Source organism: Asterias amurensis, chromosome 6 (genome assembly GCF_032118995.1).
Source record: "Asterias amurensis chromosome 6, ASM3211899v1".
NCBI classification, from domain to species: Eukaryota; Metazoa; Echinodermata; class Asteroidea; order Forcipulatida; family Asteriidae; genus Asterias; species Asterias amurensis.
In genome coordinates, this window is record NC_092653.1 from 19,233,768 (window position 1) to 19,291,596 (window position 57,829).

General features: G+C 39.9%; 4 protein-coding genes across 6 annotated transcripts; 2 read left to right on the forward strand and 2 right to left on the reverse strand.

The window, feature by feature from the left end:
• Positions 1-535: 535 nt before the first annotated feature.
• On the reverse strand, positions 536-2,474 carry LOC139938708 (uncharacterized). Its single transcript, XM_071934325.1, has 2 exons — positions 2,435-2,474; positions 536-1,341 (listed from the first exon to the last, which is right to left on the reverse strand). Exons 1-2 carry the CDS (start codon positions 2,472-2,474, stop codon positions 536-538), a joined length of 846 nt encoding a protein of 281 aa, XP_071790426.1.
• Positions 2,475-11,650: 9,176 nt separating this feature from the next.
• LOC139938366 (aromatic-L-amino-acid decarboxylase-like) lies at positions 11,651-27,522 on the forward strand. 3 transcript variants are annotated; one of them, XM_071933830.1, is made up of 12 exons: positions 11,651-11,726; positions 13,863-14,124; positions 17,931-18,044; positions 18,662-18,784; positions 19,411-19,545; positions 20,012-20,155; positions 20,468-20,534; positions 21,734-21,828; positions 23,156-23,314; positions 23,750-23,848; positions 24,578-24,679; positions 25,867-27,522. In XM_071933830.1, exons 2-12 carry the CDS (start codon positions 13,921-13,923, stop codon positions 26,065-26,067), a joined length of 1,443 nt encoding a protein of 480 aa, XP_071789931.1. In that variant the 5' UTR covers positions 11,651-11,726; positions 13,863-13,920; the 3' UTR covers positions 26,068-27,522. The 3 variants fall into 3 exon arrangements, with proteins under 3 accessions (XP_071789931.1, XP_071789932.1, XP_071789933.1); XM_071933831.1 differs by lacking the exon at positions 11,651-11,726 and adding an exon at positions 12,454-12,546; XM_071933832.1 differs by lacking the exon at positions 11,651-11,726 and having other exon boundaries at positions 13,994-14,124; positions 18,667-18,784.
• A 180-nt stretch (positions 27,523-27,702) lies between these two features.
• LOC139938434 (uncharacterized) lies at positions 27,703-32,619 on the reverse strand. Its single transcript, XM_071933960.1, has 2 exons — positions 31,264-32,619; positions 27,703-30,938 (listed from the first exon to the last, which is right to left on the reverse strand). Exons 1-2 carry the CDS (start codon positions 32,521-32,523, stop codon positions 30,570-30,572), a joined length of 1,629 nt encoding a protein of 542 aa, XP_071790061.1. The 5' UTR covers positions 32,524-32,619; the 3' UTR covers positions 27,703-30,569.
• A 21,112-nt stretch (positions 32,620-53,731) lies between these two features.
• LOC139938975 (uncharacterized) lies at positions 53,732-57,226 on the forward strand. Its single transcript, XM_071934660.1, has 2 exons — positions 53,732-53,927; positions 55,491-57,226. Exons 1-2 carry the CDS (start codon positions 53,849-53,851, stop codon positions 55,670-55,672), a joined length of 261 nt encoding a protein of 86 aa, XP_071790761.1. The 5' UTR covers positions 53,732-53,848; the 3' UTR covers positions 55,673-57,226.
• Positions 57,227-57,829: the final 603 nt, after the last annotated feature.

A 57,829-nucleotide genomic window follows, 5' to 3' on the forward strand; every position in this document is an offset into this window, starting at 1 on the left:
CAGGGTTTTTACATTACCAAAACCCCCCCAAACCAGCAAAAAAAGGGCCACTGGCAGAAAAAAACAAAAACAAGGTTGGACAAAAAACCCTCCCCCCAAACCACTAACCCAAACCCAACCCCACCCCCCATGGACCAAAAAGGACCCGTGACGTAACTGATGAAACCGTCCAAAAACCAAAGCTAGATGGAATTTAGCCATAGAAAAGACCCCTGGGAACTCCGCAAATAAAAAAAATAAGAACAAAGGGTAGCAATACGGACTGAAACCCACGTTTAACGCAAACCAGGCAGATAGGTAGAAAAACGAGGGAAAACTACCCTAACCAGATTATAAGAAAAACCAAAGCAAAAAGAGATTATATTATAAACCAAACGTGAACAGCAAATGAATATATAACTTATAACTTATTTAAGGACCATACACCTCTGAAAAAGTTCAACACATCAAGATACCTTATTACTGGAAATGTAGGTCTGGATATGGCTCCACAATTAAATTATTGTTCGTGAAAAAAACGATGTTTTTTTTTTTTTTAGTCAAACTTGTGTTGAGCTCCCGTAGAGTTACGCCAAAAACCCGCAAAGAAACGCAACTTTGTTCCGCGGTCGTACAGTTTCTTCACCTCCGTTTTCCATTTGTATCTCTCTGCTCTATCCTTCGCCGTGAGGTCGTCAACTACGAACAGGGGTAGGCCCTCCAATGCAGAGCGATGGGATTTTAGTACTGTAATTTTGTCCCTGTATGACAGCATTTTAACCAGAATATGGGCTGGCTTACCGGTTCTGTCTTGACCGTCCCGATGAGCTCGCTCTATTCTTGGTGCGTCGACCCAGTGGAACTTGTCGATTAGCAGGTCTTCAATTCTTTCGAGACAGTTTTCCCCTTCGACTATCTCCATTCCGACAACACGAAAGTTATTGCGTCTCGAAAAACGTTCTTGTTTATTAATTTCGGACTGTTGGCGGTCTAGTTGGTCTCTTAAGGTGCCGACTTCTTGTTTCAAACCGCTGATGTATCCCTCCAATTCCGTTTTGTTTTTTTCGAGTGTGGTAATCCTCTCGCTGTTGAACTCGATGGAGGCCCCAAGTTGAGCCTCTAAAAGGCGTTGCCCCTCCACCAGTTTGTTAAGTGTAGCCCGGACGAAAATTTTGAAGTCCGATGAATCCGCTCCAGATTGTTTTCTGCTGTCGTCGATGTCCGGACTGTCCTCACCCGATGTAGCTGGGTTTGGCTCCACGTTGGCCGGGGCCCTCGGCCCTTTCCTCTTCGGTCCCATGGTCAAGCTGTAGTATGGATGTGTGTAAACGCGTGTAAAAGCGGAGCTCCGTTGGTGCACGTCTTATCTGAACGGTGCCATCAGTGCAAGTCAATCGCAAATATTTTACGTAAACATTGAATATTAAAATTTGTAATAATAATAATACAGACTTTTCTAAGGCGCACATATTTTTTATCTTCCCCGATGTATGTTCATTAAGACGCAGTCAAGCAAAACAAAACAACAACGAATGTAAAACAGACACAACAACATTAATCATAGAAAACCTGATGTGACATAAGATAAGTTTTGAGAAGAGACTTGAATTGTGAGGTACAAAGACAATATAGGATTAAGCGCTTACATAGTTCCAGGTGAGTTGCACAGCTGAAGACAAAACACCTGTCCTGTCAACACATAAGTCTTTTAATATCACAGAGATGACAAATCACACTTTATGAGAAGATACAACATTGTTTCTTACCCGTCAGACATTAGTAGTAATAATAATAATAATAATAAAACGGACATTTATATTGCGCAGTTACCTATATAAATATACCCAACTGCGCATTACTAGGTACACACAAAATGCAGAGAAGAAATGAAGAAAAAAATACACAAACCGAGCAAGAAATGGGTGAAGTATAAACAAATGTGTTTTTAACTTAGATTTAAATAAATTAAGTGAAGAAGACTGTCTAATGCAAGGTGGGAGATTGTTCCACAGATTTGGAGCGGCGTATATATATGCCCGATCACCTAATGTAGCCCTATATTTCCTAGATGGGTGAGATAACAATGTGGGATCTTGAGAACTCCTGAGACGGTAGGTTGACTGACACTGGGAGAGGGATTTTATGGTTATGAGTTATTGAATGTATGTTGGTGCAAAACCATGAATGGCTTTAAAAGTTAATAAAAGAACTTTAAATGCTATTCTTTGTCGAACCGGTAACCAGTGTAACTCATTTAACAATGGTCTACAACGAGAATATCTAGAGGAATTACAAATCAGTCTAGCACAAGCATTCTGAACCCTTTGCAGTTTGTTAATTTGTGTGTCAGGCAAACCCAAAAATAAGCTGTTACAATAATCTAACCTGCTTGTTACAAAAGCATGGATAATTTTTAATATAGAAAACTTCATGAAAGACTTATGCTGTCCCTCACCACATATTTCCATAACACTCCCACATAAAGTGATCTCCATTCTTCCATGTGATGGCACCTAAACCAATAGGCTAGGTATTTCAAACTTTGTGAGTGTGTCCGGTTTTTCTGTTTCTGTTTCTCTCAAGGCCCTTAAAAATGTTTGATACACACGCACTCTGGTAAAAAAACAAATGTCTTCGTGGATACAATGTCTTCCCTTTTAACAATTTCTCTAGAAGCTACTAGTATGATTTTGCTCTTCCTTTCCACACAAGTATTTTTGAGGCCTCTGAAGGCACACACATTTCTGCAGCAAGGGTGTTTTTCTTTAATTATTCTCATGCAACTTCGCTTTGACTGGTTTGTTATGCGTGTTGGGTAATACCAAGAGATAATACTGGTATTTTGACAATGACTAAACATATCCAGGGGTGGATTTTACAAAGGTAGTCCTAACTTAGGACTAGTCCTAGGCAATGCTAAGAGATAGGACCATTCCTAAGTTAGGATGAGTTACTGGTCCTAACTTATGACCAGTCCTATCTCTTAGCATTGCTTAGGACGAGTCCTAAGTTAGGACTACCTTTGTGAAATCCACCCCGGCCTGTGATGTGTCGGAGGGAGTTTCCCAAGTGTTCATTTGATATGTACACACCTTTTTATTACTCATACCCTGAAAATCTTCTCAAGATTTCCCGAGATGCTCGGGACACAATGGAGACACAGTTGGAGAGCGGGAGGTACACTATGCTACAACTAGCTCTGTGGTCTCCTCCCACGGTATTTGTGTTGGTTTCCTTTGCGCAACACTCAATTAAAAAAATGTATATACATATGTATTAATACTTCACATCGTTGTGACAACAACTTTGATTTGATTTTCAACCATGTATTCAGAATTCGACTTCCCATTGTTTGACACTTCACTTAAAATCTAATTTAGAAATAATCGAAAAAATAATTGTTTGTTCCATGCTCGTGTAATCATGGCCGGTGGGAGGTTAATGTGGACAAACTAATCAATCATCTGTTACATGTTCTTGTAATGATTTCCAAATCAAGGTTGCACTCAAATTAGTCAATTGTTGATACAAATCAAGGTTACCGTCAAATTATCGTGTACTCATGGCCAGTAAAGGGCACATTCCGATAGTGTTCGATTTATACAAAATAATAATAGCAATACAACAAAATCAATTTTTGTTTTACTCCACAGATGTTTGTGTGTGTAAGTAAAGTACACACTTTCAAACCGGAGACCATGCTAAAAGATGACAATAATTCATAGGGTCCACGGTTCGGGAAAGGTCCACAGTTGGGAGTTGGGAAACGTGTACAACACCAATGAGGTAGCTTACAGTATAAACATGCGAACGTCTCAACACAGTGGACGCAAAAGTGTGGGTAAGTTAAACCCGCCTTTGTTTCCCACATAGCTGCTAAGGTTTTCCCGGGGAAAAGCGTTTAACCCCGGGGAAACTCCCTTCAACCTACCCCAAGCCTGAGCAGGGCTAATTATTTCCTGGGAATAAGTTATTTCCCGGCAAGTTAGTATTTTTTTAGTGGAAAAGATCGACACAAATTTCTCGCGAATTTCCCGGGAAATATAGTGTGAAAAGGGCTTTTGTGGATTGAAGGGCATGCATTGGGTTGCAAAAAAAATGCCTTTTCATTTTCAATTCAATAGCCCGTTGCCACAGCTCATATTAGTCTCTCTTTTTTTCTTGTTTCTTTTTTTTCTTTTCTTTTTTTCTCTTTTTTTTTTGGGGGGGGGGGCATTTTTAGGCCGATTTGGGGTCTGAACAAACTGGTTGTCAGCTCATAATTTGTTATTCCACCTCACCAAAATGCATAATAATTTCATTTAAAGACCCTTGGCACTATTGGTAATTGTCAAAGACCAGTCTTCTCACTTGGTGTATCTCAACATAGACTATGTATAAAATAACAAACCTGAGAAAATTTGATCTCAATTGGTCGTCGAAGTTGCGAGATATTATGAAAGAAAAAACACCATTGTCACACGAAGTTGTGTGCTTTGAGATGATTTCGAGACCTCAAATTCTAAATCTGAGGTCTCGAAGTCAAATTCGTAGAAAATTACTTCTTTCTCGAAAACTACGTTACTTCAGAGGGAGCTGTTTCTCGCAGTGTTTTATCCACCAACAGCTCACCATTACTCGTTACCAAGAAAGGGTTTATGCTAATAATTATTTTGAGTAATTACCAAAAGTGTCCACTGCCTTTAAATGCTTTATATCACTACAAAGTATCATCATTGGCCTTACTTGGAATTTGTTTTAATTTTACCTTTGTTCTATTTTTTTTTTCACATCATGCATTAGAATATGTTTTTAGAACTTGCGAAATCGACATTTTTACCCCGACTCATAATCGCCTATAGGCCTAAAGGTTAGACTCTCAATTGTTTACCTTACCGAACTTGACTCTGGAGGCGGACATTCTTGTAAAAAATGCTATAAAAATAGCAAATCAAATTGTGCCGAGAGACTGAATGTTAAACTGTGTTCGTATTCAATGCATTGCCTCCAGCAACAACAAAATTAGTATTGGTTTAAACATTTATGCATTGCCGGAATCGAGGTCGATTGTAGTGGTATTCAATTTAAAGTATTAAAACTGCAGTTAGGTGAAAATAAATAAAAACGAAAATCAAGGTCAGGCTTTCCAAAGACGTCAGCAGTCTGGCTCAGAATGTTCATTATATTATTATGCTATACATGTACATACATGTACACCGGGCATGCGTATCATTGCGAAGACATATTTTTGTGACACAAACATAATAACCGCTGCTTAAATGCAATGGACACTATTGGTAATTACTCAAAATAATTATTAGCATAAAACCTTTCTTGGTAACAAGTAATGGGGGAGAAGTTGAGAGTATAAAACATTCGGAGAAACGGCTCCCTCTGAAGTAATATAGTTTTCGAGAAAGAAGTAATTTTCCACGAATTTGATTTCGAGACCTCAGATTTAGGATTTGAGGTCTCAAAATCAAGCATCTGGAAGCACACAACTTCGTGTGACAAGGGTGTTTTTTTTTTCATTATTATCTCGCAACTTCGACGACGGATTGAGCTCAAATTTTCCGGCTTTGTTATTTTATGCATAGGCTATGTTGAGATACACCAACTGTGTGAAGACTAGTCTTTGACAATAATTACCAATTAATAGTATACAGTTTCTTTTAATATAGGATTCACACTGCCTCTAGCTACCGGGCAATCTCTATTGAGACACTGCTCTAGAATTGCAAAGGTGGTGAGTTCGAATCCCACCCGATTAGTAGACTGTGATTTCGTTCACACAGCTCGGGAAAGTACTATACAGTGCTTACATACATCTGTGTACGTTAAACCAATATTCATTAATACCTCAGACAGTTGATCGCTATTCCTATTGGTGGAGAGCGTGTCACGTGAAACCTGTGTTTATGACCAGTAAAAAGTGTTTAACATAGGCGTGGCGCGAGCTTGCACTTGTGCTTATAAGACAGTTTCTTCATTCCTGTTGGTCGCCGAGAGCAACGGCCGGGACAGTTCATAGATATAGAATAGAATAACTAGATCGGCCGCGCGTGTACATACGCGGGTTCTGGCATGGGGGCCACCATGGCCTATCTCCCGTGTACATTTTCTGTGTGCGTTGCCGTCAGCACGTGACTTTTTGCCGTCAGCACGTGACATTTAGCGCGTCAAAGGCCTATCTCCCGTGTGCATTTTCCGCGCGTCGCCTTTCGAACGTGAATTTTTTACCGCGTCCATGGCGAACAAAAACTTTTTCTACACAGGCAATGGCGCGTATGTACGCGCGGCCGATCTAGTTATTTTAATTCTATATCTATGGGACAGTTGTGCCACATAACGCGATACGCGCGACGCGCACAGCATTCCCTTATAAGGAGTTGTTTACCCGAGGGCCTTGACTGGGCCTTACCATTCCATAGCTAGAGGGGTGTTGTGCTGAAAGAAATCATTGAAAAATTATTATTTTTGCTTTTATTTTACTTTTTGACCATAAGTGTTGATGTTTTTTGACCGAAGAATGGGAATCAAAGTGTGTTGAATCGGTTTTCAACTGGTGGTTTAAACCCGCCGAGGCCTGGTTCTTGATAATTTACCTTGACGTCGTCTCAGTAAATTATCAAGAACCAGGCCTCGTTTGGGGTTATAAGCCACTAGTTGAAAAACTCTTCACCACACATTGATTCCCCGATGCAAACTTCCATTTTATGAAACATAACCGTTTTGAAAATTTGCTGAATCTTTTCATCCGTCTAACACCCTCAGTGCATCTGTAATGATTTTTGCTTGGGGTTTGTGTGAATTTTGCACGCATCTTGTAGAATAACATGTTGGTATTTCCTACCGGTCAATGTTTGTTTGTTTTAGTCATCCCCGTTTTTGTTGTAATTGTTGTTCTGCCTGTCGTGGTTGTTGACATCTTTAGTCAAAGTTGTCTTTCCCGTCTTTGTTGCTGCTATCGACTCCCGTAAGACACTGCTCTAGATTTGAAGGTTTACGTGGATGGATAACGGGTTGCTGTAATCCGCCTGTCGTTGTTGGCTGTAAACGTTGACTACATTAGGTATACCGGCACTCTTAAATTCGTCATTTTTTATTTGTAAACAAAATTAAAAAATGGGGTGTGGCAAGAGATTCTGTCACCTAAAGATTCTGCCCAACAAACTTCTTATGTGAGCGCCCTCTTTGAATCAACCTCCTTCAGCATTAGGAAGAAACTATAAAAAAAAAGTAACATTGCGGGTCAACCATGTGCAAAGTTAAAAACACATAAATTTGTTTTAGCTTTCAGTACTTCTTTCTGTATCAACTAAATTTTAACTTTGTCGTTACTTCACATCTCTATTAACTTTTACTTCTCTTTTGTTTTCATCTCAAAGCGTACTGAGACTTCTCTGTGATGGTTATATGCACTATAGACGATGTGACCTATGTTTACATACCGCCAACAAACTGTTGACAAAACACTGTATACGTTCTGTTTCGGCGGGCAAAAAGACGCGTAGTCATGGTAACATTGCATACACTTTCTAGCTGGCTGCCAAAACACAAAGGTTTTGCCCGGCGGTATGCGCGCGAATCATGTTATGGTTTTCGAATGACGTCAGAGGTCACATCGTCTACTACAAAAATGGTTCATTATTATTATGATTATTATCTTTATCGGAGTGTTGGCTCTGAAAAAGGGCCGGTGTTGTCTCGACGTTTCGAACAGTATTATACTCTGCTCGTCTTTGAAAGGCAGTGGACACTATTGGTAATTGTCAAAGACAAGCCTTCACAGTTGGTGTATCTCATCAACTATACATAAAATAACAAACCGGTGAAAATTTGAGCTCAATCGGTCATCGAACTTGCGAGATATGAATGAAAGAAAAAACACCCTTGTCACACGAAGGTGTGTGCGTTTAGATGGTTGATTTCGAGACCTCAAGTTCTAAATCTGAGGTCTCGAAATCAAATTCGTGGAAAATTACTTCTTTCTCGGAAACTATGGCACTTCAGAGGGAGCCGTTTCTCACAATGCTTTATACCATCAACCTCTCCCCATTACTCGTCACCAAGAAAGGTTTTATGCTAATAATTATTTTGAGTAATTACCAATAGTGTCCACTGCCTTTAAAGAGGCAGTCATCCTCCCTTATTTTTGATGACAAAACGAATGTGGCCAATTAATTATTTAATGCATTGTTTGCTTCAATCTGTTCAGGTCTTCCGCCGTTGCGTGTAGAGACATTATCATCATACTAATAAATTTGCTCAAACTAAACATGAAGGTACAATACCTTGGCAAGGGCGCCCTCCGTTGTTGCGCTTAAAAACAAAACTGTTTAACGAACCATTCCAAAAATGTAGCGCACGGATGTACAAATAATGTGTTAATTTGTATTAATAAATACCTTGGACGGTTTCAAGTCTCTGATTGGTCAAAACCCGGTCACGTGTGGGATACGCCTCTCTTAATATTTATGCATGAGGTACGTCACATTGCTAACTCAAAACGAGGCGATGGGCGCAGCCGCTGCAAATGATGGGAAACGGGCGCCCACAGCCTCATTTTGGTTTGGAATTATGACGTCATGCATAAGGCCTAAAAGAAATATGTTGGATTGCCCTACCCCGACCGACCGTAAAAGTAGCAAAATCTCGGTCGCGGTTTTTTTTTTTTTTTATTTCGTTCCCCCCCCCCTTTTTTTACTTCCGAATTTTGATTTCATGAATATTTTATGCTTTCAAAATGGTGGATTTGACACAAATATTAGTTTTGGGCCGACTACTTACGGTCGACAATAGTAATTATCCAGTGCAACAGTCGTGGTTTCAACGTTCACAAAAACGCAACGTACAAAATGTAGATCGATTTCCCTCACACACACACGGATAGGGTAAGCCTGTGTCACATATCACACCACACGCCTGTTTATCCGACGTCATGCTTTCACAAGGAACCAGTCGAACACTCCATTGAACAACAGAGGGCGCTGTTGCCAGTATTGCCCATATATGGTATCGCTCGTTTATTGAACGGACGACAAACACGGTGAATGAAATAAAGACACAAAAAGAGCGATTGAAGCGAGATGTATGTTTATGCAGTTTTGGGCGTTCTTTGACATAAAAAAAAAACTAGACCTGATTGCATTTGTGCACAAATGCAGAGCTGTTTCGTTAATAACATTTTCAAATTTCTCATCTGAAATTGACATTTTAATAAACAAAGCAGTTATGACCAATCCTGGCTACTTAAAAAAATAATTTAGATTATACCATGTACAGTTAGCAATTAATGAGTTAAAGGTGCAACAACAAAAAAATCATAAGAAATCATGTGATGACGTCATTACAACGTCATCACATAATTCACAAGAACTTGCCAATGTCTAACAACCTACCAAGTTTCAACAAAGTCGCATTACTACTTCGGGAGTTATACGACTTCAAAAAGTGCACCTTTAAGGCCACGTCACGTGACCCCCGATAACGTCATTGATCTGAAACTTCACACAAATGATGCCTGCATGACAGTAAACGTGTGTGTAAAATTTGAAGTGATTACACTAAACTTCACCACACGCAGTCCGTTTTAAGGAGTTTTCAACCTGCCGCTAGTGGGCGCTGTTGCGTTTAGTTATGTTATCGATATTTGTTTTGAACTGCCCACCCTTGCCTGACATTATCATCGTTAAACCAACTTCATAACTTTTGCACATTTGAATTAGAGGGCACTTCCGGTTTCGACTGGAAGTAGAGGTCATGTGACGTCACGCACACAAAATAAAATGAAGACCTAATTTATCCCTACCCAATCCCGCAAACAAAAACCTGCGGTCTCTTGTGGCTGATTTGATATAGATTTTCAAACAGTTAACATAACACACCTTTAAGATGATGTCACGTGACTGGTGATGACGTCATCATGAAATCCTTGCTTTAGGATCATCATCATAGGACCAATTATGGAGGACGAAAAGTGGCCATCTGCTTTTCTGACCAGAAAAGCAGAAAAGCAGATTTTATGGTTGATTTACATGAGTTTTTCTACTTTTCTACTTTTCTGCTACCATGCAGAAAATCAGATTGAACGTCTTGTGAAAATGCATGTTCTACGTTTCTACTTTTCTGTTACCAGAAAAGCAGGTTTTACTCTGTCTCCTAATGCTGGCAGCCGAAAAGTGGCTATTTGCATGTCTGCTACCAGAATAGTAGAAAAGCAGATTTAACGTCATGTGAAAATGCAATTTTCTATTTCTTTGCTTTTCTTTGCTTTACAGTGATGCTTTCAAAGGTGTTCCTGTAGTAGAATAATTGTGTACTACTGTAGTATATATGATATCAAAGGATCCCATGAAGTCAAAAATTTAACTATCACTAACATTGGAGTATTTTATCATAAAAGAAGTGAATTGCAGTTCATGTTAAAACCACTCTCGAATAACAATTGCAATCCAGTGAAAGACATCATAAATGCCGCCAGGAGAGGGCGCTACACGATCCTGAACAATGAAGCTGATCAGATGTGGTTTTTACAGTGAAACTTTGTAGGAAGGAACTAAAAAACAACTTTCACGCAGGGTCGATGCCTTTCGGAAGCAATGACTTCCGCACGCACACGTAGATGACTTAAAGACACTGGATATTGGTAATTGTCAAAGACCAGTCTTCTCACTTGGTGTATCTCAACATATGCATAAAATAACAAACTTGTGAAAATATTAGAAAAACGACAGAAAAACACCCTTGTCATACGAAGTTGGGGCTTTCAGATGCTTGATTTCGAGACCTCAAAATATAATTCTGAGGTCTCAAAATCAAAGTCGTGGAAAATTGCTTCTTTCTCGAAAACTACCAGTGGGAGCCATTTCTCACATTGTTTTATACTATCAACCTCTCCCCATTACTCGATACCAAGTTAGATTTCATGATTATTTTGAATTGTCCAATAGTATCCAGTCCTTTAAGCATATGGATGGAGCATGCATAATTCACAGACCATGTGTTAGCGTGTGCAGTGCGGGGCAGGCAGACTGAAAGTGAATTACCAGGTCTCGCAGGTTATAAGTTCACTTGATGTGCTTAGGCCTACAGCGTTTGAGATCTCCCCCGTCGATAGAAATTAGAAAACGGCACTTGTATTTTGTTCTTGGGATTGTTTTATATTACCAGGTCTCCTAGGTTACTACACTTTTTAAGTACCAATCTCTGAGTACTGGTCTTTATAATTGGAATGGATTATTTACCAGTGTTTGCGATAATGCGATGTCCATTCATCATCAGGGCCCCATGAAACTATGTTTTCAAAGGGAATCCAAAAACAAACCCGGCGAAAAGCCATACATCGTGTAACGGGTCGGGAGGTCGTGTGGTTCATGCTGCTGTCGTAGGTTGTAACATTTATTTTAGTCTTCAAGAAAAAGACCCGACTGCTATTTTGGTCGACACGTGGACAGTACTCACAAAAAACGTGCAACTAATCTCTACAACAAGTTGTACAACCACGAATGCCGAACAATTAAACGACACACTAATTATGACAGGATTAAGCTATCGCTAACGAGAAGTCTTTTGACGTACAGTGTTTTAGGCAGGCATAACGAGTACCACGTGACAAAATGACGGTTTGTATGCATTGCCAATAAGATGCAGTGGTGGTCCATGATTTGTAGCAGCTCCATGTAGTTGCGCGGTTGACTGCTACGTGTTCATAAGAAAGGATGCATTGATCCGAGGAACTCGTGTTGCAACAGGAGAACACTCAAGTAGTAAGTACATCCATGGTACGCCAAAGCTGTATTTAGTACATTTTAGTCCATAGTATTGCTAGTCATTGTTTACCAAGCCCGTGCCAATATTGTATAATTCAGTTGAGATTGTGTGTAGTGATTGCATAACGGAGTTCGCCAACATCACAATGTGACTGAACATTGGTGATCAATACGTGGCCAATATAGTAGGTGCTGGACACATGGTGCTATGGGACAGTATTTATAGCACTGTTTAGGTTTCGGTATAACCCAAACATAACATTGGTCTCATCATGGAGGAAGAAATTCCATGGTCTCATCAACCATAGGTCGGCATATCGCAGTTACCTTTTTTAAGGGATACGATACTTCTGTTGCTCGACAGTGGCATGAGGCATACCCCCTCCTTCTGTGTCCATAGAGTTCTACGGGAGACTCAGGAATTCTTAAAGAATATTTTTTTGGGGAGGGATATTAAGTTTGTTTAAGCATGGGAACATAATTATAGGGTATAGAGCAAGCTTGCTCCTCCGCCTTCATTGTACATCAAGCGACACCGATGGTATGTATTAGTTTAAGAATTACAGATAAGAGCGATGCTAGACTGCCTATTATCTGTTGATCGTTTGGAAATACTAACCACACAAACCAATAGTTATCACAAAATGAGATAATACAGGGAACAGGGATGGCCATGCGGTCCAATGTCCAACGCTTGCATCGAAGCTCGGTGTTTCCCCTATAGCCCAGGTGGGAAGACTCCTCCGTTGCATGCAACGCGACGGAGTCCTTGGTATTCAGGACCAGGCACTAGACTGACGTCCGACCAGTAGGATAGGTGTTCCCCAAACAAACAAAATGCTTTAATCAACTGATAGAACTACTGCGATTAAAATAAGTTATAATGGAAGCCTTATAGTAAGAAAACTCTTTACATAAAACTGCATGGGCTTTCGGAGCAACGACCACTTCATGAGTTTCAACGAAGGGAACAAGCTATGTTTACATTATACATGTACAAGAAAGTCATGTTTTAAAGGCACTGGACAGTATTGCGAATTACTCAAAATAATTATATCACAACTTAATTGATAACGAGCAATGGAGAGCTGTTGATATAGTATAACATTGTGAGAAGCGGCCCCTCTTAGTTTTTGAGAAAGAAGTAATTTCTCACTAAAATATTTTAATTGAATCGAGACCTCAGCTGAGGTCTCGAATTTGAGCATCTGAAAGCACACAATTTGTGCTACAAGGGTGTTTTTTCTTCCATTTTTCTCTTGCAACTTTGATGACCAATTGAGTCAAAAACTTGCACAGTTTTGGTATGTATAATGTTGAAATAATATTTACAGTGAAAATACTGGTTTTGACAAAATCACACAAACTGGGATAGATGTTTGAGGTTGCCTCAATATTCAAACAACCATAAATCTATGCATGGAAATTAACACGCAACCATTGGAACCGAGGTTACTAGACAAAACAAAAACGTGCAACCATCAGCCCTTGAAGTCAATATACTTTTTCCGTGCGCTGATTCTGATCAAAAGGATATTGTTGTCGCCACAACCACCCACTTATAATCAACGAACCACATGAATCTTTGCACAACTTAAATATGTTCAAAAGAATATCCGAACATGTTTTTTTTTTTTTTTTTCGATGCAAAAAATGATGTCCCAGCTCTGGGACTTTCGTATGTTTTTGCTAGTTTCCTCGCTCCCCAACCAAAAAGTGTCTACAAAACCTCTCCAATGGATAACAATGGTATACGACATGTTTTGTTTTTTTCTGTTCGCACCGCATAACGGGAAGTATGAACCGGGCTTCACAAGGATTTTCGTGGTTTATTGCACGCATGCATAGCATGTGCGTGATATGTTTATTACAAGTTTAAATTTATGCTCATTTTTATTACAATTTAATGTGTTTTATTTGTTCTGGGGGGGGGGGGGGCATCTATCCATCTGTCTAGACCGTTTTTGCATGTTTTGTGTTCCCGTAAACATAATGCACTTGAATCAAACGGACCTTGGAAATACGGGCTCACTAGGTAACACAAGGTAACAGTTCCTATACCGAGCCGGAGGTTTAATGATGGATTCTCCGCTGTTATATTACTTTTTATAAATTTATTTTTTATAAATTTAGTTAACTGAAACACCACTGCACAATCCAGCACTGACGGTTAAACACAGCTCTGTTCGCCATGACCAACTCATCTGATTTCCGAGAGTGGGGTAAAGAGATGGTAGACTACATTGCTGATTACATGGACGGTGTATCTGAGAGACCACCGTTATCTAAAGTAAAGCCTGGATACCTGAGGAGTTTGATTCCTGACGAGGCACCACAGTACCCGGATAAGTGGCAGGATGTTATGCAAGACATTGAGCGAGTCATCATGCCAGGGGTAAGCTAAACTTGGTTCCAAGTCTGTGATCGTAGTCTTTAGTCAGTCTTTTAGCGCCCTCTTGCAGATTTTCATTTATACTGTTGTGGGATGGCCTACTTTTGGTTTGTTTTGCCTAAAATGTCGGACGATACACAATGACATCAATATTGCGCGTTTCCAACATTGTACACAAAATATTGACAAAAGTGAACCAAAATTTCAACTTCCAGAAACATCATTTTTCGTTTTAGCTCAAATTACACGCGCTATATTGCAAACAACTTTTACAAGAATGTTTTATTGTCGGCCAAATTAAAAACATAGATACTTTATTCAAACAGTGTATGCCCTATATGTAAACAAATCCTGTATGGGTCACGATGATGGGTCTGGTGTAAAATTTTATTTGTATTATCGAAAATTGTAAAGATCTAAATTTGTTGACAGTGTCTTCCAACCAAGGCGAAGAAAGTAGCAATTTGGAAAAGAGAATTATTTGCAGAAAGAAATACAAGTAAAACATAATTAGAATGGGGTTTTCATGAGCCAACAAAATCTACGTTTAAGTCAAACAAAAAGCAGACCATCGTCAAGCTGACGTCAGATTGTCAACACCATAGCTCTTTTTTAATTTCCCGTCCGGAAACTGTTGATTCATTGTAAGCTATAAACGTATGTCATTATTTGTTCAGTAATAATAACCCTACTGCACCGTATGGAGGCAAATTAAGTCTTAAGTTGCCGTGGTTAATAATTGGATATGAAGGAAGCTGATGGAAACCCATCTAAAGAAACCAATGTAACAGTAATGAGCGTTACTAATTAACTCATGATTTCTGACAACAAAAGACTGACCGTCTTGTATTGCACGTAGAGCTGTTTGGTGACGTAGTCAAATTATCCCACAAGGGACAAAGGACACATAGAGCTGGAATATATGAGCTGGAATATTTAAGTGAGGTTTCTGCAAAACGGTGTGAGCCGGGGGTGCTGCAATCAAAACGTCCAAGAGCATATAGGTCAACACCTGGAAATAGCTCATAAAAAGCTGATTTTTCATAATAGGTCATGGAAAATGCCTTGAATAATATAGTAAGTCAACAAAAATCACCCCTTGCTGGAGCCCTTTTAAAAAAATGCAAGATGGCGTCCAAACTTAACGTCGATGATTTTCGACTCTAACTCTGCCGAATCAGCAGTTACAACTTGCTGATTCATTTAGAAATCTGCAGTCTCTTTGTACGAAACAGTTTTCAAATGCTTGGTATTATCTTTGTTAATTACTCCAAAAATGTATGATCATAACTATTTACCTGGTAATTACCTGGTAAGAAGCACTGCAGCTGTTCCTATATGACATTTTGGTTAACGATTACCTTATAAGAAGTATGATTTTAGAGAAAGAGGTTAACAAATATACCAATCGGAGAAACGTTTCTGAGATTGTGTGATCCAAGTCAGGATTATTCTTCATGAGTGGACATAACCGCTCCAGGTTTTCAGCGATATCCCCATTGAACGTAACGCCAACCATTCACATGTTAGTTGTTATGTACATATCTACATTTTTAAAGGATTAAATCAATCGAACGGTTTCAAAAACCAAAGGAATCCCAAAATTAACGTTCGTTTCCAAGCCTATGTGTGGTATCCCGTTTTACCACATTTAATTGGGCTTTGAAACCACAGCTCTTTAAATCTCAAAATCATCCCCTTCACTGTCCGATGTCTATGCTACTGCAATTTAAATAAATTGAGTCAAATCTAAAGCATGATTCATTCAACCACGCAGTTTAATTAGAAATGTACATCAGCAGCGGCGTATCATTTGAAACCATGATCAGCCACTGGCACAACAGGTGCCTGCTGCACGCGGTTTGTATCTTCCCTATGTTACTCTATATTCCGTACCGATTGAGCGGGCAGCTAAAAAGTGGATCATTCGCCGTAGTCTCGAAACTGCCGTAGGTCGTGTTCTCGTCTGCGAGGTTCTGTATCAACGCTTGTCATGTAATCGAACTGTCCGTTGGGCAGTCTCATTTTCAGTGGACAGTTACTGAGCTGGAAATAAAAGTATCGCTGCCCGGGTGGCTGGTTTTTCTTTAAATAAAATGAATGAAAGGTTGTCTCGTTTAAGCTTGGAATAAAATGAGAACTGTTTATTTATCAGGTTTGAAGTCCTTTCAGTTATCCCTGCACTTATGTCTGACACAAAATAAATAAAAATTTATAAATTTTGGCAACATTGTTTGAACTGCGATTGCGTTTTATAAGGGAAGGATATATACTCGCTTGGTTGTCACTTTTAAAGTTAGTAGCAACTGACTTACTTGGTCTAGAGTCAAGTAGATTTGGATAATATAATTCATTTTGAGAAACATAAATGTTTCTAGATCGTGTGTTCCAAATGCAGACTATTTTTCCGGCGTGGAAAAACCGCTCTGTTTCGGCGTTCTCCAAAATGCTACAACTTCTTGAAATGAATTTTGCAAAAGTGGAAAGGAAAAGAGGGGAGACACAAAGCATACATAAAAAGCGTAAAAAGCTAACATGTTTTTCTCACAAATAAATCTGAAACTGTATAAAACTCATATTTTCATTTCAGTTATATAGGCTTTGTTGCTAATTGATATGGCCTATATATAATGGGAACAAATCATGTGAACTGTCGATCATTAATTTGCCCCGGTGCACAGCCTTGGTCATCGCTACCGAGTCTTGTCAAACTTTTACCACGGACAGAATGATTGATCTGGCTTGCTAGCTTCAATGTTGTTATTGATTGGACATTATTAATGAAATCTTCCGAGGAATAACTATTCCACTCTATATCAATCTTATGTCTTCATTTATAATTTTATTTCTTTGTACGTTATAAGATAAAAACGGATTATCGGTTTACTGATCGGGTACTGGTATCTCATTTATAAATTACTGTTTCCCCGTTTTATTGTATTTTTATACTGTATGTATGCAATCATTACTAATAAAACAAAAGGATCAGTGTTTTGAAGACAAATTGTTTGGGAAAATTTTCTAAGACCAGCAACACGACTTGATGTATATGCATGAAATAACAAGCCTGTATAAATTTTTAGGCTGAATATCGTAATCGAAGTCCCAAGAAAATAATGAAAGAATAAACATTCCATGTTCCACAGACTTGTGTGCTTTTAGATTATCAGATTCAGTTCTTACTTGGTGACAAATTATCCCTTTTCTAAAACTGCATCACTCAAACAACTTTTCATCATGAACTCATTTCGCCAATGATTTTTTATACCAAGTTAGTTTTTATTTATTAAGTTTTAAATGATTCGGGTACTTTTTCAAAATGTCCACAGATTTACATTAAACTTACAGGGTTTGAAGATAATGATAGTGGAAAGCTTCCCTTCAAATACTACTATTTAAGGTTGTGTAGTTTTTGAGAATTGAGTAAAACAAGTCACAAAATAATTTTGGTCTCATGAGATTATTTTAGCATATAAAATCCCCTTAACCAGTTATGATATTATACTAAAACCATAGCATAACTGGTTAAAACGTTTTTACATGCTAAAACTGAGACGAAAATTATTACTTTTACTCATTTCTCAACAACTACAGCACCTCAGTAAGTAAAATTTCAAGGGGAAGTATCATAATCTTCAAACTGTGTAAGTTTAATGTAAATCTGTGGACATTGTGTTTTTTGATAGGAAAAAGTACATAGACCCTTAAGGCGCATGTAATTTCAAAGATTTGACCTCCATGACTGACAACTGATTAATATTGTCCAAATGATGATTTCCAAATGATAATTTCTCTTTGCCCAAACCCAGGTAACTCATTGGCATTCACCGCACTTCCATGCCTACTTTCCAACCGGTAATTCGTATGCTGCAATACTGGCTGATATGTTATCGGACGCCATTGGATGTATCGGATTCAGCTGGGTAGGTTTGCCGATTTAACGGCTACGTTCGAATTAGCGGCTTTAGCTACGGCTACAGTTACGGCTACGGCAAGGCTACCTCGTCATCATGCATTAAAGCAACACACTGTAGCAACAGTCGTAGCAGTAGATGTAGCCGCCACTTCGGATGCGGCCTAATAGTATACCTTATTGGCAATAATGATGTATAACAGTTTGTTTATACCGCTTTGAAGAATGGAACAAGGAAGACATTGGTAGCACTTAAACACTAACTAATTATACATAAAATATGCAAAAATAGTTTAATTGTCTGACGTTTGGACCCTAGCAGAGTCTTTCTCGAAGGCTCAATGACAACACAACAAACAAACAGTTAACTAACTGTACATAACAATAGATGTTAACTCTACATAAGCAGTGAAGTGGAAACACATGAATTGAGTGGGAAAGCATACATTTAACGGGTAAACGATGAATATGGATACGAAAGGTTGAGGGAAAATATCAAGGACTTGAAGAGGGGATCCTTTTGTTCGTCTATAGATCAGATCATCAGATCAGTACTCGTAAGAAAGTTATACAATAGTGCCTCCTAAATAAATAATGTAAATTAAGGTTGATCACGTTTTTACTCAGATTAGCAGTCCAGCTTGCACAGAACTGGAGATGGTAACACTAGACTGGCTAGGAAAAATGCTTCAACTCCCCGAATCATTCCTTACATGTACTGAAGGCAGCAAGGGTGGAGGAGTGATTCAGGTATAAAGCAAGTCTGGACTTGGTCAAGTTTATGATTGTGTGATTGAAACATTATCTTAGTGTATGTCCAAACCTTATTTCAAATGAAACTAGTTCAAGCACGTTCTGCCCAGAAAAACACACACATTTAATTTCATTTTTTCTGGTTGTAGAGCAATTCACTCTCAGAAAAGTGAACATAATTGTTTGTAATAGCCAATAACCCAATGGAGTGAAAGAAGGAAGTTTCAGTTTTAGATGTCGGAAGAAAAACCACGGAGAAATATTCCAGGGGAAACTCATGCAGCCAGGTAGGGCCTGAAAACCCATTACACAAAGTGCCCCATTCGAACCAACTACCGTTACATTGATGGAACATATACACTGTACACCACCGAGCTCGACCGGCAGCTAGAGGCAATTCGAATCTTGTTGGGTTTTTTTTTTTTCAGCGGGTACCGCAACGATTTCATTGATGTTAAATTTGCATCCAGGATAAAGCATACAATTTGTTTTTTCTTTACCATAATGGTTAGAGTTCCTAACGCACATCGATGTAAGGGTAACACACATAGTTTATTCCCGATGCAAAGTAAACATCTATTCAGATGTACTTTGTGATGACATTTAATTTTGTTTTGTTTCAGGGAACAGCGAGTGAGAGTACAGCTATGGCTTTACTTTCAGCTAAGATGAAGACAATAAATAAGCAGCATGAACTGGACCCAGACAAAGACCAATATGAAATCATGTCAAAGCTCGTCGCTTATACATCAGAATACGTAACTATTTTTAACTTAGTTATTATCAATATTAATTTTAAATTGATAATTGAAGAACAAATATGTTAGAGATATCCTGATGGGTGAACAGAGAAGCTTGACTAAAGAAGCGTGACTTATTCTGAGACTACAGAGTGTGGGTTTGAGTCACCACTTGTGTCCATGATCAAGATGCTTTATCGTATTACTTGATTCGCACTTCAGAAGGAAAACAAAGCCGTAGAAACAAACAACAACATCGGAACACCTACAGTATGTAGACAAGTAGGGGTTAAATCTCTGGTGTTTCTGGTTCACATAGCGATGCAAGCAGAAATGATTAAGTCCATTTAAGTTCACTTGGTAATAAGTTCATTACCAGAAATCAAGTATAATTTTATAATAACACCAAAAGTGTAAAAACCTAATTCTACTTATGCCCTGGTCTTTATTAGTGCATTTAACGTTAGTTATGTACATTGTTTAGGCCCATTCTTCAGTAGAGAGAGCGTCATTGATCAGCTCAGTCAGAATGCGAAAGCTTCCAACAGATGCTAAGTTTGCGCTACGAGGGGACACACTGGCACAGGCTATCAAAGAAGACAAGGCAAATGGACTCATTCCTGCATTCGTAAGTTTCATTCCTAATAAAATTGTCCCAGAAGCTGTTTACGCCCTTATCACCCCTTTATTCAGTCATGGCCGAGTGGTCTAGTACACGGGACCCAAACTATGGAGTTGTCAACAGCAGAGTGGGGGTTCGATTTCCGGTCACGAAACTGGTGCCATTGAGCAAAGCATAACATCCATAATTGCTTCGTGAAAAGTTGGGAAGGTGTTGCAGTCTGCTCTACCAGCCAGGCTCCTAGTGGATACCCATTACGACAGGCAAAATACCCAGGTCTTGTACAGCTTTTAATTGTAGTTTATTTTCCCCCGGTAGGTTTGTGTAAATCTTGGAACTACTACATCGTGTGCCTTCGACAATCTGACAGAAATTGGTGCAATATGTAAGCAATTGTAGTTTTGGTGGGTGTGTGTAAATAAGGGAATAAAAGGGTAGCGACGAGTTCCTAAATGGCCGTTTAAAACCGTCAGGGTCGTTGCCGTGTGATAAAGGCCCGAGCCGGAGACCGTAACGAGAACGTTGCGCATCAAGACCCAGAGTGTAGTTTCCGAAAACAACGGGTAATAAACATCTCCAGCTGGTTGTTATCAACCGTTTAAACACCCCACGTGACGCGCTCTCTACCAATAGGAATAGCGAATTTGTCTGAGGTATTTATGAATAAGAATTGAATAATGTGCCTTTAGCTGTACTGTCCAGACGACCCGTAACTGAGAGCGTCTCAGGTATACTCTAAATGAATCCAAAAGATTGCAATTGGAAACCAATCCAATTTTTAGATTTAAAAATAAATATTTTGGATTTATTTTTCAATCATAAAATTGATTGGTCCCTAAAAGGAGACTTGTTGGTGACACTAGGTGGCAGCAGACTTACCAGGTATCCACTGTTTTTACAGTTCTTAGAAATGTTAGCATGTTCAGACTGACCAAACGATTACAATTTACCTGTTTGCTGCCACCTAGCGTTTAAACGACTCTACAATTAATTCAATTCAATTCAATTCAATTCAATCATGCATCGCAGTTAAAAAACTGGAGTTGCATATAAATACATGCAATCGTCATCAAACATGAATTAATTTTAAATTTTTTCCATTTGGAGTGATAGGCCTTTTGCTTTAGACAGTGGGCTAACGTCACAAGTTTCACCTACCACATTGTCAAGCAGTCATCCAATTGACAACTATCACTCGTTTTGCTGTGTACAAAATATAGCTGTAGTTGGCGTTGGATGATAAGTAATATACTTATTTACACTTAGAGTATAAACAATGATGGCAACACAACCTACTTGAAGCCTGCAGCAGCTTTCGATTGTATACATCATTTTCGAGAAACATTTCACACTATAATGTTGATACGTAAACATATTATTAGCCTTGACGCCCCAAAATTTTAATCTGGTAAAAGCGTTAACGAAGATTTTCGGCGATATTTCAATTACTCGACCACCTTTTGAAATTAAAAATTCACATGTAAGTTTCATTGTACGCATCAACGATATCAAATTAAAACTTGGAACATTTCCAAAATTAAATGTATACTTTGCCTTTAATATTGAATGATAACTTTGTTTCAGGTGAACGTGAGAACATCTGGTTACATGTAGACGCTGCGTATGCTGGGACGTCGTTTATATGTCCAGAGTTCCGGCCATTGGCAGATGGACTGGAGGTTTGTAAAAAGCCAATTTCCTTCCTGAAATTTGTGCACTATGGTATTTCCAGTTTTCAAGGGATTAAGGGAAAGACACAACTTGTACGTTATGAAGTTCTTAAACAGGCTTTAAGAATTGCATGTCCATAGTATCCTTATGGTATACGAGCCGAAGGTTCCCATCAAATTTTAGTTCACGATCAGGGAAAATGTGAGACTTTGGAACGCTAGGTGGCAGCAGACCTCCCTGGTATTTTGTTGTTGTTAACATAGGCCAATTTCGACACTACGGCTTCGCTGAGCGTTGATTCGGCCCAGGCTTGCTTGTCCCCGCGGCTATTTTGACTAATTGCGTACGTGCTCAGGGCTTCAGACGAGAGGAGCCTGAAGCCGAATCTAAAGCCGAAGCCGTGGATTCGAAAAGGGCCTTAGTTCCGAGCACGTGCACTACTGGGACTGACGATGGATTTACCTCGTAAGTATGCCGACTCACTGATTACCATCCATGGCCGTTATTAGTGTGCTCTATGGGAGTTACAGCTTTACTAGCCTGACCATCTGACACATTTCGAAGCTCGTGGCCTGTAGCCTAGGTCAATCCCCGTCCATAATCACCTTTAACCTAGATTCATTACAGACGAGCGCAAGAACAGCTGCCACACATCACCTACAGACCAATCAAAACACAGATATAGAAAGCTTATACGTCACTGCTCGTGTATCCAACGAAATGATTGTATCCAATGAAATCACTGGTTCTGAATAGATAGATAGATAGATAGATTGATAGATATATACGTTTATTTAATGTTGCAAATAGTGTACAATACAGAGTAATCTGGTCAATTAATTGTTGTTAATATAAAAGAGACTAAAAGGTGTAACTTCAAACAAAATGCAGTACCTTGGTCCGTGGAGAAGCACAGCTTTTGTTCACCAGCCTATGATAAGGCAGGGGACCAGTCTACAGCTTCCCCAATCATCACGACCTTGGCTCACAAGGTGACCACACTGAGTTTCAAAACCTCGTTGTTCATTACTACTCGTAACTAGAAAACCATACATCAACCATTCGAAGGAAATCAAAAGGTCATAATGCGTATTGTTAAAAAAAAAAAAATAGGGCAACATCTCCCACATTGTTTTACTTATAAAATGAACGTCCTTGTTGTCAAATACTTTGAATACCTCCCTCGATCAATAAACGCATTTGCATAGGGGCTCAAAAATAGGCAAAAGCAAATATGAAACCCATACAAACTGCACTAATTACATTAAAGTCCTGAGCAGACGTTTTGTTGTTTGTGTTTGCCTCATGTTGATGAATTTGTTTACTATTTTACAGTTTGCTGATTCTTTCAACTTCAATCCACACAAGTGGATGTTAGTCAACTTCGACTGTTCAGCTATGTGGGTTCGCAATCAGATTGATTTAGTGAGTGCTTTTCATGTAGATGCAACGTACCTTAAGCATGAACATCAAGATGTAGTGGTAGATTACAGGGTAAGATAAGGCGGTCGAGTTGACCCATTGTTGATCTTTGTTCACCTTTCACGTTAACCCCCTAGAACCCAGATTCGAATCCCGTCAGGGCACTAAGTGAATTGGGTTTCCACAGTCCCTCTGGTTTCTTGGGGTTCCCTGGGCCTGAAATAATGTGTTGCATTCCTCCCGTGCCTGAAGCTAAAACTTCTGTCTTCTCTTCACGGGGATATGTCTTGCCTTGTAGAGTGATTAAGTTTTTTTCTGAGACTATTTGGCTTCATGACCAGAATTAATAACACATAAAATGCATGCCTTTAGTTTGTATTACCAACGGCAAATACTGTAAAATATAAGCAGATAATACCTCCTCGTTTTAGCTGAAATTTGAAAGAATCCCAGCTGGTGAGAACAACTGAGAAAGCTTTTCGATGATTTTATTCAATTTCCTTTTAGCATTGGCATATCCCTCTGGGAAGGAGGTTTCGGTCTCTAAAGTTGTGGTTTGTCCTACGGCTGTTTGGTGTGACTAAACTCCAGGAGCACGTAAGGAAGGTGAGATTTGTTCTGGTTTAAAATTGTACTGCTGTTTCTGTCCATGTTTATTGGTATATTGTGCAAAAATTCACCTGTTTTCCACTGTTTGTATGTGATACTAATAATAGTATTTCATATACTGCGCGTATCCGTCACTCAGTGACCCTCGAGGCGCTACAGCATTCGGCATTTTCCTGCAAGGTACATTTGAATTATGAGACCCAATCCTTTTACATACGTAATGTTTTTACAAGGTGCTTTGGCACAATATGCAGCCAATCAAACCAACACAGGGGCGAACTCGTGCACTGATTTATTTTACGTGCGTTACACAACACACGGGACCAACGGCTTTGCGTCCGATCCGGAAGAAGAAGTGTTGTGTTCTTGCTTATATCAATATTATTAGGGATACAGGTGTTATAACCAGAACTCGACCCACACTCTATTGAACACAAATACCAGAGTTTGATTTCGATGCTCTTAACCGCTGGGCCATGGCACGCACTTGGTTTAAGAGTTAAGACTCGGGTAATTTGTGCACACAGTATACAATGGAAATTGCTCACAGACAGGCATTTTTCATAGGGCTACAAACAAAATGTTTCGAAAACAGGAAATATAAAAACTTCCTGATGAATGGTAAATTCTTCAAATTGAATTAATTGTCTTGTTTGCCCAGCTCTTTTATGCCATGCTTTATAGTGTGTTTTAAGACTGCCATATCCTTTAACTTTGATATTACAGCAAGTGAGTTTGGCTCGTGAGTTTGAGTCTTTTGTCAGGCAAGATGACCGATTTGAAATCGTTGCAGACGTAGTGCTCGGGTTGGTGTGCTTCCGGCTTAAGGTCAGTGTAAATAACAGCAGTACTTGACAGCTGGGGGTGTCGAATATTTTTTATCTAGGTGTTTTGGGGGGGTCCCATTTTATCCCAGGGGGTTAATATACGCGATAAAACGGGACATTTTCTCATCAGGTTTTTATGAATTGAACGGTTGGGACATTCATTGAAAAAATACAATTGTATTGATGCTGCTATTTTAGAAATTCTAAAAAATGTTAACTTTATTGTAAATAATTATGACACTTTGTTTCAAACCAATTTTGACTCACTCAGCTCGTCACAATAAAGACTGATGGTTCTGGTAATGGTCATGCATTTTGTTGTCCCATTTAGCCCCGATTTGACCCTGTTTAACCCATGCAGAAATTTCATATGGCAACTTAATAATTAGCTGACCCGTTATGCATGCGTTCCATCTTGAGCCAAATGATGGGGGAAGTGGGACACTAAATTAATTTTTTAAGTTAGGTTTTAGTATCTGAAACTGTCTTAAAACCATTGAAATTTCATGAGAAGTTCAAAAAAATTAAAACAACCTTTAGTAAAATTGACCGTGTGTGGCAAATTATACAAAAAACTTTGTTTCTGACCCATCTTCCCCGAATGTACCACAGGGATCAGTGGTAAAAACTCAATATTGTTATGTCAAAGGTTATAGTTCAGAGAATAAAAGAACAAGCATCTTCCTGGATTCGCATTGCAACTTACATGTGACAACTGGTTTTAAAGGATTCGGATACTTTTTCAAAATGTCCACAGATTTACATTCAGGGTTTGAAGATAATGATAGTGGAAAGTGTCCCTTCAAATATTACAAGTTTTTGATAAATGAATAAAACAAGTCACAACATAATTTTGGTCTCATGAGATCAAAATTAGTTTAGCATGTAAAATCCCCTTAACAGTTATGATATTATACCAAAACCATAGCATAACTGGTTAATACGTTTTTACATGCTAAAATTACTTTTACTCATTTCTCAAAAACTACAGCACCTCAGTAAGTAAAGCTTCAAGGGAAGCTTTCTACTATCATAATCTTCAAACTGTGTAAGTTTAATGTAAATCTGTAGACATTTTTGTTTGTTAGGAAAAAGTACATAATTATACCCTTTAAAAGACTCGTCATCTTTCTTTGCGTTTGTTCCAAAATATAAAATTTACACTTTGTCCTTGGTTTCCTTGAAAAGGGGTCCGACACACTCAATGAAGAGCTACTTGACAGGGTCACGAAGACCGGAAAAATCTTCATGGTTGGAAGTCACCTCAATCAGCAATTCATCATTCGATTTGCTGTATGTGCGGCCCAAACTGAGTCAGAAGATATACTATATGCCTGGAATGCAATCAAGGAGGGGGTAGATGGGCTGCAAGTTAACGATAACAAATAAGGAACGAATGGGAATGTTCAACTATCAGCCCTCATATTCCCCCTAGGTCCCACACCCTCACTATCCCCCAAATGTAGTATTTTCCAAACAATTTAGAGGAACTGGACACTTTTGGTAGTTACTCTATTAAATAACTGTTAGCATAAAAATGTATTTGGTAACGAGTAATGGAGAGCTGTTAACAGTTTAAAACTTTGCGATAAAAGGCTCCCTCTGGAGTAACGAGTTTTTGAGAAAGAGGTAGTTTCTCATTCAAGTTATTGTTATGCATCTGAAAGCACACAAAGAATGCAACACTGGAGTTTTTCTTTCTTAATCTCTTGCAAGTTCGATGACCAATTGAGTACAAATGTTCACGTTGTTTTTATATTTTATACGCATTTTGGGATACACCAAGTAATTATACATTTACCAAACGTGTTCAGTACCTTCAATAGGCCTTAATTGGGAACTTTGAATTGTTGAGAAATTGTTGGTGGCGTACACAACACTGATAATTATGGGCCCAACTTCATAAACCAGTTCAGTAGACAATTGTGATTACCAAATCTTTCTGCTAGCAACAATTCACAGGGAACCAGTCACATACATAACAAGGTATGTTGGCTGGTAACTTGTTTCTGCTATAGCGTATTCTAGGTGCTAAGCATTTTCTGTGTATTTAATACTAATAGCTATATGAAAACAGGTCGATGGCATCATGAATTGTTAAAATGTTTTATTTTGCTGAAAACTTCTTTGGTCCCCTGTCTCTATCCTCCAGAATAAAAACGGTGATTTCATTGGATACCGTTTGATTAGCTTCCCTGGGTCGACCCGGTCTGCCCCGGTACGTTCGAATAGCTTTGACGGCATTCCAGGGGCTACCCGCGTCAGTCCCAAGTGCCCTGCTTGTGGAAAGGGTCACTTGGGACTGGCCCAATGTGCTTGATGTCACCACATGAGGGCGAGTGATCGTTTTAATGTTGTTGTCAGGGGCTCACCCGAGCGAGCATCGCGGGGTCGACACAGGGAAGCTAATAGAACGCACCCAATGGTTTCATTTGAAACTTGTTACGTGCAGTGACGTAAGCTTTCCCCCTGTGTTTGGTCAGAGGTGATGTGGTTGCAGCTGACGAACATCACCACAAACCAATCAAAACAAAGATATGGAAAGCCAACCTCGCTACCATGGGCAGCGTGCCGTATCACCCGCTAGCTCTGCGTACGTATGTAACCCCTGGTTATGATCGAGAAAGGCATGCTGGGAATAAATGGCGCGGCAAGATCCCCACCCCTGGCAATGAGGTTGATGAAAAGCTTACTATCAGCATGCAGATTGCACTGTGTATTATGTTCAGTACATGTACGTCGGAATTCACTCAATTTTTCATGTGAAATTAAAGGAACACGTTGCCTTGGATCGGACGATTTGGTCTTTTAAAAGCAGTTGAAACCGTTTGTTATGAAATACATATGGTTAGAAAGATATTTTAAAAGTAGAATATAATAATCCACACAAGTATCACTCGAAATTGCACGGTTTTCCTTTTACGTCGCGCACTAGCACGGTCGGCCATTTATGGGAGTCAAAATGTTGACTCCCATAAATTGCCGACCGTGTTTCTTCGCGACGTGTAAGGAAAACCGTGCAATTTCGAGGCATGTTTGCGTGGATCATTATATTCTACTTTTAAATTATCTATCTAACCATTGCAATTCGTAACAAACGGTTTCAAATGCTTTTTAAAGACCAACTCGACCGATCCAAGGCAACGTGTTCCTTTAATGTATAGATGAAGGTTAATATGGACGGGGATTGACGTAGGCTCAACGGCACATCTATGGAGTAAATCACGAGCCTCGAAGTGTAACATCAGATGTACAGGCTAGAAAACCCATCGCACGTTTAAAAATGTATTAAAATAAATCTAGCAAAAAATAGTAATGGCCTGACGTTTCGACCCTAGCAGATTCTCAAAGGCTAAATGACAACACAACAAACATGCACACAGTGAAACATAAGCAGTGACTGGAAACGAAACAGTAAGTTTGAGTGTTGACAATTTGATGGTGTTTTAATCACAAAGTTTTCCTAACCGCACGAGGAATGCAGACAAACTTGTATAAAGTCAATTATTAAATTTGTTTATGTTCTTTCAACAACTTCTCACATGGCGTCCTGTATCCCAGCGGTCGCATTAGGGCTCTATACAATTGCCACGAACACACCAAAAGCATTCGTGTTTTTTTCTTCAAAAACGTGTACATTAGGTGACCAGAATTGAACGATTTTTACCCATATTCTTTAATTTTACCACAACCATTGTGTTTGTGCATAATACAAAGCGTGCAATAATGATGTCACGTTACGCATGTCATAGTGACGTCGTCACCGTTTGGAGCCAATGAATATCATACAGTACATTCTCCCACAGGTATAAATCGAAGAACAATGGCATTTCACAATCAGATGTGGATTTGTTAGACTATGGTGGCCTAAAGATTGGCTAATTGAATATTCAAGTCAACATAACTAAGAAAATTAATTAAATAATTTAAGCTAACCAGGGCCTCATTTCATAGCTCAACTGCACAGTGCAATATGCGCTGCCAAGATCACCTTTCTTCGCTTACTGCAAGAGTGCAAATACATACAACAATGAATTTGCACGCACACACAAGTAAAGACATCCTATGCTAAGCTGTGTAAGTGCAGAATTCCTTGCTTACGAAAGCTGCGATTCAATGATTTTACGGTAAGTATAGCTTCGAAATTGGGCCCAGGTTTCACAAGATGTATACATACAAGCTATAAATTCCCCTCATTAACAAGTTGTTAGTAAGTAGGACTAGGGCAAACTAAACCAACTTACACAAGAACAAGGTCCAGTACTATGCTAAGCACGAAATTCTGAGCTTACAATCACCATTCTCCGCTTACTGTGCAAGCGCCGAAGCACCTATGTGCAGGCTTTGAAGCAAAGAATACAAAGTAATTATGGGTTTACACGAACGCGAGCAAAGATTACCTGGTAAACTGTGAAACACGCTCGATGTAAGCGCATAATTTTTCCCGCTTTTAGCGTAATTTATTTGCTTACGAGTAACCAGAGCCATGAAATGGGCCAGTCTCACAAGATTTGTACACATTAAGCTTAATTCACCTCATGTGCCAACAACCCACTTACACAAAACAGGGCTTAGTTTCAAGGCTATAGAGGCTTACACTTCAAAAAAATGCGGCGCTCGCAATAAAACTCTTGCATTTACAATCACCATTCTCCGCTTACACATGCAAGCGCCGAATGTTTGCGCTTGCCTTGAGGCGCACAAGTAGCGAAAGTTTCACAGGAGTTGAGCACAGAGGTCAACTGAAGCAAATTATTCGTTGCGAATTTCTGAAAGCCGTGCAGTTCACATTACTGTTATTGTTAATAATTCAAAGTATTACTTTAATCCTATCCTCCATGATCATTCTATTGTCTTAGTTGTGTGCTTTGCAAAACGAAGTTTGGTCACAATTATAACTTATTCTGGAAATTGTAAGTTGAAAACTTCAGCTAAAACATGTTTGAATTTCAGTTCGGAAAGACATTCATTTTCCGGTCGAACAATTAACTTTTAGTTTATTAATCAACACTCAACTGCAGGTTCGTTAGTGTTTTTCTTCGTCGAGTGACGTCACATAAATAGTTTCAAAAGCTTACAGAGACACGTGTTTTTGCATCATTAGTGTAGTTGGTTAAAAGGACGCCGACACGTGCAGAAACTATAGGCCTACTAATATTCATCTCAGCGGGTCGCAGTTGTAACTAAGGAGTAAGTTATAGAACGAGTTATGATAGAAAGCAGAAGTTAATTCCTATCAACTATTTAATTCAAAAGATGGTGTAATCAGAAGAAGAATATACAAGGTGTTAATTAAATGGGGGGGGGGGGGGGCAGAATCCCTTGCCACACCGGTAACTCGCCTTCAAAATTCGGGGAAAATGGTGTTGAAGAGCTAAAATATAGTGTGCCTCTGCTTAATATTTGGCTTTGAGCCAACTGTCTTGAACACATTTTAATTCAGTCTAAGTCATCTTTAATCAGTGAAACACATATCCATTATGCCTACATGATTTTTATGAGAAAATGAGTTCTGATAGGAAGCTGAAAGGTTCGAGCTGAACCAGAAGTTGTCTGTAAACTCTTGTTTTTTAACACAATTTTAATCGTAACATTTTGACAGGTAGTCCCTAAAGTATTTATCTTATGTTATTAAAAGCGTTAACGATTGTTATTAGCACATTTTTGTAATTCTGTAATTTAATACATATTTTTATGTAGTAAGCAGAATTACCATTTTATGCACAATAAAGTTTGATTGAGTTGATTGATACTTAACTGCATTGGTTGGAAATTATAGTCAATTCAATTGAATGTGAATGAACCGAATAAAATACAAAAGTGAATTGAATTGATTAGATAATGAATGTTATTGAGTTTAATTAAATTGTGCAACATGATTACGTGACTGATTAACAATCTTCGTTAAGTGGATTATCGACTGCACATTCACTTTTACATCCGTCATTAATTGCAATGACAGCTTGGGTGAACTTTGCCTCCATTTCTGGAGGGTCAGCCGCACGCTCCGACGACATCATAGTCGATCTACTGATTGCGCTGACTTTGTAAACATCATTGCTGGACTTTCCATGTCGATTGGTGGCGCTCGATATCTTCTTGGCCCACATGCCTCGTACTCGCTCGGTAAACGCGAAAGCAAAGAAGGACATGGGCCCCTGGAGGGTGAAGATGACAGTGATGACGTAGGAGAAAACACGGTCCTCAAAATGATCAACGATGAAGATGCCAAACCACAGCAAACCGGTAGCTACAAAGGTCTGTGCGAAGAATAAAAACAAATGCATTATAGTTATTACAAACTAGGTGCAATCATGTCGTTTACCCGTTAGGTAAAAAAAAAACATACACATTTTTTCCTTTAAAAAATACACTTTTTTCAAAAATTTGTAGAAGAAATTCGAAATTTTGTCCGAACTGCAAGTAATGCTCTTGCTGGGCTCAATATGAAAAGGGGCTCCAAAACAAACCACATGCTTTTGACAGGTTTGCCCTCAATAATGACAGTTTGGAGTATTTAACAGCTTTAGTCTTGTACAAATGACCGTAAGCTTGGATAACTTCTTCCATTTTGAATTCACCTACCTTTACAAAGAGACTCAACTCCATATGGAAAGTCTCAAGTCGTCCTTTCTTCTCACAGACCAGTTCCACATCTTTCTGGGTCGTCCTTATCCTCACCAATGTGACAGTAAAGAACACCGCATTAAGACACATGAGACACGATAAAGGAATGATCACCAGGTAGGTAGCAACCTCCCAACCGGATATCATGCAACCGTTATAGACATTCTCCCTCTGGCCACCAATCTCAACTAAGAAGTGCAACGCACAGCCAACTCCTGCAATGACAATGGGAGCACCCCATCCGTAGAGCGAGTACAGCCAGAATTCTCGCCCGTCGTTGGTCGATTCTGTGAGCCTCTTACGAACACCGAGGCTGAATGTGCGCACAAAGTGAACAGAGATAATGTTACTCCAGAAAAAGACGGCCATCAGGAAATAGTGGATAAGAACAGCAAAGGTGAGACAAGAAGCCTTTGTACCCAAGGTGAGCTGAGACAGAGGGGACCCGACTGCTAAGAGGAACGTCACCAATAGTGCAAACATAGCAACCAGAAAACTCATCATGTTCTTACCAGGCAGATTTCTCAGTTCAGGGAACATGTAGTAAGTGAACAGAGACATCGCTACAAACACTAGAGAAATAGACATACCAACCATTGATAATATTATATCGCTAGTGTCGTATTCGTTTTTGGGGAACTTTGGGTTTTCGGTTTCGGAATGGCAAACGGCTATCTTTCCTTGTGACATCACGATGACATCACTAGATGATAGATTTCGGCCAGCTGCGTCACGATACACCAGCATTGAGTCCATCGCCGTTACTTTAAACTCAGTTGAATCTAACACATCGATTGGGCAGATTAATTTGACGCTGCAAGTCAAAACAGACAGTCCAGTCTTTTTTCCTGCTGCATGGGTTATTTCTTGCCTCGTCGTGAGCGATGGAAGGGCATAAGTCTCATTGTCTAGTAAGAACTTAATGTAAGAAACACCCTTGACTAAGATGATTTGATACACATCCAACGCATACTTGTTGAGCTCTTGACCTTGCTTTGCACATTGATCCTGCAGGAACACTTGATCAAAATTCCTTATTCTAACTGCGGACACTGAAAGAGACATGCTGGTAATTTCCAAGCACGTTGTTTTATTCAAGGCGTCTAAGACCAACTCTGACAATGATTCGATACTGGTTGTGTTGCTGACTTGAGTCACAGCAGATAGAATGTACGGGTACGGCATTTTACTACGAGAGCAACTTGGATTCGGATACATTTTATTTGAGTTATCGGGTTTTAGTTCAGAAGTGTCAAACGAAACATCACCCAATATCTGACGGAAAAGAGCTAAAGAAAACACTTTCTTATCATCAACGGGGAATTCGGTTTGGATAAAAACTTCACAGGAGAATCTCCCGTAAGGAACTTGGGTGTCAAATCTTAAGGAGTAGTTGCTTTGGTTCATGAGAGAAACACACGTGAAACCATCATCTGCAACTACCTGGCCGAACGGACAATGGTCACGACACTCACCGGACGACTGTTTGTAGACTTGTCCTTGATCGCATGTTGGCTTGAAAGACGACGTCAGATGACGACTGGGACGACGAAACAAACTTACACCTTCCAACGGCGAAAACAATAAGAAGGAGGCGGTTCGATAATCTGGAACCCCCCGATCGACGGGATTATGATAACCGACGTTGGTACCGTTTCTAGCCGCTCTTGCAGCCGCTATTATAGCGTCAATGCACAGCGAACAGTGTATGTTATCAGTGTTATCATATGGTAACCGGTAGGCACGGCACGCGTCCCAGTTCGGTGAGTCTTCGCATTGATAGTATCTAAACCACCTAAATGGCTCCACCTCCCACGGATAGACAGGTTCCATATATCTGATAATAAAACAGTTTGTTGCCACGAGCGAAATGTTTGTTTTCTGTAATTCAGAATCAATATCAAAATCGCGTCGGGAGCAACCAAAATAAATACTCCAAAATATGACGTTTGGGTAGTCGTAACCATTACACAAAGCGCAATGAATGTTCATATAATGTAGCCCATTCGCAGCGGTTACCGGGAGCAGTGCTATCAAATCAGAAAGGTGTTCAACGTTAAACACTGAGCGTTCCATCTGACAGGCATGCAATTCATCTTCTGATGCATCCACTCTACAATCCTGTATCATCGCATAATATTTTCCAGGAAGATTAGCGAATTGTTGAGTTGATCGTCGTTTGAGAATTACTGGTGACCACAGCGCCCTCAGTTGGCAGAGATACTCTTGAACCAATTCATATGTCGCTTTCTCCGCGTATACTCGGCACTTATCTTCGGAAGTTGAGACTTCGCCCTCCTTTGTGAAGGAGCTATTGACTCGATCATTGGTGCAATTTTCCATCCCAACTAAAGTATGTCCACTTGTCCCCGTCTCGACATCAGTACAGAAGAGAGCATAATCTAAACAACAGTCCCCATAAATGACGCAGGCGGGTTGACATTTGCAGACCAGTTCAATGGTTTCATACGACGACTTACTGCAGCTACCACAACATGAAGCGGCGCGAGTTAGTTGCAGTGTTACGTCATCCAATACAATCTCCAAACCTGTGAGAAAGACGGAAATCAATTTGATTAAGGAGTGACCGATCGCCCCTTTCTGAATGGGTATAATTTCTGTCCACGTATTCACAGCTGTTGCACTTTTTCCCAAACATTCCTGACACGCATGTGCAGTCTTAAAAGCATTAGCATTCATTTGGTCGTCGAAGTAACCAGAAAAATGCAAGAAAATGCACAAGAGTGCACCAACTCACAAATGCAAGAAAAGGTTTCAGGCCTTATAGTTTAGTTTCCCATTCAGAACGAGAAGTTACTGCTTTCTCAAAACTTACAGTACTACAGAGGGAGTTGTTTATCACAATGTGACAGATGTTTATTATTTACAAGTGTTCGTTGTTAACAAGAGTTTGATACCGAAAGTGTCCATTCCCCCTTAATGTTTAACACTGTACATCAAATTCACATAATATACATGTTGATTGGCATAGCGAACCACGTGGAGCAACGCCCGGTTCAGACTTTTTGTTAACGAAAAACTTGCTTAAACCCGGAGAGCACATGAAAAAATACTGGTGACATAAAAATATTATTTTGCGAAAAAATTCAATCGAAACGCCTTAGAATGTTTATGCGTTCCTGCTGTTTGTTCGCAAAATATAGGCCTATTGGTCATTTAAGCACCGACAACATTTTAAAATAAGACGATCAATTTAAAGAATAGAGGATACACAAATCCAACCTCTTCTTTTAGCTGTATTAGGAACAATCCCCTTTCGTGGATGTTTTTTTTCATAAAGGAAAAGGGGCGTGCGCTCCCGATCCCCTGGACGGGTCTGATGGCCAAACACATGAAATAAACACAAATTAACATAGGCCAACGCAGAGAAGAACACGATGACGTCAACGAAACAACTACTGCACATTTTTGTGCATTAATATTCAGCATCCTCTCCCGTAGTGTTGTGATTCGGCAGTATTGTAGCGTGGGTTGCGTTGTACACAGTTCAATGACACAATTGAGGTACAATTAACTGCCTTTTCTGTCCGTTCCTTTGGAGGTTTATTTACACACAACAAAGTCATGAAATTACACGAAACAGAAACCTGAGCCAGAGAGCGCCCTCTCTGGCGAGCAGATATACCGATCGGCCTGCTTGAGTTGCCAGCGGTGCTCCGATGGGGAGTCGTGCTGGCGCCCCCTACCGGTCGATCGGCACCGCCGCTACAGTATCATATTTTGAAGGAACACGTTGCCTTTGGATCGGTCGAGTTGGTCTTTGAAAAGCGTATGTAACCTTTTTGTTATAAAATGCATATGGTTAGAAAGATGTTTTAATTGCGTGGTATTCCTCTTACCTCGTCGACAAACACGGTCGGCCATTTATGGGAGTCAAATTTATGGCCGACCGGGTTAGTTCGCAAAGTAAAAGGAAAACCACGCAATTTCGAGGCAAATGTGTGTGGATCATTGTATTCTACTTTTTAAACATCTTTCTTACCATATGCATTTTATAACAAACGGTTACAAACGCTTTTGAAAGACCAACTCGACCGATCCAAGGCAACGTGTTCCTTTAATCTCGTCACAGGTTTTGAACAGCAAATCCCACTGCTCAGTCCCCTGTTTACGTCACTGTGACATCATTTTATAACAAACGGTTTCAAACGCTTTTGAAAGACCAACTCGACCGATCCAAGGCAACGTGTTCCTTTAATCTTGTCACAGGTTTTGAACAGCAAATCCCACTGCTCAGGCCCCTATTTACGTCACTGTGACATCATTTTATAACAAACGGTTTCAAACGCTTTTCATAGACAAACTCGCCGAGTCTAAGGCAACGTGTCCTTCTTAAACAGTGTCCTTATCATGTTAATATCATCTGAATTCGTTCAATTTAGTTGTAACAGACACTTAGGTTGTATTATGTAATAATATAGACTAGTTTGCGGTAACACCATGTGATGCATAATTATGTCTAATGAGTTAGGGTGGTTTTGATGGTGGTTTCAACTCGACGTTTCGATCAGAATGCTCTGAAAGTCTTCTAGAGAAAGCAGTTTTGTGATATACGGTTAGCTTGGGTGCAATCACGAGGCAGGTTTAGATTAAAATACTTTCTGACTGGCAACCCGAGGCAATTACAAAACATTCATTGGGAAATCACCAATGTTAGGGCTTATTATAGCCCTATATCGTAGGAGGTCCTGTTTTCGAGGTGTCCCAAAAATCGTGGCAAATCTTTTACCTCTCTGTGCTCGATGTAAACAGTCCCTAGATACAAATTGTGTGGTTTTATTTGCCAGGCAAAGAGTCTCCTCTCCCTTGACAAAAACTTAGAAACACGTAAGGCTCCACTGGATATTTGCACCTGTAAATGCAAAAAGTTTTGTATTTTAGGCATATCTACAAGGTACAAAAATATGTCATAATGTTGAGGCCATATAAAAATATTTGCCCACCGAAAAAGTTTCATCAAACACTATTTCAATTCACAATTCATGGTGATCAAATCATGTGTCTGAATATTTTGCTGAGCATTCTGGAAAAAAAAATACAGAGGCTTAAAGAAGCCATGTGCCTTATATCATTTTCTAATATTTTTTGAGATTTTTTTTTTAACCCTCCGATCAATATTATTATTAATATTAAAATTTAAACGATCAGCTTGTTGATTCAACTATCACTGTTTATTTATACGCTTTATTATAAATTTTAAGAGAAAAAAAGGGGACAAAAATAAATGAAAATCAGATTTGAAAGCCATTGATTATTCACACTTTTTATTTAATTATTTATTTTTGTTATTTTTTGCAAATTACCATGGTAATTTTTAAATTTCATTAAAAAATATTTTAAATAAAACGAAGACAACTGCTGGCTATAGAGTCATACACAGGGTCTCAAAGAACACTTGTAGTCACTGTAGATGTTTCTTCCATGTATGGCTTCACCGGGAAACCATGGTTTCTGGTGTGCCGTGAAAACAGGAAAAACTCAAAACAAATGGGGCCAGTTGAAGTCATCGAAGATTGGTGTGTAGTGTGAACATTTCAAAGTCCATCAAGTTTTAATATATGTTTGCATACTTCATATTAACAAAAGAAGGTAATTAGGGCATCGGTTGATATAAGGCATCATTATTTTTTCCCAATTCAAAGAAAAAGGCATAATAGCGTGAACACTGGTAAGGGGAGGATATATAGGACTCTTTCTCTGTACACAGGAACAGAGTCCTAACTATAAAGGCCCGTTTCTGGGGCGGAAAAATTTCACAGCTTCATAACTTAAATCTTACCTGCAAGAAAGCACCAATTTCAACAGATTCACATTCCATGGCAGCATATGTTTTCTGCGGTGTGTTTTGATCGTAAGTTATTCTTCACAAATCCGTCAATTTCATGAAATAATGCAGCTCCCAACGTTAAGGAATTCCTATTTTTGTTCGTACTCCTCTCACAGTCTGCCGTGTGTACGCAAGACGCACGCACGACGCGCAAATTTTGAAATGTGTTGCGTGTTAAAGCTGTGCAGTCAATATACGGTGACCGAGAATTCATGCGTCTAAGCTTGCATCATGCGTCTTGCACGCGAATGTACGCGTATGCACGACAACAGACAACACTGTGAGAAAACGATCGAAACGGGAATTTTTTAACGTTGGAGCTGCATTATTTCACGAAAATGACAGATTTGTGAGGAACATATGAGGACCAAAACCCACCGCAGAAAAATGTATGCCGCCATAGAATGTGAATCTGTTGAAACTAGTGGTTTCTTGCAGGTAAGATTTGAGTTATGAAGCTGTGAAAATTTTCCGCCCCAGAAATGTACCCTGATGTCCAGGACGTCACTGTAGTACAAAACGAAAGTGTGGCCTCCAGGGCTAGGCTTAATAGACCCTTCCCATGAAATATGTAAATTGCACGTAGCGCGTGCGCACTAACGTTTTGGTTGGCAAAATGAGGTAACATCGCGCTGTTCTGTACCATAGATATATAATAAAAATAACTAGATCAGCCGCGCGTACATACGCGCCATTGCCTGTGTAGAACAAGTTTTTGTTCGCCATGGACGCGGTAAAAATTTCAGGTTCGAAAGGCGACGCGCGGAAATGAACACGGGAGATAGGCCTTTGACGCGCTAAATGTCACGTGCTGACGGCAAAAAGTCACGTGCTGACGGCAACGCACAGAAAATGTTCACGCAATGGCAGCCCCCATGCCAGAACCCGCGTATGTACGCGCGGCCGATCTAGTTATTCTATTTCATATCTATGTTCTGTACACGGCTAATGGGTGCGTGACGCAGACGCGATTGCGCGTCTGCTTAGTGCACAACTCTATGGCGTTTGCCAACCAACAGGGTCTGTACGCATGCGTGAATGTAATTAGCATATTTCATGGGAAGGGTCATTGATCTCCATTATACTGACTAGATAGGACATTGCGCTATGCTGCGTGCATAAACACGCGGCCCAACAATGGCGGCGCAATTCCTTCAAACGGGTAAATTAATGTGCACTTGGTCGGGTTTGAGTCTGTCAGTTGAAGTTGTAAATTGAGAATAGAAATGTGGGGAAAACATGACGATCGATAGTTTGAAGTATGAAAAAGTTTCTGAGTGAAATGCAATAAAGCAAACTAACTTTACATTTGTTTCTATCAAATGCCCTATTAGTATTATGATAATGATATTTAAATTTCTAAACAAACACTCGGCCGAGAAACTGTATTGGGATTCAGGTTACATGTTTTTTTTTATTCTTTCAGTTCATTGAGAAAATGGCAATAAACCATATAAAGACAAAACAAGAGTCGCTCCTACAATAAACAATTCGAGTAGGCACTAGAGTGAGAACTACATACTCGCTAAAATCGAGGGAAAAGAACAAGAAAGATGAAAACAAAATACAATGTGATAAGTGAGAGTTGACTCCATTAACAAATTTAAACTTTTTATTGTGAAGCTTCTATTCATCATGTTAATTGAAAAACAATCCCAACAGCAAAACTTCCATAACCGTTTTACTGCTCTGCCAGAAATAAATATTTTTATTTTGGTCACAAATAACGAAGTCGGCTATTTCCGAGATGACTGATCCTCTCAACGAACTTGTATCGTCTGTACATATTCGCATATACTTGTCGCTTTCCCGAACCTTTTAATTATTGATGCTATGACAAACATCTGTTGAAATCCGGGCTTCCCGTCCTCGTCGATTCCAGACAACCATCTGTAACGGAGCGAAAACAAAAATAGTATTGCTCGGTAAAAGTAACAAATACTTGGCCTATAATAAATATTTTATGAAAGATAGTTTAAATTTCCGGCTCATATTTGTAACGTTAGATATAATAATAATAATATGAATCGCTAAAAAAATGCAAAGGCCTACCTACTTATGGAAAGACAATCCCTTTGCCGACTCAGTTTTCCCTCCTCCAGTGATTGACAGCCGCGCATGACTTCACCATCAGCATTTTTAGTTTGTTTGATCCGACTCCAATTGTATTTATCCCAAAATGACAATTAAAAGGACGAAAACTTCTCTCTGCTTGCAGCAACTCCGTTTAAAAGTGTACAGCGCATTTCGTGTGACGAACGGTCTTCACCCGTTTTAAAAAATACGCGCGCGGCCTGCGTTTGGACGCGATGTCCTATCCAGTCAGTATAATGGAGATCAATGGGAAGGGTCCATTGGGGCCTTTCTCAAAGCTCGGCTCGGGCTCCGGCTCAGGCTCCGCGTGCTGATATCCGTGCAATACGCGCTGCTCCAAAATGCAGGTTAAATGCAAGCTGCGTACACAGAACGCGGAGCCTAAGCCTGAGCCGGAGCCCAAGCCGTGGTTTGAGAAAGGCAAGATTTTAACTGATGGTAGTTTTGCCTGACACCCCGAGGACAAAAATATATTTAAAAACTATATCGACAACATTTGGGCTATGTATAGCTCAGTTTGTAGAGTGCGGTCGGCATGGTATCCCGGAGGGCACGGGCTCAAATTCAGCTCTTGTAAATTTGTCCTTGTTCAACCCATAATACAAATTAGTTTTGGTTTCCAGATCCGTTCGACTCTTTTTACCCGATATAAATGCAGACGCTTACATAAAACAATGTGAACAATCATTTCAAGATATGGTCGCGTTTTTAAGATATCGGGAGAAAGTCAGGAGCGAGTACGTCCACGTTTACAATAACCCCTTATAGGAATACGTAATATGAGGAGCATCGTCAGTAGCGCTTCTCAGATTACATTTTTGGGGGGCTTACAAACCGATATTCCTTTTTCATAACTACATTACTTCAAAATGAAATGTTTCCAAAGTGTTTTGCACTATCGAAAGCTGCAGTAATGCTGCGGCAGGTTTTTGTTGCCCATAATTATAAGAGTGATTACAAGACGTAGCCCTTCCCTTACGCGTTGTAGTAGAATATTGTGGCAAGACAAGTTCTTATATGAAGAACATAAATGTTCACATAATGTTCTGCAAGCTAAACATACATGTTTGCAGCTTGAAATGAATGCTCTTTAACCGATGTTATGTACATTGATGTTGATACCTTGTACTCTAATATCTGACAGGTCCAGATTTTGCATGTCTTTTGTAGAATTTGTACACTTTTTAACTATGTCAGTTTAGTTTAAAAGTATTGTCACGGCAACGAAGTCAAATTCATTTTGGGTGATCCACCAATTTTCAAAATAGATAGAAATCAATCCGATCGTCAAAATTTACGTTTGCGATAATCCAACAGTCGTTGCTCATAGCGCCGTACAAGAGGGCCTTTGAATAAAGGTGAGATAAAGCAAAGTTTTTAAATTGGCGCTTATAGATTGCCTGATGTTCTGAGGAAAACGATTCCACATCCTCCGGTGCTGCGATAGAAAAGGCACGATCCCCCAAACTGTGTTTAGTTCTTTGAATGTGAACGGTTTGGGAACAGGAACGCAGATTTCTGTCAGGTTCTTCTGATGGACAATAGTTACGTGAGATAATAAAGGGGCTAAATATGACAATGGGGAAATTCAACTCAGAAGTCGCATGACCTCATGTCAAAACGGAAATGCCACTGTGTTTGGTCAAAATCCCAAAACGTTTGACGACGTCACATAGCAAAGGTCTTTACGTTACATTTATTGTCGTGTGTAATTACCTTTTTTTTATATTCGATGAAGACAATTCTCAACTTCGTTTATAGGAGTAATTATTAGGAAAAAACGTATGTACTATTTCAATAATGAGAGGTTGAATATTATTCCAACCAATAATTGGAAATAATTTTTTACAAAACATATCAAAAGAAGGGATGAAGGAAGAGATGACACTTTGAATGTAACAATTGACTACTTTTTCCACTGAACAAACAAAATGTTATACCAAGGCCCGCTTTTATATTCATTTCACCCAGTACGTTCTTCCAGGGCCCGTTTCCTGTCTGGTGTGGATTTGTTAGTGTAAAGTTATTGAAGCGGTTATAGGATTAATAGCTCACTGCGCAATCTTCCTAAACATGGCGTGTCAAACGTTGCATTATTCGATAATGTACAATGTATGTGCGATGTTTCTCATAATATGCGATAATTGTCACATAATATGTGCGATATTCATTTGATGTATGCAATAAACGTATTATATATGCAATAAATTGTAATTTATATGTGCGATAAATTGTAATACGTGTGCGATAAATTGTAGAATATGTGCGATAATTTGCAATATATATGCGATAATTTTTAATATAATATATTTGATAATTTAAGGCGATCATTTGTATGCGATGTTTTGTGATGATATACATAATATGCGCATAATTTAATATACATGTGCGATGTTCGTTCTTATAGGGTGCGTTCGTTTAGCTTCCCCAGGTCGACCCCGGTGAGTGGCGTTTTTTTTTTCCAGGACGAACGTGTGCAGATAATTACCCACACCGGGGTCGACCCACAGTATAGTCTGTCCCGATCTAAAACATTACGGGTACGGTGATCAGGTGGACAGGAAGCCATACTAAATCCCACAATTCCGTTTTCGCACATATATAGGGTGCGTTCGATTAGCTTTCCCGGGTCGACCCCGGTGTGTGGCGTTTTCATTTGCCAGGACGAACGTGTGCAGATAATTACCCACATTCGTCCTGGGAAAAAAAACGTCAAACACCGGTGTCGACCCAGGGAAGCTAAACGAACGCACCCATAAGAACGAACATCGCACATGAATATTAAATTATGCGCATATGTATATCATCACAAAACATCGCATATAAATGATCGCATATAGTATTATACATGTACTAAACAATTATCAAATATATATATTAAAAATTATCGCATATATAATTATTGCAAATTATCGCACATATTATTACAATTTATCGCACACATATTACAATTTATTGCATATATATGTACAATCTGATTTTACTAAGCAATGAAATTTTTGCTTAAGCAATTTTTTTTGCTTAAGTGACTCTATGAAATTGGACCCCGGTCATTAGGGACCTTTAGGCCGTGTCCGAAACGGCGACTTCGGCTACAGCTAGGGCTAGATCGCGCGCGTCTGCTATTCCTTAACACTGGTAGACGCGCTGATCTAGACGTAGCTGTAGCCGAAGTCGTCGTTTTGGACACGGCCATAGATTTAAGTGAACGCGGACTTCGCTCACGTTGTAAGGCCGTGTCCGAAACGGCGACTTTGGCTAAAGCTACGGCTAGATCGCGCGCGTCTGCCTATTCCTCAACACTGGTAGACGCGCTGATCTAGACGTAGCTGTAGCCGAAGTCGTCGTTTCGGACACGGCCTTACGTTAGCCTTTATTCAAGGCGCTTCGCTGGGTTGGGGCAAGTGTTGTTTGTGACGTCACAGTCAAAGCGCGAACGTGTAGTAACTTTGGGGTTGAAGGCAGGCGTCCTTTGTGATGTCACAGTCACAGCGCGAGCGTCCAGTAACTTCGCGCGTTCCCAGTAAAGAACAATGCATGGGGGAGGCACGACGACAGGACGAAGGCTGGTGGGGGTTATTAGAGCACGTTATACACGAAACGGAGAACCACCTGATTGGCTGGACCCGTGGGGAACAGGGGAAGTTATGGGACGGCAAAAGGTGCAAAGAACAGTTCACGGGCGGGATGACGGGAAGGAGGCACGGGTTAGATTTTGGACGGGGATAGGAGGTAGGGGCACAAAGTGGTACGTCTGTGGAACGGGGGACGGGGGGACGGCAAAAATAGAAATGACGGGGAAAATAAACAGGGCTGGGGTAGGGAATGAACAACATTAAAAAAGGACTATCGTGATGTGGGACATGGGACAGGAAAATATTAAACTGAGTGGGGGGATCAAGCCCATAAAACGGGGGAAGAAAAAAAACGGGACCCGCGCGAAACTGGAAAGGCAAACCGCGGGGACGGGAAAGGCACGGAGGCGTAGGTTAGATATGGGACGGGATAGGGAAGCGGCACACGGTGGGACAAGGAGTTGGGGGGAAAAATGAACGAGGCCGGTGAGGGGGGAAAAAGCAAAGGGGTTTGAAAAATATACAGGACAGAAAATAATCAACTGAACGGGAACAAAATAAACGAAACGGGATATAAACGGGACTGGGAAAGAACCACTATCGGGATCCGCTGGAAACTAAAAAATATGGATGGGATCGACAATGCCGAAACGGAAGAAAGACGGCCAGGTGTACGATTTCACAAAGCACCAAGATTCGTCTTAATTTAGGATGGGTAGTTTGCCACAGTGATTTGTATTGTGACCCTGCCCAGCCACTTTAGCCCCCACCCCTTGCACGCAACGCTACACTTGCAGCATTTTTACGAAGAGCTCTCTTGCGGGGTTGCCGCGCAAAGCGCGGCATCCCGCTAGTAATAATAATAATACTAAAAACGGATATTTATATTGCGCAGTTACCTATATAAATATACTTTACTGCGCGTGTGTATTATTATAATTATCCAGTACCGGTTTATAAATTGTTTTGGATGTAAACTTACCGTGTGTCAAGAGTGATGCAGAAATGATGCACAACAATATCGCGGCTGCCACACAGCTGTTGCGTCCCTCCATGATGTCTGGATCGTATTGGTAGTCACTATCTCTGCCTCCTTAACTACAACAGACCTATCAATGATATCAACCACTGGAACATCACCACTCGGCAAAGTAGTGCTACCCGGAGCACGCAGTTTGATCAGCTGAAGAGCGTAGTGTGCAGGAGCCAACTTTTACAGAGCGCCAACAGTCACAAGGGAATACTGAGATCGATTCCACATAGCAAATACAATTCGTCGTATAGGACAAATTTGTTAGCATTATAATAGTGAACTTTGTTTACATCACAATTTACTTAGCAATTATAAGATTGGTTTGCAGTTAAGATCAATCTATAAGCTCTCTGTGAAATCGACCCCTGGATCTCTATAATTTTCTTTTGATAGTCAACTGCCTAAGTGTTCGTTCATTGCTTATAGTGTATTGCTTTTAAATTGTTATTGCTTCAACAAAATTGACAAAAATTTGCCATTGGCTACAATTACAAGATTTTAATAAACCATTCATAATAACATAGTAGTATAACAATAACAAATGTTTCAAATAGAAAATACTCACTATGGGTGTCATTTCAGCAAGCAAATGCTCGTTGTATTTATATAACATTGGTCATTGTCTGCACTGACCTATGTTGTTGCTTCAAAAGAGCTGCTTGCTGGAATGACGTCCAGGGCACATTTTATAGAGCAACTCAATAGGCTTTATTCTCTGTTTACAGTGAGCAGAGCCATGCAAATGGGCCCCGATCCACCGGTAGATTCCCCCTCGTCGGTTTCACCAAACTCTCTTTACAAAAAAGCCACAGTTATTCGGAATCAGCAGGAATGAAGCAAAATCAGCCGCAACGAAGAATTAAAAAAATTCGTGTCATAATCTGGAGGAAATTTTAAGTTAACCCGAGCTTAAAGCCTCGGTCACAACCCACCGTGCGTGTTTTTAGTCCGTACGTTTTTTGAGGAGGCCATGGCCGCCACGTTTTTCTGAAAACATGGGGAGGGAGTAGAAAAGCAGCGATGGAATACGTCAACTCACGTCACTCGCACGGTCTGCGCAAGGTGCAAGGGGGAAGTACGTCAACTCACGTCACTCGCACGGTCTGCGCAAGGTGTAAGTACGTGGCCCGCACGCCACGCCTGGCCGTGAGCGGTTGCGTGCATCGTATGTTGCGCACGTTGTGAGTGAGTTGTACATGCTTACAACGTGCTTTGAACATACGACCATCTTGCGGTTGCCACATTGTCGTACGGACTCCGTACTTACATGTGCTGGTCACGTACGGTGTCCTTTTACTCACTTGCATGTTGTAAGTGCGTGCAAGTGCGATGAAAGTGAGTTTTTCGCCCGATGTCGGGGGGGGGGGGGGGGTTAAAATTAGTCATATTAGAAAGCATGGCAGTTCGCGCTCTACATGGCAAGTAGTTACACACATGGGGTAACATCAAACCAAATTCAAGCATGTTATTCTTTCGTTATTATTTTCTTGCAACTTCGATAATCAATTCAACTCAAATTTTCACAGAGCAGTTATGTTATGCAATATGTTGGGATACACCAAAATATGAGCACTCTGGTCTCTGACAATTATGGAACGCGCCCAGTTGCTTTTAAAAGGATGTTTTGACAAAGTTTCAAAGTTTTTTGTACACGATCAGAATATCAAAGGGTGTGAAAATAAACTTATCCGATTTGATTACAAGACACGTCCATGTCACGCTATAAGCTGGGGAATAATTCCCATGAGTTGAATCGGAAGGAAAGGATGCACAACCGTTAGGGATTACATTATTTTGAGACCTTCGTTCGCTAATTTAGTGATTCGATTGACACCCGCTATTTCGTTGTCTGAATAACAATGCATACTTCAAGCAGACATAATAAGCTGTTCTGAGCTGAATTAAACGATAGGATTTCCTAACAGACATCAACACTAATCTAATTACTGTAGTCGTCATTCCTTTGTTCTGTACACTTAACAACAATATACTTAAACACTGTAAACAAAAAACCACTGCATACAATATGTAAGTACACAGAGTGTTTTAAAGTCCACTCATTGTGTTGACCAAGTAGACCTTTTTTTGATTGTCCTGTTGATTCCTTTTCAAAATAATTCTTCTGTGGGGTCCAAGTTGAACCATAGTGCATCGTTTTGTTCTTTATTGTTCAATTGTGTAAAAGACCCCATAGTTGCCCTTCCGTATAAGTCCACGGGTACTGCCATTAGGATGCGGATCAGGGTAAATGAGCCATTTGCAAGTTGGATTTGAATAGTGTATGAGGCAATGACTCGCTTATAATCAATGTTCCCGCTTTAATTTCAATTAATCACTGAATCGTAGACACAGTTGCTATAATTATGTCGACCTCCAGTAAAGAAAGCCCCGTTATTGGGATCCATTCACACATTCTTTTTGATGCCGCCATAATCCATTAGTCAATTGTTGTTCTGTAAGTCATTTGTCTATGTAAACTGCGCCAATAAAGTATCAAAACACTTACAAACGTTCAGATTTATCGGAACCTGAATTAGTATGCATACAAATAGTTGATAATTTTGATTCACAGTTATCTTCTGTGCATTTTGACAGCTATTGTGATGCGCTACAATGTTGTTTGTAAGAACCTCCCATATTTTATACACAAAATTCCTTTGTGAATAAAGCCAGTCCTTAGAGTTTTCCTATGGATACCCTTCCTGTTTGTTCTCGGTCTATGCTAGTGCTTATGAAATCACACATACATGTAGTAAAATGTGTTCACCGTCTCTAATGTTACCATCCAGCAAGCGCTGGTCTCGAACGAACCTAGCCATAAATTATTACAGGACTCTTCCTTTGTACATATTCGATATCTTGTGATCAGGCAAGCCATTGTTATATTAAGATTTATACAAATCTTACCTCGCAAATGGCATAAAAAATTTAAGATAATAAGTTTGTATACAATGTGATACATAATTATCTCAAATGCACTCCAAAGTAAGTGTTGTAAAATTTACGACTGTTGCTAAAATTGTTACGATCCGGAAATCCCCAAACTTTCCTAAATGTCGGTTTTCCGAAAATTTGACTTTTCTCAGACGCAACAAAAAATCAAACAAGATCACATTGATATAAACAACATAAACAAGTGTGATTTAATAAAACACTACTCTTAAAGCCATTGGACCCTTTCGGTACAGAAAAAAAAATCACAGATTTACAAATAACTTACAGGGTTTACAGAAGGTAGTGGTGAAAGACTTCTCTTGAAATATTATTACATGAAATGATTTACTTTTGTGTATGATTGTATTGTATATCGTATTGTAACAAAATGTAAAATAAACATTTATTAGGTTCGTTCGAGACCAGCGCTTTCATGGTAACATTAGAGACGGTGAACACATGTAACTAGTATGTGTGATTTCATATGCACTATAGCATAGACTGAGAACAACAAAAATGTGAAAAGGATGTGTATATCTTGGCAACTGGTCGAGATGAATGGTTACCAACCAGACTTTGCTTTATTTGTGGTAAACACTTTAACGACATCTGCTTCAAGCCCAATACCGGTCTCTCTTCAGGAAAAAAAGATTTTCAGGCATGCAACTCCCACGAAGGGAACAAGGCCAACCACTTCAACAGGAGTCCAGGTTTGCGAATCAGAGCTAGAGCCCCTCGTTCCTGTAAGCTACGAAGACTGTCAACAATGAGCATACCTACTGCACTCCTGACAAAATTCACTAATCAGACAAGAAGGTGAGGAATCTCCATCAGAATATACGTTGACTTGTCCAGGAAAAACAGAACAATGAAAGACGTGCTGAAAACATTGAAAGATAAATCTCTCGTGGCAGACGATGTGTATCAACTCCTCAGCAGTTCCTTTTCTGGCATGGCGTTAGATCTCTTTAAATCCGAGTATGAAAATGCAGCTTTGAAGTCGGGTGGGAGGAGATATTCGTCAGAACTAAAGCAATTTGCACTGTCTCTGCATTATCATTCTCCGAAAGCCTACGACTACTTGAGAAGTGTACTTCATCTTCCAGATCCTTCCTCAATCAGAGCCTGGACAGCATCTGTCAGTGGATTGCCAATCAGGTTTCCTCTCAGAAGTTATAACAAGTCTGAGTGAGGCAGCATCGAAAACCCCATTGATGACTGACTGTGTCTTGGTCTGGGATTCCCAACAACATAAATTTGTTGGTTTTCTTGACTATCCAGGATCGGTAGGGAAGTGGGTGAAACCACTCTTGCAACTGAAGCTTTGGTTTTCATGGCGGTTGGATTCACTGGAAACTGGAAGCACGTCGTTGGCGACTTCTTTGTAGATCATATGTCCGGAATAGTCCAAGCACAACTTGTTAAAGATTGTATTATCTTGTTAGCTGACCATGGTCTTCGTGTTCATGGAGTTGTTTCAGATGGCACATATGCAAATCAAACAACAGCAAGACTCCTCGGCGTAAATCTGGATTCTGACAAGCCAAAACCTTCATTCGATCATCCTACACTTCCAGGGCAAAGTATATAGAGTATATTTTCGAAGCATGTCATATGTTGAAGCTGACAAGAAATATGCTAGCTGATCTAAAAGTTATGTACGTCGACGAATGAGAAATTAGATGGGAATACATCGAAAAGCTGCAAGTGCAAGCTATCCAAGAAAAAGATTCACTAACTCTCGACAACCGACTAACGAAACATCACGTACAATGGCAACAACACAAAATGAACGTCAAGCTTGCAGCACAGACCTTGAGCGCATCTGTTGCTGACGCAATCGACTTTCTAAGAGAAGACATAAAGATGGATGAGTTCAAAGACAGCAAGGTAACAACAGAGTTCATTAGAGCAATCGAAGTTTTTGACATGCTAAACTCAAGAAACACCTCTTCCAAAGGGTTCAAGATGCCCCTTCGAACTTGCAATCAACATTACTTGGAGGACTATTTGCTAAGCGTACCGGACTATTTGCAGTCTATTCGAGACAGCAATGGGAATGCGATTATAATGGGTCGACGGAAAACGGTATTTATTGGGTTCCAGATGACGATACTCGGTATACATGCAATTGCTACGAACGTGCTTACAAGACCAGTCAATCATGTTTCGGTACGTTCTAACGTACAATAAGTCACATAACCACCTTAAGTTGTTCTTCAGCAAGATAAGAAGGAGGGGAGGTTGGATCAACAACCCTAGTGTGCAACAATTTACTTGGGCCCTCCGCAAAATCCTTCTGAAGAACAGCATTACAGCCCCTGTATGCGATTCACCGTGCTGGGTAATCCGAGTGGACCCGTCCGCACAGCAGCCATATTATATAGTGCGTGCTCAGTGACCGTAGTTCTGTACGTAGGCATCATACCGATCGGGTATACCAGACGTAGTGTACGGGCCCTGATTACACATTTTCTCTTCAAATATCGTGCCTTGATTGACGTCACGAACAGCACCATCTCGAGTCGGGCCTACCACTTCCAGGCGACTTTAAACTAGTCTTGATACAAGACGTTTCTTGTTACGGTAACACCGCAGAGTAAAGTAGAGCTTATTATGACAATAGTAATAACTGATCGTGTTTCTCAACATATGAAACAACAAACCTGTGAAAATGATAACTCAATTGGTCGTCGAAGTTGCGAGAGAATAATGAGGGGGGGGGGAACACCGAGGTCTCGAATTCAATTCAAATATTTTAGTGGGAATTTCGTCCTCTTTCTCAAAAACTACGTTACTTACAGGGAGCTGTTTCTCACGATGTTTATAACTACCAACAGCTATCCAACAGCTCATATCATAACCAAGTAAGTTGTACGCTTACAATTATTATGAGTAATAAAAAATTATCAATAGTGTCCATTGCTTTTAAAATATGTTAAATTTGTATCGGGGATAAAGAATATTATTTGGTTTTATCCTTAGAATGGCAAAGACCGTGGGTTCGACCCCCACCTGAGTTATAATACGCATGTGATTTTTACTATAGAGCTCGTGAAAGTAGTTAAGTGCTAACACCCATTGGTGTAAGGTTAAAGGCAGTGGAAACTATTGGTAATTACTCAAAATAGTTATTAGCATAAAACGTCACTTGGTAACTAGTAATGGGGAGAGGTTGATAGTATAAAACATTGTGAGAATCGGCTCCCTCTGAAGTGAAGTAGTTTTCGAGAAAGAGGTAATTTTCCACGAATTTGATTTCGAGACCTCAAGTTTAGAATTTGAGGTCTCGAAATCAAGCATCTGAAAGCACACAACTTCGTGTGACAAGGGTGTTTTTTTCTTTCATAGTTATCTCGCAACTCCAGCGACCAATCGAGTTCCAATTTTACAGGTTTATTATTTTATGCACATGTTGAGATACACTAAGTAAGAAGACTGGATTTCGACAATTACCAGTAGTGTCCACTCTCTTACAACCCATATATTATTTCCTTTATGGAAAAACAATGAGAACAGAAGGTTCGAACAGAGACAACTGCCTGTGAGTTTACTGACAAATTTATCCACAAAATGTTCACACGTTCTTGTTTATAATAGGACACTCTGGGGCAAAGTGTTTAAAGGGTGGCTGCAGTGGGTTTTTTAATAATTGAAACGATTAAACATGACTTTTTAAACCTGAAATATTTTTTAAATTTTTTTAGTAAATGCGCAAGTATTTTAAAAATGGTTTTCAAGAGATTAGGGGAACCCACCCCGCCCCTAAAAGGGAGCATAAAATTGACGTCATGTCGGGAACCCGAGCCGTCGGGCCCCCTGGCTGTGTGCATATAGAGACGTGTGCACTGTGTGGCCTAGTACCTAGGCGCGTGTAGTTAGGGACCAGACTCTTTCTGCCGACGATATGTTTGAATTCCCGACGTGACGTCGATGGTAGGGGCGGTAACAATCCACAAAAGGGGGGGGCATGACTTATTCGCTAATTACGCAAGTGAGATATGTCGGGGGAAAAACAAAACACAGTTTATTGATGTTCAATACATATATCAGAAATACATGACGGCAAAATTAACTGTTATATTTTAACTCACTGCAGCATCCCTTTAATGATATTATATAAAGCAACTTTGAATTCGAAAACGAAACAGATGGCCTTGTCAGCAATCAAATATTGGCATAAATATCAGTGTTTAACTGTGTGGTCACACTGTCTCTTAAACATCTGGAAAGGTTTAACTTTGCAAGGCATGAGAACATTATTACAAATGATTAAACTATTTCTGTGACATCACTCTATTTTTGAAAGTGTAGATTATTTTTACGAATCTACACTTAAGTGTAGATTCGTAACATATATACAGTTGAGTGTAAATAGTTCAGCTTTAAAATAACTGTCTTTCCAAACTGAAAGATAGCATGAAGTGCAACAAAATATAGCTAAAAATGTGTTATAAAATTGTTTAAATTTATGTCGGGGTCTGGCAACTTTCATTACTCAAAGCCCCTTGTACGCGGCAAGCCACTTTGCTCCGCTTCGTAGGTACTTACATTGCCTTAATGTAGTACGTCTTATAAAATTTGTTCTAAAATTAGTTTTTCTTCAAATTTCACATTAATAGTAACGTGGGATTTACAAGTTATCATTTAATATTTAATTAGGTCGTCATTGGGTATTTTAACTCCCTGATGAGTCTACAAATGTATTTTCTTTTGCGCGCGGAGTGATTTCTTTATGCACTAGGGCTAACGTTACCTATACATTGACCAGTGCAAGTTGCATTGAAGGATCGCCATTGTTTGAAGATTATACGAGACTTTGAGACAATCAAAATACGGCGTTAAAAGTTTCCACCGCTTTCGCGGTGGAATTGAAGAACATAATATATCTGGGAGTAATTATCCAACCCAGTTTCGTTTGTGGACTCTGCCCAGATTGTGGCATGGGACGCCTTGTAGACATGGTCGGTTAGGAGGAGCTAGTGCCTATATCCCAGGTGTCTGGTAAGTCCAGAATTATTAATTGATCATATTAGTATTTTTTTTAACTACAACAAAGTGAGTTAGATTATTGTAAAACAAACTAAATGTATTGTCTCTCTGTACTTTTGTTGTAGGGGATTTAATTGGGTTTAATTAAAATATCATAAGATAATCAACGACCATCAGTTGGACTGTATATAGACTCCGTTTTCTTTCCCGAGTGAATTGTTACTGCGTCTGAACGGAGGAGTAATCCTCACCCCGGTGCTGTGGCTTCATTACACATGTCAACCCTCAGGCTACACCCCAGTAGACCCTGACATTTACTAGCCTTGCTCAAGGCTGTCGAATTATTCACACCGAAAAAAAAACCGCCGTTGTATAAAACCCACCCGTTACTGCGTCTGAACGGAGGAGTAATCCTCACCCCGGTGCTGTGGCTTCATTACACATGTCAACCCTCAGGCTACACCCCAGTAGACCCTGACATTTACTAGCCTTGCTCAAGGCTGTCGAATTATTCACACCGAAAAAAAAACCGCCGTTGTATAAAACCCACCCGTATTCATTGTGCGTAACATCGCACGACACGGTGCCCCAGTACACTATCCGCATGCGGAGGCCGTCAGGCCGACAGCCTTGTAGGGTCTGTGTTGAAGCCACTGACCTCATTACTATAATAAGCGAAGAGTTCCCACGGTCAGCTCATTACCATAATGCCCGCGAAAGACGAGACATGTCTTCATCACACACACCACCACCACGGACGCTCAGCGAGCATGATAGGCGTGCGTGATTGGACGTCAAAATGAATAATTCATTTGCCTCACATCCTGTGTTGTCTGATAGGTCTGACGAACGATATACATATTCATGAGCTGCATACTAGCATATCCGAGAGCCCCCCAATTTTTTCCACTAGTGGAATTTTTTCAATACAACACATTAAACCCGGAAGATACAGACTCGACAAGGCTGTCGGCCTGGCGGCCTCCGCATGCGGTTAGTGGTACGAGTGCGATGGGTGTGTGAACAGTATTCGTACGATCTGACAGTGTGTATACGGGTGGGTCATGCGGTGTGATCGCACGCACCACGAACAGGGTATACGGGGGGGGGGGGGTTACAGCGGCGTCTTTTCGGAGCGAATAATGCGACTGCCTTGAGCAAGGCTAGACATTTACTAAAACATTTTTCAGTTTTGAAAAAAGTCACTTTAGTAACTTAAGTTATTGTTAGCTGAGCAAGCAGCTGTTGATTTCACCAAACTCTTCCTAACTTCAGATTAATCTTAGGACTTAGAAGGAGTCCCAACCCTGCACTGTAGCAAGCAGACCTTAAGATTAATCCTAAGTTAGGACGAGTTACTCGTCTTAACTCATAGGATCAATCATAGCGTTTCGTCAAATCGCCGGCTGACGTTGTACTCGATATATGCTGCAAGCACTAAAGGATGCCCATTATACTTTGTAAAAATAATTATAAAATGTGACCAACTGTCGTTTGACAACTTATACGAAATTAGTTATAGACTAAACTATTGTTGTTAAATTGAGAAATATAATTCGTTGAAACTGTTATAATTACCAATGGGGGAAATAGTTTAAGTCAGAGAATAAGTGTAGATTCGTAAATACAATCTACTCTTCTTCGGCTTGTACATTCTATTCACTAATCTACACTTTCTCGAGCATTTCAGCACATGGCACTCGTGTAAACTGACATGGGCGGGGCATCGCAGGGCAGGGCTAGATGCCTGTGGGCCATGCTGGCCTCGTATTAATATTACACGTCATCACTGTATATACTTGACCAGAAGTGCTTGGTTTGGGAAACTGATCAGCCTGTCTGTGATTGGTTGATGAGTAGACAGTGATATCAACGTGGGGTTGATTGATTGGATGTCTACGTTATATAAAACCGACATGCAACGCCTTGTCGAAACACAAATCTGTTCGTCATTTCCCACCGTTTTTCGCTGATTGTGCTAGCCCGGGTTTCTGCAATCTTTGCCAGTGAGTGTAAAGTGTGTTTTTGTGTTTCAACTTCTACTAAGAAGCAGTTAGTGAAAGTGAAATGATGCGTTGGTGCGCAGTCATCGCAGTGAGTGTTCTGATTCTAGCCATGGGGGGTGCTACGCCCAGTTACCTTCCAGGTAAGTAGCCTAGGCCTGTCTACACGGACGTCTCACTTTTTCCGTGCTGATCCCAAACGATTTTTGTCACGGCCCAAGTGCTGCAACGGATGAATTGCACATGAAGTCATTGACAACCATTTTGAACTAAGGGTAAAACATGACCAAAATAGCTCGGACTAGCCATGGATGCCGCAGGACGGCAATGACAGACAAAGACAACGCGTCACCGTAACGTAAACGCACAGTAACTTAAGAAGTATGGATATGACACGCACGTGTTCTTATATAAGTTAAAGACACTGGTAATTATTGTAAAAACTAGTCTTCTCACTTGGTGAACCTCAAATAACAAACCTGTGAAAATTTGACCTCAATAGGTCGTCGAAGTTGCTAAAAGAATATTGGAAGAAAAAAACACCCTCGATGCACTAAGTTGTGTGCTTTCAGATGCTTGATTTCGGAACCTCAGCTGAGGTTTTAAAATCGATTAAAATATTTAAGTGAGAAATTACTTATTTTCAAAAACTACGTTTCTTCAGAGGGATTCGTTTCCCATAATGTTTTATACTATCAACAGCTCTCCATTACACGTTAACAAGTAAAATGTTATGCTAACAATTGTTTGGAGTAATTACCAATAGTGTCCATCACTGCCTTATATAAGGAACACGTTGCTTTGGATCGGTCGAGTTGGTCTTTGTAAAGCGTTTGTGACCGATTGTTATAAAATGCACTATGGTTAGAAAGAAGTTGTAAAAGTAGAAGACAACAATCAACATGCCTCAGAATCACACGCTTTCCTTTTACCTCGTCGACTAACACGGTCGGCCAATTATGGAAGTCAAATGTTTGAATCCAACAAATGGCCGACTGTCTTAGTTCGCAAACTAAAGGGAAAACCACGCAATTTCGAGGAAAATTTGTGTGGATCAATATATTCTACTCTTAAAATATCTTTCTAACCATATGCATTTTAAAACAAATGGTTACAAATGCTTTTTATAGACCAATTCGTCCGATCCAAGGCAACGTGTCCCTTTAAGACAAACGAGTCAACAAGCACTGGGGGAACACCCCCCCCCCCCCCCGCCCCAAGAATTTATATCAATGACGGGACACGTGGTTTAGTCTTATGCCAATGCAAAACTTGAGCCTCGTGATAAAGTTCCCCAAATCTTTTAGGGGGAGGGGTGCAAACCTGTCAACGATTGAACACTTACGACGTGGGGTCCGGGCCCGCGTCAGTGCCCGGGGAAATTCTGCGTTCTAGATGCTCTATGTTGCAATCTTGGGCCAATTTTGTGAGGGGACATTTGATCTAGTGTCCCCACCCTTCAACATGTCATCCGTTGCCCCCAGGATTGATGGCGGGCCACTGCAATGCTTTGTGCTTCATGATAAAGGTGGTCAAAAACATCATGGGGACATTTAACAATATGGTGTCCCCTTCCCTTCAAAAGTTGGGGGAGAGATGCCCCCGCCCCCCAATGACGCACATGCGCATGCCCATCCATGAAGGGCAATCTGAGCTTATTTTATTTCCAAAAACCTGACTTTTACAAATGTTTCTCTGTGATACAGAATGGATCCATGACGGCACATGTCCTGAAATGATGGACCCTGTGTTTGACAACGTCACCGGAGCCGAGCCATGTCCACTTAGTTGCAACAGCATTTTCGTCGACAAGGACTGTGATGTCACCGAGAAATGCTGCCGGACTCCGTGTAACCCAAACAGCTGGAAATGCATGACTCCCTTGTAGCCGCAGCACGACCGTATAGAAAACCACAACTACAGAACCCACAAGTTCAACAACCTAAATGAGTAAATTTATTCCCACCTTGTGAATCAAATGAACAAGATTTCCGGCCAGCATTGTCTGAAGATAACTTTGCATGGTGTGGATAAATGTCCCCGTTTTGGTTTTCTCCGTACCCAATACATTATTTTGTTCATTTAATTTTTATTAATTATTTCATTAATCTGTCCTCGACTGGCTTTGACTTAAATACTTGTACTGAAATTTTTTTTTATTCGCCTTTGTTTACTTACATTGAAAAACATGTTGATTGAATTGAATTTAATTTAATTTAATTGAATATGAAGAAACTATAAATAATTGAAAACTTGCGGGTACGACCATGTGTAAATCTATTTTGCGGGAGTGTTGGTTTTGCCTAGGGTGGCATTTACCTCCTGAAGACGAGTACAGTGTACTACTGTTCGAAACGTCAAGACCAAACCAGCTCTTTTGAGAGCCAACACTCACAAAAAAAAGAGATTGACACATCTGCAGGTTTACTGCAAAATAAAACAAAATATTTTGAGTGTCCTGCAAACCGGCTCTTTTGAGAGCCAACACTCGCGAAAGAGGATATTGACACATCTGCAGGTTTACTGCAAAGTACAAAATTTTTTTGTTAGTGTCCTGCTTATTGAAAACGGAAAGGTGTGCCTCTTTTCAAAATGGCCGCCCGACACTTTTTTACAGTCTTATTTATTTCTAAGATTTCAGTCCTTCTTTCATTATAGTAAATGGTGTCAATCCACCCGGGCAATCACCAGCCCAGTCCCGCTAAATAGGGTCCCTCAAACATAGACCTACACGCAACAACATCCATGTTACTCCTTACATCAAACATATTGTTGTTGTGACACCGAAAAGAATCTATACATGATGTTCTTTTAATTTAGTTGTGTGGAGTTTATTCACAAATCCACCTGATTGAACTCACACAGCTTAAATATATTGTACGCAATTAACACAGTTTTTATCGACATGTGGTTTGCTGTAGTTTAATTGTGTAAATTGTTATCATAAAAAAAGTCATTCCACAAGGGCCAAATAACAAATAAACATGTTTAGCGTCCTGCTTATTGAAAAAAGGGAAGGAATGGTGCCTCTTTTCCAAATGGCCGCCCGAAAGCCAGCTGGGCTATGTTCCTTTCAAAATATTGATCTTTTGTCTGACACATATACAAAAAAAACTTCGTTTAAAAAAAAGGAGGCAGCCTCTAAAAAATAAGCGGGTGGGGTTTTTTTTGTCGTTTTTTTTTTTTTGGGGGGGGGGGGGGTGGCTGATATCATACTTACTATCTCACGGTTTATCTCACTAAACAATTTTTTAAAAATGACCAGAGTGAGACTCGAACCAACGACCCCAATTCGATATTTCCATCTAGCATAAACAATCATAGAGTCATAACTGCTTTGCCATCTTGTAGCTTATTTAACGCTTTATTTAAAAACCTGAACCTATATTCTTGCTTCGGGCTCAAATTGGAAAATACAGAAAATAAACTTTCTTAAACCACATTGCCTAGAGTCGTCTTTGTGCAATCTTAGAGTTTTTGACTAATTTGAAGGCACTGTTCACGTTTGGTGATTAGTCATAATATACATTAGCATAACATTACTTGGTATAACGAGCAACGTAGAGCTGTTGCAAGTACAAAATATTGTGAGAAACAACTCCCTCTGAAGTAACGTAGTTTTTGAGAAAGAGGTAATTTTGTCACTAAAATAATGACAGACTTCTCACCAAAAGCCTTTAATTCCTATCTGAAAGCACAATATTTTGTACAACAATGGTGTTTTTTTTTCTTTCATCGTTTCATTGCAACTTTAATGACCAATTGAGGCCAAATTTTCACAGGCTTGTTATTTTATGCATATGTTAGGATACACAAAGTGAGAAGACTGGTCTTTGACAATTCACCAAATGCGTTAAGTGCCTTTAGAGCTTTAGGCCTCAAATGACCCAAATTGACCTTTCGTACGGTCCAAACAAAGAGTTATTTATATTTTTTATTTTATACAGTTCCTGAACCAGATGGATTAATGGTACGAATTGGGTTCATAACCTTTTTCTTGATATATAGTGAAGGTAAAAGTTAGAGCAGATTCGGGGTCAGGTTT

What these genes read in the sequence shown, in the direction of transcription:
- LOC139938708 (XM_071934325.1), bottom strand. Translation starts at nt 2,474, where the DNA reads ATGGAGATCACTTTATGTGGGAGTGTTATGGAAATATGTG. An exon ending in GAGTGTTATGGAAATATGTG is followed by an intron (nt 1,342 to 2,434) that starts GTGAGGGACAGC and finishes CGTTCAGATAAG; the next exon opens with ACGTGCACCAACGGAGCTCC.
- LOC139938366 (XM_071933830.1), top strand. Translation starts at nt 13,921, where the DNA reads ATGACCAACTCATCTGATTTCCGAGAGTGGGGTAAAGAGATGGTAGAC. An exon ending in ATGGACTCATTCCTGCATTC is followed by an intron (nt 20,156 to 20,467) that starts GTAAGTTTCATT and finishes TTCCCCCGGTAG; the next exon opens with GTTTGTGTAAATCTTGGAAC. An exon ending in TGGTGTGCTTCCGGCTTAAG is followed by an intron (nt 24,680 to 25,866) that starts GTCAGTGTAAAT and finishes TTCCTTGAAAAG; the next exon opens with GGGTCCGACACACTCAATGA.
- LOC139938434 (XM_071933960.1), bottom strand. Translation starts at nt 32,523, where the DNA reads ATGTATCCGAATCCAAGTTGCTCTCGTAGTAAAATGCCGTACCCGTAC. An exon ending in AGTTGAGTCTCTTTGTAAAG is followed by an intron (nt 30,939 to 31,263) that starts GTAGGTGAATTC and finishes TTCTTCGCACAG; the next exon opens with ACCTTTGTAGCTACCGGTTT.
- LOC139938975 (XM_071934660.1), top strand. Translation starts at nt 53,849, where the DNA reads ATGATGCGTTGGTGCGCAGTCATCGCAGTGAGTGTTCTGATTCTAGCC. An exon ending in TACGCCCAGTTACCTTCCAG is followed by an intron (nt 53,928 to 55,490) that starts GTAAGTAGCCTA and finishes TCTGTGATACAG; the next exon opens with AATGGATCCATGACGGCACA.